The sequence below is a fragment of the Dipteris shenzhenensis genome, chromosome 17 (genome assembly GCF_047967505.1).
Source record: "Dipteris shenzhenensis isolate YYH24624 ecotype China chromosome 17, Dip_SZ_1.0, whole genome shotgun sequence".
Lineage (NCBI taxonomy): Eukaryota > Viridiplantae > Streptophyta > Polypodiopsida > Gleicheniales > Dipteridaceae > Dipteris > Dipteris shenzhenensis.
The window spans coordinates 35,758,673-35,829,990 of record NC_141612.1 but is presented as its reverse complement, the minus strand read 5'-3'; the positions used below and the strand labels follow the sequence as shown (position 1 = coordinate 35,829,990).

Genomic DNA, 71,318 nt, shown 5'->3' with positions numbered 1-71,318 from the left:
CTGAAGCATCGCATTCGTGGAGGCATCGGGCTTTGAGCCATGGAGCCTTAGAGAGGCTTGGCATGATAAAGTTGTGAGCCTTTAGAGTTGACTACTTATCGTGAGGCTTAGGAGCCCAACGAGCAGCTTGGTCGTGAGTTGATGTAGCAATGCGGCTGCTAGCTTTGGAGCTATGCTTGTTGTAGAAGGTGCAGTTCATTGGAGCATTGGTAGTCGATGCCTTGTAGTAGGCTGTTCGTTGCAGTCCAAAGTAGCTGGAATTCAAAGGAAGCACGAAGGAGGTGAGCTTGGAGGAGCCGAGATCTCCTTTGGTCTCTCCTTAGGTGCAGAGTTCTATTGGGTTTGAGGCTTGTTTAGAGGAAATCAATCTCTCTATTCTCTCTCACAGAGAGTTCTCTCTGTTCAGCAAACAAATCTCTGAATGAGAGGCATGAACATGAATCTCTCTCTCTCTTTCACACAATCTCACATAGTGAATCTCTCTCAATTGGTCTCTAATAGAAATCTCTCAAATCACAATGAATAGAAATGGATGAGATTCACGGAAATCTCATGAACATAAGTCTCTCTCTCCCTCACGAGAAACTATCGTAAGCACTCAAGCAATGAACGGAAACTTTTCAAATGGACAGAAATTTCTCTCACGAAAGAGAAAACTCGATCTCAATCTCTCAATCATGGAAGAGAAAACTCGATCTCAATCTCTCAATCACTATCTCACTCTCAGGAATCGCAATGCCTCAGCGAAAGGCAAGGGAGCTCTGATACCATGACAAAATATGAAGAGGGGAGAGGAGAAGAGTGGAGATGAGGAGAGAGGGCACAGCTAGAGAGCACACCACAAATGACTAACTGTACACTAGATTTAGTTGAAAAAATAGAATATATACAAACCCTTTTAGGGTTAGTGTTAGGGGATCTAACCCTTTCCTTTATAACACTCTATAAGGTTAGTGCTATGCACATATGATCACGTGATGGTGCTATGCACACATGATCACATGATGTTGAGTGTGAACTCTCAAGACCCTTCATTTGCCATGAGAGACATGGAGCAAATGAGACATTTGTCCTATACATGCCATCATATGTCGACCCATGGCCACTTCTGTCCACATGCTCCATCTGGAAGTTTGTGATCGACGCAACGTCTTGAAACAAGTAGAGTTGGAAAATGAAGAAATGGCAAGTGCAACGATGAGAGTGGCTTCCTTTTTGCTTCCATGGCTTGTTCCCCTTGCTAGTCTTAAATGGTGTTGTAGAAGCTATAAGGTTTCGAGATGGACAATCTTGAAAGTCAAGGGGACCAAAGCTAAACCAGTACTAGCTCCAAAATAGGACCCCGATCAACCAAAAGTAACAACACACACTCAACAAATTACACATGGAAGGAGTATTAGTGTAGAAATCATTGTGTTGTCTCTTCCATCTAGCTCCATTTGTTGGGATTTGTCATGCTACCAACAACCCTCTTATGATGAGACGACCTCTTGAAAGTCATGGGATAGTGGATCCGGTTGCCTTCTCCCACAATAAAGTCTTACACCCTCACATCGTGCCCATATTGACATGCCTTGTGCATGTGGGTCTAGCAAAGGAAATCATTGCAAGCTCTCTCTATAAAAGGGGCCATCGGGAGGGTTTTGCACAAAAGACATCCACAACCAACAACATATTGATGGGGAGCCGCACGAGGAGGTTTGTCTTCCCAGGGTAATATGATAAGAGAGGCTTTGCCATTTCCAAGCACATACACAATATGTCGCTTGCCTTTCCCTTGTTGTTCCTTAAGTAAAGCTACGGTAGTGGGTAAGAGTGGTGGTGTAGGGGAATCCATCCAATAGGGTTTGTCCACCCTACAAAAGCATAATCATAATATCATGTGAGAACAAAAACCATAAGTAGATAATGTAATGGACCGAGAATGACATTGTAACCATTGGGAGTGACCTTTACTCTTAAGCATATGGGTTATTGTTTGCTTGGGTGTAGCCATTTTCGGTGAGGTTCAAGGCCTTTATGTATATACGTATCTTGCATGACCCATAACTTATGCATTGCTCAACGAAATTCGGCAAACTTTGTCTTCAAGTTGTAGTACACATTCCAAACTTGAACATGAGAGCAAAAAATTATGGAATAAGGATTTGAAATGATACCATTAAAGTGTAAGAAAACAATACAACGTCTATGCTCAACAGATAACAGGATCTCGTATGCAAGAGAGAAAGAAAGATAGTATGGAGAATCAAAAATTTGATTACTGTAAAACTGATACAATAGATGGCGCTACCTCCCAACCGTGCGCTCTTGTGTGAGGAGCTTCAATGGCGTGCTGGAAACAATAGAGGACGGAGGCTGGATGCTAAGGATTCAGGGTTGCTGTAGCTAGTGATGAAATGGGCTTCACGGGCTTGCTCTTATATAGCCACTAGTCGTATAGTCAGTTAGACCCAATTGGGTGACCGACCTAGTCCGCCCAAAACGGTCGATTGGGGGTCAGTCTCAAAATAGGCCACCGACCACATGATAGAACCGATGCGCAAAATAGAGCAACTAAACTACGGTGTCTGTTCGCCATATCCGAGATCATCTGGGGCTCCAAATGGCGGGCCCCGCAACCCGAGAGTGGGCTGCCCCAAGAAATGCTCTGTCTACCCTCAGTGCGGTCAGTCATGGGATGCCTTCTCGCACTTGCATGTAGCCTAGTTGGCAGTGTACCAACTCCGTCTAGCCATCAGGCCACACATGGCCCCCATCTGGTGTCCAAACCAGGACCTACCGGATAACCGAGCTACTCAAATGCCTTCTCCTCATATGGGGGGCTTACAAGTAAAGTTAACTGGTTCCCGCATAGTTACACGAGAGTGGAGCATTGATATCTAACACCCCCCCTCAATGTCCACCTACAAGTGAACTTACTTTTTCGGCCCAATGCCAAGTCGATGAAGATGCCTCTCCAGCAAGTCTCTTCCAAGAGCCTTCGTGAAGATGTCCGCAGCATTCTCTATAGTCGAACAGTACACCAAGTCGACCTCTCCATCCATGATGAGCTTGCATACAAAGTGATATTGAATCTCAATGTGTATTGTGTAAGCGTGGAACACAGGGTTCTTTGCAATTGCCATGCAACTCTAATTGTCACATGATAACTACATTGGCTTGTTCTGCACTACACCCATGTCCCCTAAAATCCTCCTCAACCATACTGCCTCGCAAGAAGCAAAGCATGCTGATTTTTGTACTCAGCCTCGGTAGAAGAAAGAGCAAATGTGGGTTGCTTCTTGCTCTGACCCATGACACAGCTCCAGATACAAGTGAGAAATAGTAACCTGTCATTGATCTCCTGCTATCCATGTCTCTTGCCCAATCCGAGTCACAAAATCTGGTCAAGATATTGCCCTTGGTATAGGTGATGCCATAATCAAGTGTGCATGATGTATTTCAGCACCCACATCCCTGCCCTCCAATGGTTCTCTTGGGGCTTATTGGAAAACCTGCTTAGTACACCAGTCGCAACGCTGATGTCTGGCCGCATTGTCTGGCCGCATGTTGCACAAGTACATCAAGCTGCCCACAAGCCTTCTGTACTTTGCTTCGTCCACCAGTGGTGATGAATCCTCGTTTGAGAGCTTCATGTCAACCTCCATAGGGGTGCCAACTGTCTTGCACTCAGCCATGCCAAATGACTTTAGTATCTCTCCAGCATACTTCAGCGGTGAGATGAAGATCTGGCTCTTGCCAAACTTCAATCCCCAAACAAAAATGCATCAGTCCGAGGTCTGTCATTTCAAACTCTCTTCCTAGCAAATGCTTTGTCTGCGAGATCTTCTCTTCATGGTTCCCTGTCATGACAAGGTCGTCCACATAAAGGACCACGATCATACACCTGCCTCCTTCTCTAAAGATATACAAATTTGCATCAGATGGGCTCCTCCTAAACCCATTTTGCAGAAAGTAGGTATCAATCCATTGGTACCACGCTCGTGGGGCCTGTTTCAACCCACAAAGTGCCTTCTTCAATTTACAAACTTTACCTTCTAAACTGGGGATCTCAAAACCTAGTGGTTGTTCCACGTATACCTCCTCCTTGAGATCTCCATTCAAAAAGGCAGATTTTACATCCATCTGAAACATAGGCCAACTTCCCTAGGCTACTAAAGCCAAAACACTACAAATTGTGGTTAGTCGAGCCGTGCGAGAAAAAGTATCCTGATAATCAAAACCATGTACCTGTGCGAATCCTTTTGCCACAAGCCGAGCCTTGTACTTATCCAATGTGCCGTCGGATTTGTACTTGGTCTTGTACACCCACTTGGTGCCAATTACCTTGCGTTTTGGTGGTCGATCCACAAGGTCCCAAGTGTTGTTCTTCATTATGGAGCCATACTCGGACTGCATAGCCTCCATCCACCTATCATCACTCCGTGCCTCTTCAAGACACTTGGGTTTATCAGCACAGATCACCTCTGTCATCAAAGCATAGTTGACCAAGTGTTCCTGCGCCCTTCTTTGCTCCTCTAATCTCTTGGACCGGTAGTGTTCGAAGGGTTCCTCCTCAATGGCTGGAGGTTCTCTGCCATCCAAAAGCTGCTTTACCCGCTTCGAGAATGGCCGTTGCCATTGTGGTTCTGCAGGCTCTTCTTTCTCTTCTTTATCTTGAATCCTCCCAAGCACCGTTGGGGGAGTTCGATCTACTGTTGGTGGTTGTACTGGATGGATATCCTGGTCCTGGTTGTCTGAGAAGGAAGCATCCTCCTCCAATTGATGCGGTCGTTCTGAGAAGACCACATCGTGACTTACTATTACCTTCTTGGTAATAGGGTTATAGAGACGGTAACCCTTCGCCTCTTCACTGTAGCCCAAGATAATACACTTCTGGCTCTTCAGTTCCCATTTGGTCCTGTTAGCATCAGGGACAAGCACAAAACAGTCACATCCAAAAACTCTGAAATGTGCAACTGAAGGTTTCTTGCCAGAAAAAGCCTGCAGTAGTGGAGTCATCCTGTTCACAGCCTTCATGTAGCTACGATTCAGAATGTAAACTACCGTGTTACATGCTTCAGCCCAGAAAGTCTTTGGCAAATCTTTCCCTTTCATCATACTCCTGCCCATTTCGCAGATGACATGCATCTTGCAGTCTGCTACTCCATTTTGCTGTGGTGTATGTGGCGGGGGTTTCTGCCTCTTGATCCCATGACTTTTGCAATAACTTTTGAATTCACTTAATGTGAACTCTCCACCTAGGTCTAATCTCAACTTCTTCACCTTCCTCCCCAATTCTTTCTCAACCATTACATGCCATTCTTTGAACTTACTAAAAGCCTCATCTTTAGTCTTTAGGAAGTATATCCATATCCTTCTACTGTAGTCATCGATCAATGTCATGAAGTAGTAGGAACCACCCAAAGCTTCCGTCTCCATCTTTCCACAGAGGTCCGTGTGAACGAGCTCTAGAGGAGCCTTTGCCCTGCTGGCCTCTTTAGGAAAGGGCTGCCGGTGCTGCTTGCCCATCATGCAAGCATCACATACATGGGGCAAATCTGTAATTTCTGGTAGGTCTGCAATCATTCCACTTTTATGTATCTCCTTTAAAGAACTAAGGTTAAGATGACCAAACCTCTCATGCCACAGCTTAGTGTTCTTCACATCGGCTTGAGCACTGAAAGCTGAGAGTTCGTAGATGTTGTTGCACCGTGTACATTTACCAATAACTTTCCCTTGAAGATCTAGAATCTGTGCACCATTCTTATCGAAGTGAACTTTGAGGTCCCGATTCGTGATCGCAGAAATGAACAACAAGTTCCTCTTGATATCTGGCACCACGTAAAGAACATCGGACAACTGTTTTACAACTCCATCTGACTTTAGAGCAATTGTACCTTTTCCTTTTGCTAGACATTTTGCATCATTGCCGACTACTACCAGGATGTCATTCCCTACCGGTTGTAGAGAGGTATACCAATCCTTCTGACTAGTCATGTGGCATAATGCACCACTATCAATAATCCAAGGTTCATTCGCTTCCTTTTGCTGGACATTTTGCATCATTGCCGACTACTACCAGGATGTCATTCCCTACCGGTTGTAGAGAGGTATACCAATCCTTCCAACTAGTCATGTGGCGCGATGCACCACTATCAATAATCCAAGGTTCATCCACAGGTACATGAACTGTCTCCGTGCAAATCTCCTCAATTGCTACGAACAGCTCTACTGGTACTGCCTACGCGCTGTTGCTGGACTCTTTCTTTACTCCGTTCTTCTCATTTGCAATCTTCTTTCGGCACTCATTCTACTTGTGCCCTACCGTGTTGCAATAGAAGCACTTGATCTTCTTCTTTCTCTTTTTATCATCAGAAGAAGATGGGTTACCAGAGTCCTTACCCTTACCTTTCTTTGATACAGCGTAGAAAGCCGATGAATCTCTCCAGTCCTCGTCTTTTGATGCATCTCCTCCTCCAGAAGCATTGCGCTGAAATCCTCAAAGTTGAGGGGCGAATTTCTATTTTGCGTATTCAGTGCTGTAACAAGAGACAGTTGTACTTTGGTGGGAGAATCCATATGCACCTTTGTGCTAGATTCTCGCTGGTGATGGTGATGCTAATCGCAATCATCTGATCGCGCAGATTCTTCACCCTGGTGATGAACTTCTCCACCGCTTCAGACTCATACAGTTTCTCGTTCGCGAGTTGAGTCTCTAGATTCTGAATCTATGTCTTATTCTGGTCTTGAACTGATTTTTCAAGACCGTCCATGCCTCCTCCACTGTGGTGACATGTTGAATTAATGCCATGAGAGAATCACTTACACTGCAGACAACAGAACACAGTGCATCTGCACTTCTTCTTGTCCACATGAGAATCTCATCCGCAATTGGTACTATTTGTTGTGCTGCATTGGCCGAATTCGGCGGTCTCAGAACCGTCGGCTTCATGTCCACCACAATACTAGTATCCCAAAGCTCGTATGCACTTAGGATGGTCTTCATCTTGAACAGCCAGAGTGGATAGTTAGAGCCATCCAACTTTTCGCTTTTGCCAAACAGTGGGATTCGCAGTCTTGCGGGCTGGGCCATCTCTCACAATCTGCTCGCAAACAGAAACACACTACCAAATCTTCTTGCTAGAGCCCAAGCTCTGATACCATGTAAGAAAACAATACAACGTCTGTGCTCAACAGATAACAGGATCTCATATGCAAGAGAGAAAAGCAGATAGTATGGAGAATCAAAAATTTGATTACTGTAAAACTGATACAATAGATGGCGCTGCCTCCCAACCGTGCGCTCCTATGTGAGGAGCTTCGATGGCATGCTGGAAACAGTAGAGGATGGAGGCTAGATGCTAAGGATTCAAGGTTGTTGTATCCAGTGATGAAATAGGCTTCACGGGCTTGCTCTTATATAGCCACCAGTCGTAGTCAATTAGACGCAATTGGGTGACCGACCTAGTCTGCGCAAAACGGCCGACTGGGGGTCGGTCTCGAAATAGGCCACCGACCACATGATAGAACCGGTGCGCAAAATAGAGCCATCTGGGATCATCTGAGGCTCCAGAGCCATCCGGGATCATCTGGGGATCCAAACGGGCCCCGCAACCTGAGAGTGGGCTACCCCGGGAAATGCTCCATCTACCCTCAATGCAGTCAGTCATGGGATGCCTTCTTGCACTTGCATGTAGCCTAGTTGGCAGTGTACCAACTCTGTCTAGCCATCAGGCCACACATGCCCCCATTTGGTGTCCAAACCAGGACCTACCGGATAACCGAGCTACTCAAATGCCTTCTCTTCATATGGGGGGCTTACAAGTAGAGTTAGCTGGTTCCCGCGTAGTTACACGAGAGTGGAGCATTGATATCTAACATAAAGCATTACAAGTGCTATGTTGCATGTCAAGCATGCATCTTGAAGACTATAGGATATAGCAATTTATCAAAAAAACATCAAAATTTTGTTCTATACATACATGCAACCAAGTAATCATTCAAAAGTACACTATGTGAGCTTCTCCTCAACCCAAAGACACACCTAAAAGAGAACATTAGGCATGGGTTAACGGGCCTCCAATGTGCTGCTAAAGTGATGCATACCCATTTGAGGGCACACTTCATAACTTTTTCTTTATTTGTTCAAAACCAAAACGGATTGAAAATTTGGAATCCAAACTAGTGGGACTACTGCATGGTGGTCTTAAAACATTGATAGTTGTTGGTATTGGTATCTAGATTCACCCTAAAATGGAAGAAGTTGAAAAAGTGCAATTTGTGCATGTGCAAAGATATTTTAATACATCCAACACTATTTACAATTTTGAATTGTTTATTTTTCCATGCACTTGCTTGCTATATGGCTCATAAGCATGCCAAAGGTCATTGCATTTAATAATACATACAGCATCAAACCCAATAGCGTGCCCTTTGGCCTATTTGTGTTTTGAACCATTTTAGGCCACATTGCACCTGTTTGGGATATCCAATTCTGCTGACGTGTATCACTGGAGGGGGAAAAACTCGCGACTCAAATTTTGCTACTCCCATGAATTTTGAATTTGCACACTTTTCACCCTTCAAATCTTGGAAGATTAAGTACCTACAACCTACCCCCACCCTACAAATGTCCTAGTTGAGGGATCTTTTACTTACTGTGTGCCTCCTCATATCCGCCTATCTCCAGCAGGGCTAAGAGTAAGAGGGAGCACACGCATAGGAGTAGCACAATGAAGAGTGCTTCCAAGGCTTCAAAATTTGGATTCAAGAGGACACTGAAGGCCGTTGTTGGGCCACACATCTGAAGGAAGGTGAACAGCAGCATGAAAGCCGGGCACCCATGAGGAATCTTGGTACTTACTGTGTGCCTCATCATTGGCTGCAGAGCAGTAAAGTGAACCATTGATGCTGTGGGTCTATGATTAACCCCATACATCTGTATGAATCAAATCAAGAGTACCTTGAGAGGTGCTTCTGCCAGAAACTATAGTTTTGGAATTCCAAGTGCCATATTTTGATTTCCTTAACTCAATTAAGCTTTTGAAATTGACATGTCCATATCTCTTATGCCATATTTCGAAAAGTGGCATCGATTGCTATTGAGCTGACATGGCATGCAAATATGGTAGTGAAGCTAGCATTTTGAACAAGCGTCCTTCCTTGACTACTTTCTCTACTAGTTGGTATCCTCTGGATTTTTCTCCCATTATGCATTTAGTTCCATCAAAGATGACTCTCGATAGTTGTGTTCCATCATTTGCCCAACTAACAAGAGGTTCTTGTTGAGCTTTAAAATATAGAGTACATCTTTCACCAACCTTTCGTACATTGAAATTGTTCATAGGGACAATGTCGTTCCCTTGAACTAGTGTTGGTATGTAATCTATAGTGTAGATAACATTCTCGGGTTCTTCTAATGGTTTTATCTCTGTAAACCATTGTTGATGCTTTCTCATGTGCGATGATGCACCACTGTTGATGTACCAGGGATCTTGATCTACTTGATCAACTTGATAGCTACATTCCCATTTGGAATTACAATCAATGTCAATGTACATTGTGTCATTCTTCTACATATCCTTACTTCCAAGATACATTGTCTAAGGTTCATTGGCATAATGACTATGACTTGGATACCCACCATGATGATATCCTCTTCCATGGAAACTCCTTCTATTGTTGCTAGATTGACCTCCTGTGTTGTACTGCTTCTTGCAACAATCTCTTTCATAGTGCTATGATAGTATTGGATGATGATGCTGATGCTGATGCTACTGCTACGAATGCTGATTTTGATGTCGATGACCACTTCTCTTATATGCTCTTCCTCTGTCTTTGCCTTTGCCTATTTTGTCTAAGGTTATGAATGCTTGATCATTGGAATGACCTTTGCACACTTGAATGGCTTCAGTACAAAGTTATTCACAAAGTAATACTAACTGCAACTCTTTCAATGTTGTAATTTGCCTTTGAATGGCAATACCCTAGACTAGATTCTCTTATCCCTCTCCTAGTCCATTCAGGATGACTTGAACCATTTATGCAGCATTTATAGTCTATCCTATAGCTACAAGTTGATTGTTGTAATCCTTGATCCTGAGTACGTAAGCATGACCAGTTTCATTTCTATTGCAAAAACTCTGGTTGATCTAGTTTCTTAGTGTGAGAATACTAGATGTGTTCTTAGACTCACAAAGAGATGCAAGCATATCCCATGCTTCTTTGGATGTCTTCACTATGTCGAGATGTCCAAGCATGACATCTTGCATGATTTTTTTGATCAAATGATACACATATTTTCTTTCCTTTGCCATTCTGCTTGTGCTCACACAATAGCAGGATCTACTACAAATGTAGACATAACTGGTGCAGGTGTAGACCCTTCTTCTTGTGATGCGGTAATGGTGGGGGGTGCTACTAGTGCACTAGATGAGTAGACCCATCGACATACTCCCATTTGTCTTGAAGTACAAGAATGGTCGTGCTTACCCCATGGTACATATGCTATGAGAATTACATACATTTTAGAGGGTTGAAAAGGACAAGGATCCTCCTTGCCACGTGTCCACATCTCCTCAATTATGAATCAATGGTCTACATTATCTCTCTCCAACCTTAACAACTCACGTTGCCTATTCTTTACAAATTCTTTGCAACCCATAATTCTCAAAAAATTGGAATAAGAGACTTGTATAGAAGGTTTTGTACCCTTCCATATCTAATGGAGCAAACAAAATTAAAAGCCATGGCCTCTAGGTATAAATTCTAGCACACAGTTGAAGAGGCTTCTCTTCTTTGTGCTTTTGGGCTACTTTGTTTTGTGATTCATGCTTGCACTATTTTGCTTTGCCTTTGCTTAGCTTGTGGATGATTGTTTGTGGCTTTTGTAAGCTAGAGCTTGTTGTGCTTCAATTGCACTACTTGTCTGTTCCTCTACTGCAATGCCTTGTTGCTCAGCTGTGCTAGATTGCAAGCTTTATTTCTAGCTTTTTAATGTCATCTAAGATCCTCAATGGAAGTTGCTTTATTTTCCTCTACTAGAATTGCACAGGCTGCTCACTACTTGCTTGAAAAAGTCTTTCTTTTGCACTGTGTGAGCTAACGGGTTGCTAGGCTGCCTTTATAGATGGTGCTCCTGGTCACTTGCTTGGTTGCATTGCTTCACTACTACTAGCTTTGTGTCGATTTGCTACTTCAAAGTCTTTATTGTAGTTTTGCTTTAGTTCTATTGCTCCTGTGCTTGATCTAGTGGTTGGCTTCATTGCCTCATGGGAGGAGGTGCTTGTTTTGCTGCATTGTTGTTTCGCTCCTTCTTCCACTTCTAGCTATTACTGATTGCCTTACGTTTTTTGGGATTTGCAGCTATACACCATAGCATTGCTTCATCCAAAAATGGCAATTAGGCTTGTAGGTGGTAGACTGGTATAGGAGACTTCTTATATAGAAAGAGAAAGAATCATGTACAAGAATACAACTAACAGTGAGAAGACATAGATTTAGAGTAGGCAAGTTAAGCAAGAAGAGGAAAGAGCCTAAATGAGCAAGATGAAAGAAGAAGCACTAGAGGAAAGTAACCTCATAAGGCTGTAATACCATGTTAAATTCTAAGATAGAGAGCACAATGGAATCTTGATGAGCTAGAGAGCATGAAGGAAATCTTGAGAAGATAGAGACCATGCGTGAAAAGGAGAGAGAGAGAGAGAGAGAGAGAGAGAGAGAGAGAGAGAGAGAGAGAGGATAAGACCACACATGATAGACTTCCTCTATACAAAAGGTTAGGTCCAATTGTATTCCAGCCCATACAAAGGACTTTCTTGGGCTCCTTTAAATAGAGCCAAGAGTTTCGCCCATTTGGGTATACAGCCACACACTTGTACACATCCACCCCCACACAATTGCTTGTATTCTCCACCACAAAGTACAATAACATGCTCTGTGTGACACCATTAATGAGGCCCATGATCTTTCATGAGAATTATGTGCATCCACTCACCCTTAACCTCTAGAACATGTTACTAAACCATGATTCTCTTGACAAAAAGTTTGTGATACAAGCATCGAAATGTGCATATGATGCAACGAGTGTGTAGAACACAAAAAATTGAGTGTTTTTCTAGGAGCAAAAAAAGGGGTTAAATGATGATGTGTAGCTATGTTTACATTGAAAATTGTGACTATGGAGCACAGTGATGAGGTGGTAGTTGGGTGTCACATACAACATGCAGAGTGAGCTTTTGAAGGGTAACTATGTGCCACATGTTAGTGATGATGTGGTAATAATGACATGTGGCAAGGGTGACATGGCTATGCTGATGTGGTAGATGATGTGATTGATGAAGTGGATTGCTAATGTGGAATGGTGATGTGGTCAGATGAAGAGGCTTGATGACATGTTAGGATGATGTGGTTGTTGGTGATGATGTGGTAGCTAATTGGTCAATGCCTACACATGGCTCATGACATGGCAGGTTACACATGTCTGATGACATGGTAGATAGGCTATAGGATGCTGATGTGGTAGTCAATGGCCATGTGTCAGATAAGCTACCAGGTGATAACAATTAGACCACAGCTTTACCTTATCCTAACTAAGGTGGTGAGTGCATTGCCACGTATCAACAAATTGAGTGGAGATAAGATCTACCAGAAGATGCTGATGAGATGCAACGGAATCAGGTAGGTTCCACGAAAATCTTATAGATTTCGTCTAGGGGTTGAGAGTTTGTTGCTACTCTCGTGATGCTGTGTATGCACGTAGGTGCCACTCGGGTCTATGTTGAAGTCGCTCTACTTGAGAAGGTAGTAAATCCTCGGAGTTGGCTGCAATGTGCATACTAGCTAGTTAGGTTGAGCACCATTGAGTAGTTAGAGGTTGTCTCACATTCAGTCTACATGGAGGCGTTCAACCATGCTTGTGTTGTAGGCCCTACTTGAAGCTTGCACTTGTGTTTGAAGCATCTAATCGTAGTACCTGGTTGATTCATTGAACAGGATGGGCTGTGTATCAATAGGCCACATGATCATGATCTGGCAATCTACAGCATATTGACGCTGCCTTAAAGTAGGAGCTTGTTGCATGGGAAGCCATCGATGGAGTCAGGGTACTTCCTCCTTAGTCTCTAGCTATAAAAAGGAGAATAGATCTCTATCCATGCAGAAAAGTAAGAGGTCGAGTTCTTCCACAAGAAGGATGAGCAACCGTCTATTTGAGTCTATTTCTCATAGGAACACTCACTCTCTTTTTCTCAAAAATCCTCAAAGCTCTCACAAATCTCTTAAAACAACTGGTTCTCTTTCTCTCAAATGAACATTCAAAAAAGACTCTCTCTCACCCGTAATCTCTCAATGAATTGAAAGAATGGACGGAATTTTCTCTCAAATGGACAAAAATTGTCTATCACTCAATGGAAACCTTTCATCACCCTTTCATCATCGGAATGATAGAACAAACACTCATGAAACTCACTCAATTTTTCTCATAAGATTGGTGCCTCAGCAGAAGGCAAAACTATAAGATATGATACCATGAACAAATATGGAGAGAGGAGAGGAGAAAAGTGGAGATGAGGAGAGAGGGTATAGCTAGAGCTCACACCACAAATGACTAATTGTACACTAGATTTAGTTGAAAATAGGGTCAGGGTTTCCAACCCTTGTGCCTTTTAGCACTCTTTTGGTTAGTGCTAAGCACATGTGATAATACATGATTTTGAGATGAATCCTCAAAGAGAGAGAGAGAGAGAGAGAGAGAGAGAGAGAGAGAGAGAGAGGAAGGCTAGCTGGTCGGGCATAGAACAAAGGGAGATGGGATGCATTTTATATTATTCTATTATCTTCTTGGGTAGGTTGGTTTCCATGAAATCGTCAAATACAGGCAATACATCGCTCATTATTTTGTCCAGAGAATTCAACAAAGGGTTCACATGGCCATGGGTGGCTAATGGCATAACTAATAGAAGGAGACTCCTCACCAAAGGAGTAACAGGGAACCAAGGGAAACTAGTGCAAGGGGAGAAGGTGAATACACCAAGGATCAAAAGAGAGTAGTAGCACGCCTTTATATCACCATGTGAGCTTAAGAGGTAGCATCACTATGTGAGCTTTAGAGGCATAAAGTCAAGTGCAATTGAACAAGTAGTGAGGCTAAGGCAAGTCGCTAAAGACTATAGACTATGAACAAGTCCATGCAAAGAAAAGATGAATTCCAGGACAATATGTAGTCATGACATACAACAAACTAGAGAGGAGCGAGAAAGGTCTTCAAAACCCATTATGGGCTGAGAAGAGTAATGGAGAACCTATGAACAGTGCTAGTGAGAGTAAAACAAATTGTGTTAGGTGGAGTAGCATATTGACTATGACTTTGATGTACTTTGATTACCTCTTCCACAAAAATTTGCTCTATTACTACTAGATTAACCTCCTTGGTCATATTGCTTCTTGCAAAAATCTGTGTCATAATGTCCCAAACTTATGATATCAGTTTGTCCTTTGAGCTTTTCGTGTATTTGAATAACTTTCTCTTGAATGTTGATGATGATAATCATGATTATGTTTTTTATTTTGATGCTAAATTTGATGTTGATGTCCACTTCTTTTTTAGGTCACTCGGCATAATCAATACGACTTTGGTTTCCTCTAAGATGATTTCATCTTCCACAAAAAACTTCTCTATTACTTCTAGATTGACCTGTTGGTCATATTGCTTCTTATAAAAATCTCTTTCATAGTGTCCAAAGTTGGCCTCCTCCAACACTTACATGGCAATTGATCCTCTTGGTGGCCTCCCCAACATCTTCAGTGATAATTCCAAGGTTTTTGACAAGCAAGCCAAATGTACAAAAGAAAATAGCAGTAATATTATTTATATCCACATTATGGCATTTGCAACTTCTAGTTTTCCAAAGTAGATCAACAGTTAATGATGTCAATGGGGGTATGTAAAGGATGTATGCATTAAGCTAAGTGGGGCATACTTCATTATGACATTTAACCCCATTTTGCTTGGAAGGCCATGCTTCAAAGGTGAAAAAGTGGTGCGCACAATTTGAGAACAGAGTATAATCACAATTGAGAATGAAGGCAAGGAAGTGAAGATAATGATGGAAAAGAGGACAACCATGAAAGAATGCAAGCTTGAATGCTTAGAAGTGGAGGAAGTATATGACATAGACATAGAAGACAAGCTAGTCAAGATGAACATTGTGCTAGTAGCAACAGTTGATCCATGAGAGTAGAAACATAGATGCTAGTGAATGTGAAGATTTGAATTTGTAATTTCCAAAGGGTTGAAGAGGAACATTAAAAATCCAAAAGGAACCCATACATTGAATGAGCCATATCAATAGCAATGGCCGAATCACTAAGGTGCAAGCCATTAAGGAACTCAAATATGGGTTCAAAGGACAATCAAAGATGATACAAATAAATAAGGAGCTATCGAAAGAGTTTATCAAACAACCCTATGAATGCTTGTGTCAATACCAAGACCTCTTCACGTGAGAATACATCGAATTAAAGGGTGTAAAGCCTTAGACGTCATCTAAACGATTCTAAAGATTCCCCCAATACTTGAGCCTAAATTCCTACCAGGATTGTTGGTGGTAGTCCTTGGTGACATTTGGTTTTCCTTCGACTCATTAGTGCTGCTTTCGAGGATTCATTACATTTAAGTCCACATGAGGAAATTTTGGGACACAGGTCACTTTGTCATTCATTCATTTTGCTTATACCTTTGCTTCATCATTGGATCCCTTTGGTTCAACATTGTATTTAGTTCTTGATTTCAAAATTTGTCAGGGCTTCAATCTCTTCTTACTGCATCACCTTGTATTCTTGTTCCACCTTGGAATAGGTGGGTCTATGCACTCATTTAGCAAGTCCCACATGTGCATGGCTTTGACCTCTAAGATTTGATACATTTTGTAGTTATAGCCTTTATCTAGCTTCTGAATAAATGGTCCACTCCCTCTCCATCTGTGCATGGTCATATTAGCAATGGTATCGGAGTGTGGTTTGGTATTGTTACCACCCTGAATCTTCTTTGCCTTTCGGATGCGAAGCTTAATTGCAGCCTATATTCATCGTTATTATTAGGGTGATGGGAGATGCAAGGTCTTTTGCTTGAGTATCTAATCAACTAGTGGGCCATGAATGACATTTATGCTCCTTTGATATATCTTGCAATCATAATGAGCTTGCTTTTGTTCATTTTCGCAAGTTGCATGTGAAAGATAATTTTTTATGAGAGGTTGTGTCCACACCTAATCCATCCTAGAAGTAGCAAAAGCTTCTGCTAGCCAATCTGGAAATAGGAATATTGCCTTCATATAGCCTAACACTTAGGCAATAGAATGCATGTATAAGAAAATGAATCAACATGTTAGCGGGAATGCCAAAAATTTTGGCAATCGTGGTAGGACAAAAAAAAAAGAGCAAGTTCATTACAATTGCAAGAGGCATCAATGGCCAAATGGTGTAGACAGAGTTTGAAGAAAAGGGGTGTTCCATGCACTGCTTCATCCACACAAGGCACTACAAATGGCCTTGTTGCACTCAACACAAATTATCTTTTAGTCAACTCTGACACTCACTTGTGAGCATACACTCTGATTCTACAATTGCATATCAATTCTCACCTATTCTTTTGGTCATCTCTGACAATCACTCGTGAGCATATACTCTAAATCTACAATTGCATACCAGCTCTCACATTGCAATATGTTGATTATCTTTACTTATGCACCCACTAAGTAAAATGCTAATTGCACACTCATACTCCTACAACAACCAACTTAAAACTCACAAAACCCCTTGCAACTAATTACTACTCATCCTATTTAGACTCCCTCCCCCTAAATGCTTGCCATGTACTTCATTCTAGATATTTTTGCCTCAAATGTTGCCCAACTGTATACTCTCAAAAGCTAAGCTTGAATTGTTGGTGAGATTCCTTTATGACATTTTTCCACCCTTCCGCCTAGTGTGCCATGATCATCACCACTTTTAAGGCTTCATTATGGTTTGATTCAAAGGATTTGAGATTTAGGTTAAGGCTTTCTTTGCCCTTTGTTCCTTTTGCTAAGACATTCCATCTCTAGTTTAATGTGCTTAAGACCATGTCCACCATCATTGTAGTGGGCATCATCTTTACTACAATGCTTTTTCACTAGAGTACAAAAAGTATTGTAAACTATGGTTGTATCAGCCACACTTTTGTAACACATCGATTTGAAGAAGACCCCATGGGGTCATGCCTAGATTTATACAAGATAATCAAGCAAGCACATCAAATTTCATAGTTACATTAGTGGGATCATACATATCCTAGAAGTCGGATTTACACAATTTAGTATTTTCACTTAATGTAAAATGGTTGAAAGTTATCAACTGTTATCCCAATGCTACATTGAGGAAAGTTGGATTTAGATAATTTAGGATATTCATCCTTGATGTATAGTGGTTCAGAGTTATCAACAATGGTCCCAAGGCAATGATGAAATATATTAGTGGCTTCTTTGCTATAGACTCTAACAAAGTCTAGAAAAATGAAAGTAGTACTTTAGTTCTTCTTGAACAATGTGAACAAGTACGTAATATGGAAAAAGCTCACGACCTCATTGTGAAACATTTCTTGTATGTTTATGAGTATCTTAATTAGTGATGGCAATTTTATATTGAACATAGGTGGTGTATCATCATGATCATTCTAATTTGAGATGGTGGTATGTGGTCTCAGTTACTACTCAAAGTAAAACGACTTTAAAAGACAAAGATGTGGATATAGAAATGCCAATGGTTTTAGTTGATGCATCAAATGGTTGGAGACCATAATAATCGCCTTTTGAGAGGGACCATAACTAATACATATTCTAGTGCATCTACAACACCATCATTATCATCACATGAGGTTTTTGCTAGTATTATATCCCAAGGATATAAGTGAGCTGGGATAGAGCTAGAGATAGACTTATTTGGCATAATGGACTCATTTAGAAATGTATCCCTTGATAGAAATACTACTACTTGATTAATATATTTTCATCCTTTGCCATTCAACTTATACTTGCATTATGCCATATCATTTGTTAATTTGAATTCCAAAGCAATATGAGTTTTGGCACCCCCAAAAAATAATTTATGCAACTTTTTTTGACCACCCATGTTGGTAGAGCCATTGGTATCATCGCAGGCATTGTTGTTGGTAATTCTCAATGTTGTTATATTAATCAATATTACCGACGTCCCAATTTTTTGGGTGCTCCACTACATTATTTTATAATCCATTGTTTGGGGGCGAAATTTATTGAAGGGTGAACCGTCATGAAAGAGCGATGCCAAAAATTACCATGAGGAAAAGCACATCCACTTTTTCCAGATCATTTCACTTAAACTTAAGGTATTTATAACTTAACATATAGCACAACGTATGAATTTAACAGAAGAACAAAACTATAGCAAGTAAAATCACACTCAACTTATTCTTTTAAATACAGAGTTTTCTAAATATGAACTTTAGATAGAAAATTGATCTAATGCTTGATACTATAATGAAAAAATGATTGCATCTTTGAGAGAAGGAGACCATCTACCTACAAACATTAACCATTTATATATTTTTTAGAAAGACTTTCAAGAAGTGTGTTAAAAAGGGTTATGAGGGGACTTGACTAAGCACTTTGAATGCACAAAATGAGGAAGGGAGACAGGTCCATTTTAACTAGGGCTACTTGTGACTTGAAAGTATGTCGCCCTAAGGGAAATAGTATTACAAAGAAAGAGGAGGAAAAATAAATTTAAAAAAATGAAGATAAGAAATGTTATGGAATTTTTGGTATAAGAAAGTAAATGTAGCCTATTATTGTTGGTTGTAAAGAAATTGACTCACTACTCATGTAACTTATTTATGGGATGTGCTCTACTTATTGGTTACAAATTTTTAAGAAAATAATTTGAAAATGAGAAAACAAAAAATGTATATCTTACAATCGTTGGGATACTATTCTAGGATGTAAGTGAGGCTGATGCTCTGTACCTTTCCAAGCAAGCATGATTCTAGATTTCTTTTCTTTCAAAGAACTAGGGTTGGTGGGGATGTGACTTGCGTTGATGAACATCACATATGTGGATTTGTGAAAATCTTGTCCAAATTCATGTTCTCGAGATAACTCATAAACATGAAGGTACCTCTTATATCCCATGCTTCAAGATAACTCCTGTCTATGGTGATCTTGATCCTATTTCAAGCTAAAGAATATTCATGATTGTTCATCCCTTTAGTTTGTTCTTGACCTTGATATAGTACATCTCTTAGTCCTTGTTAGAGTTGCATATAGTACTTCATCTTGGAATTGGTGCCTTGGGCATCGATGCCATGTAGGAAAGGGCTATCATAAAGTTGTGCCTTAAAATGGGATTCTCTTTACAAGTTGCAACACTGTGATAATTGGCCATGCCTTGTGCCTTGTGCCTTGGGCCTTATGTCATGTACTAAGGAAAAGGTATTCGCTTGTAATAGTGCCATAAGGAGGCCATGCTCTCTCCTACTTCTTTCATTATGGTGCATTTTCTAATAATAGCACTAAATAGTCAAATGCATGCATTGTTAGCCTAGATGCATCATTAAACCACATTTCATAGTTAATATCTCTTGGGGCCCATTCCAACTTACCATGATGTTATGCTAATGAGGTTAACAGCACTAGATTAGGCCTTCTCATGTTCTAGGTCACCTTACATAAATCTTTTTTTGGAGGTCTTCTACTCAAAATTTGGAAATCATATTATGAGTGCTACTATGGAGGGTACTGCATTTTGGGTGACTTTCTCTTGGTAAAGCTTAACTTCCTAAGTTTGACCTAGAGACACTTGCACTAGGTATTCCTCTTCAAGATATATTGTGCTTAGTGTTGCATGCAACCTCTCCTTTTGCCCCTCCTTATATTAGTTCCACCACCTCAGATAGTTTTGGGTTGATCATAGGATTGAAACACTTAGAGGTGTTCAACTTAAGAAAGATATGCTTTACATGTCACACATCTCCCTCATTCTCTGTTTTATACAATCAAGTCAATTGTCCATGAATGGATATTCCTCTTCAAGATATATTGTGCTTAGTGTTGCATGCAACCTCTCCTTTTGCCCCTCCTTATATTAGTTCCACCACCTCAGATAGTTTTGGGTTGATCATAGGATTGAAACACTTAGAGGTGTTCAACTTAAGAAAGATATGCTTTACATGTCACACATCTCCCTCATTCTCTGTTTTATACAATCAAGTCAATTGTCCATGAATGGAAGAACTAACTTTACCACATGGAATCTCTCTTTACACTCAATCAAGTCAATCGTCCATGAATGGAAGAACTAACGTTACCACATGGAATCTCTCTTTACAATCAAGTCAATCGTCCATGAATCAAGTCAATCGTCCATGAATGGAAGAACTAACTTTACCACATGGAATCTCTCTTTACACTACATCATTACAGAGATTGTTACTTACGTGAATCTTCAATTGGAAACATGCTAAATTTAGTACCGAGTAGGTAAAGTGGTATCATGCCTTCCAATTTAGTGTTTATCACTTGTTTTTTTAAAGGCATCTCATAAAAGAATGGCAAATCTTCAATTAGACCTAGGTCACACGGGGTTGCCGTGTGCACAGCTAGTGCAAAGTGCCTCGTGCAATGCCCAAATGGGCTTCCTTTAACACATCTACAAACTCATTTTTGCAGACACAGCAGCGCATTAAACCGTCATTATCCATTTGGTAGAGTTGGTTGGCTATCAATTGGTATGGTGCTGCGTCTTTAATGAGTTTTTGGGCCCTATCTTTGTTAAGGACCCTATCCTGGGGAAAACCCATTGGCCAAGAAATGACCAATCTCCTAAGCCCGGAGTGTCCTATGATTATTTTCCTTTACCCAAAATGAAAGGGGGGAGGGAAGTCTCCATTTCTCGTTTATCAATTAACAAAGAGAGTTTCGGCAGCATTAGTAATTGACAACTGAACACCGCAATGACAATGAAATCGATGTCAAATTGAAGCAAGGGAAGAGGGTAGGGGTCCGTCCTTGGAAGTGGGGGAAATTGCAAACTTCAAAGGAGGGGTGAGAAAGGGTCATGTGAAATGTGGGCAAATTGAGGCGTTGGCGTGGCCGCGGAGCTGTAGAGACTCGTGCGCGTACAACGTGGTTACGAACCGTACCCATTTAAATGACTAATTCTTTTGAGCGCGCCAGCAGCCTGTAATGGCAACACGTGGCGGTCCAGAAAGGGTGCCGGCGCTGTGTTTGATGTGACGGCAGAGTCAACCTCATTGTCTCTGTACACGCGCGAAGTCCACGCAGTCAGACACGTCACCACGACTATTTGTGCAAGCTGACGTGGAGATTCCCCATAATAAAAAGCCCCGCGCTCCTTTCGCTAAGGTTGCACACAATCTCTAACGGTTGCATTAGCCAATGACCTCCTCCTTTTTATCACCTGCCTTCCCAAAAACCCTGGCTTTCTTGTTCGGATTTCCCATGAATATCGACACTAATGTAGGAGCTCCACAACGCATGAGCTATCACGTAGTCTGCACGGAGCCCAGAGGATACAGGTGTAATTGGTTGCATCGCCTTACACTAGCATGAAAATCTAGGAGCAAAAGTGGTACGGTAGTCCAACATAGGGGAAAAATATCTCAAATTTCGGCACTTTGCACCAAGAGGAACCCCTATAAAAGCTCAGTGTTAGCTTTGAAGATAAGTGTAAATCACTAGTCTTAGCAGTTGCAAGAAATCTTTGAATTGGCTTGTTCTCACATCACGGTGCGATTCTTCAACTGTAGGCTTTGTTTAATTTACATGTAATCATAGGAAAAGCAAGGTAAAGACTTTTTACGCAAGCTTGCACAAATAGCATGACACGTCGGTGCACCAGGACTTGAAATAGCTTGACACGTGGTTGCACCAGGGCTCAAATGTTCACTTGATGGCACAATGCTACTTGCCTAAAGATATGTGAATAAGCTTTTAGGTGCTAGTGTTCTACAAGTCCACAAATGGATAGTTTCTACAAGGTATATGCCAAGGATATCCAAGAAGTGAGCCAATGAAAGGGTTGCATGAGCAAAGGAGACTACACACGGATTTCCTTGTGGCGTGATGTGAGTAAGAATCCATGAATTAATTTTTCGAGGGCCTTCTGGATTAAAGCAAGACTGCTGTTTTTTCAACTTGTGGTGTGAGTTTTAGTAGTTGAGGCTCCATTTGGCTGTCGATGTGGGGAAATGAATTGTGGTCAAACATTACCACTGAAAAAGTCTAGTAAATGGAGAGCAACTATTAGGAGACTTATCCTCAAGGAGGCTATCTTGAGACTTCTCCTAAGAGGCCGCCCTTGTACCCTACTTAGATTTGCTTCTAAAGGGCGGGTGGCATTTAATGGGGTCGTCCCCATTGCGCCAGCTTTGTTGGAGCTCTCTTGTAGTAACAGCTTCACGAAGATGATCTGGTGGGTGCTCTGGGGTGCCACCGAGACCTCTCGTCCAAAGGAAAGGCCTTGGCGTGTCACCACAGAAATGTTGTTGCGTTTTGTATCATTGTTGTTGCTTGCATAAACCTACAGGTTGCATTCATGCAGGTTCTGAGGATATGGCCCCTCCCTATAGCTTCATTTGAAAGCACCTTGCACCCTGTGCTACGCATCCCTGCGAAAGCTGGCGTAGTGGGGTAACATCTTAAAGGAAAGTCCCCATTGCATGCCCAATACCTATACATATAAATTCGAGTGTAAATAGGTCCCACGATGTTGAAAATTTGCAATTAGTTATGGGTGAGGGGAGAACTCTAGAAGAACTCCTCCAGAAAGGAACACGTGTTAGGGGCATATGTGACACCCTCTGCGTTTATAATCTACCCATGCGGATCTCTTGATGCTTCTTGCCCCCAGCTCTCCTTTGCTTTGCCTTTGTCGCTCCCTCACAGCCTCTTCGTCTTGCTCTTCACCACTCTCTCCTCTCTCCCTCCACATCTCTCCACCCACTTTTGTTCGCTCTCCTCCCCCTCTCATTGTCCTCCCATCTCTTTTGTCTCAACCTCCCCCTCTCTTTCCGGCAGCCTGCCCATCATTTGCTTCCCTCCCTCGCCATCTCTCTCTCCTCATCTCTCATCCCACTAGGAATTTTCTACTAAAAATTAGTAATCCTTTCCACCGAGGATATCCGTTGGATGTATAAACCCCTGCCCCGGTTGTTAGCCCATGTTCCAGAGATACCCTAGACAGCAGTCTCTTGGGTTCTCTAGGAAATAGGTTGGTTATTTTTTGACAGCTAGTTCTTGCTCTTGTACTTACTTTCCGTAGCTCTTTTTGGTAGTTGAGTTGTACGGTGTTTTTCAAGCATTAATAGAAGCTTCCTTTTTCTGAAAAAAAACAAGGTGAAAATTTCACTAGGTGTGCGAAAGGAGATGTGACACTTTCACCCTTAGATTATGACAACCTTTAAATCCCCTCTTAGGTTATCCTTCTATCATAGCATTTATTTAAGGCCCTTGGAGAGTTCCCATAATGAGAGAACCCAAAACAAATGCTATGGCTTTTCCTTTGGCATGCCAAGAAAAATCAGTAATCCTTTGGAGTTGATTCGACGGGTAACTTAGCTTAATTTTGGAATGAAGATTTGGGGGAAGAAACTAATTAACAGGAAATTTCATTTTTGGCCTGTCCCAAGGGGGAAGGGTATAGTAACCGGTATGTGTCCTGTGATGATCGAGACCCCCAGATGACCAGCTTGTTCTTTTGTGAAATTCTAAATTTTATGATTGGTCCACCTCCCCACTTTTTATTTTTTTCCCTTGAAATCCTCCACCTTTTCTCTACTCTCCTCTCAATCCCCTTTACATATGTGTAATTGTGCTTCTCTCTCCCCCGCCGCCCCCCCTCCTCTCTCTCTCTCTCTCTCTCTCTCCTCCCGTTATCTCTGGGAGTCTTCCTACACACCATCTCCGGTGTTTTCTTAGTGTATTCCTTTTCGCTTCTTTGATCTGGGCAGGCGTGATGAACGATTAAATATAGTGACCTTGATTTCCACGAGTGGTTGGTTAGTTAAGCGAAGGAGATGGAGAGCAATGACTGTTTAAAGGTAAGAAAGGGGGGGGGGGGTGGATTAAGGGAGGATTAAGGGAGGATTAAGGAGAGATAAAGAATAAGTCGTCTTTCTACTACTAATTTTCTTCTGCTTCGTCGTCGTCGTCTTCATCTTCGTTTTCGTTTTAATTACTGTGTGTGTTTTTGCGAGAAGCTTGCGAGCAATCTGGCTATGGCGTCTCCGACCTTTCCTTCTTGCTTCTCCCTTCCTTTTCCTTCCTCCTCCTCTCAAATCTTTAGCTTCTTCGCCGGCAGCTGATCTCCCCCACACACACCTCACATCAATCCATGCTCCTTCGTCTCTCCCATGATCGCTCGCATCACCTCCACCAAGCTTAGCCTTCTCTTTCCCCCTCATCATCCATTCCCCCCATCGCTCCCCATCTTCCCCACCTTTTGGTTCCTCTCTTCCCTGCCTCCCCCTTCCCTGCCTTTCTGTTCACGCACTTCCCCTTTTTCCCTGCATCCTCTCGTCGCTCCACCCTCCCACCTCCTACCTCCAGCTCCGTTTCGCTTCTGGAATTTCATTCTTGCTCCAGCTCTTGCCTCCCAGAAGATGCCTGCAGCTGCCGGCGCGACTCTGTCAATGATTGAAACTACGCGCAAACTACTAGCTCGGTCTCCCTCTCCTCTCGATGGACGTGACCCGCAAAATGTACTTCGCGGAGATTGCCGAGGTTCAGATTTTCTAAGTTTGTTACCGAAGGAACGAGACAGATCTAAACAATACAACTAGGTTCGCATACTGTTTTGATAATGGAATTCAGCATGCTCACTGTAAAACTGAAGCAAAACTTGCTTCATTGTTGAAAATTCACGATTCTGGCCGCACCAAAACTCTCATCTGGCGAAATTGCATTTTAAAGTGACGAGGAGATTCTCGGCATGACTCCGAACTCATCGCATCATACTCATGCGATAGGTTTCGTTCCCTTCCTTTTCAGCAAAGCGACCCTGGAGGTCCTAAGATTGCTACAAGCTCGCATCTGAATGCCATGTTGGAGGGCTGCTGCCTCTGTGTACTCTCTTGACAAGCTTGGATTGTGCTGTCAGCTTCTTAGGGTTCAAGTGGGCCTCAAATCAATTCCTGGGAATTGTATCGCTGTACTTGGGAAAACGGAGGAAGTTTGTGCCCTTTCATTTCTACATTTTCAGGAAAGAACTTCGAGCTGCGCCTTTTAACCTCAGAGGTCTACCCGAGACAAGCCTTTCTATGACAAATCTGCGAGAAATCATGAGATCCAATGGCTGGCTTGATCATGAAGGTACTGAAGTCAAGAAGCAGACAAAGCGATGTGCATTTTTTAGCTTGTCAGAAATGCGGATGTGGCTAGCGGGAGTTATAGTAATGTTTGTATTTATGATTTTTCTGTTGAGATTCAAGCTTCTAGAAGGACCGCTAGTACGGTCTTACTTCGGAGTGTTGGACAATCAGCCATCTCTTAGCATTTTCACAAATCAATCACAGGACACTCTCCGGGTCGACATTGAGGACGCCATGCTCACAGCTGAGCCACCCAATAAGATCGAGAAAGCCAGCGATTCACCATTCATCGGCCTAGCTCTTGCACAGATCAATTCGTCTGCCACAGAGTCTTCAATTCTGAGTGTGTGGAAGTACTTGAAGCCAGTGTTCTCGCGTTCCGATTGCTTCCCCGAAGCGAAGCAAGGATTCAAAGAAGCCGAAAGTTCCTGGCAAGAGTTAATGGACGATCGAAGATTGGAACATTTAGAAAAAAGTAGTTCAGCGAATCTCACAACGGAAAAGAAATGCCCATATTCTGTCAGCTCTATCAATGGTACGCAGGGAGAAGAACCAGTTCTACTAGAAATACCGTGTGGGTTGGTTGTTGATTCCTCTATCACGATCGTTGGCATGCCCCAAGGAGCTGAAGGGAATTTCGCTATCGAGCTTCTAGGGCCTAAGCTGCCTGGAGAGTTGGAGCCTCCAATTGTTTTACATTTCAATGTCAGACTTCAGGGTGACAAGATTACAGACGATGCTGTCATAGTTCAGAATACGTGGAGCAAGGATCATGATTGGGGAGATGAGGAGCGATGCCCTGCAGATTCTGAAAATAAAAAGAAAGGTACTACCACACAGCACGGTCTTACAATTCTGCATTTTCATTTTTGGGCAGCATAATAGGATTGATCTTGCATATTACTTTTTGAGAGTATGCTTGGCCTTCTATTACCTTCGGGAACTGAATAGGCGATGCCATGCTCCTCTTACGATCGTACCTACACCTACATTAGTCGTCCTCACCTTTTCTAATCCATGTTTATGCTTTTGCACACGTATTGCATGTTTTTATTCTAATTCTGTGAGTAGGGGTAGAGAATATGTAGCGTTGAGCACCAGCCAGGAGGTTCTGAGATTCTGGATTTTAGAATTCAGAAAGTGAGGTTTTGAGGTGCTAGTTTATCAAGAAAACACCTTAACATAACTTCTGACTATGATGGTAATCATTTGTTCTGTTTGGCTTTCAGTGGATGGATTGGACGCCTGCAGTCAACAAGTTGGAAAGGCTTCAATAAGGAAGTTTCCTGTGGTGAAGGATCCCACGATAGTGAAATGGCCCCCTTCGCTCAGTGGTGACAAGAAGCCGTGGTTTCCTTTTAGCAATGGTCTCCCTTTTGCAGCTACACTTTGGGTGGGATGGGAAGGCTTTCATATGACAGTCAATGGAAAACATGTTACTTCGTTTGAGTATCGACAGGTAGTGTTTATGTAGATCCTAGAGGCATTCAAGATCTTAAATGCTGTGTCACAATGAGACTGAGTTCTTGCGTTGTGTTGTGGTTTCATTTCAATTGTTTCTGGGTTAGGTCGGGTTGTGATGGAAATTTCACCTAATTTGACTCTCTCTCTCTCCTCTCTCTCTCTCTCTCGCATTTCTTCTTCTAATTTTGTGCCTTTTTCCTTCCTTTTTCCCAACAGAGTTTGTTTTGGTTTATTTATTTTTGTTGCTATTTCAAAGCTTAGTAAGCACTGGGTTTACCCTTACCCAAGAGATTCTGGAATCTTTCGAAACCCAGATGGCAGCTTATGCTTGGGCACTGATGAGAACATAAGCATAGATTTGCTTACTAAGTTCTTTTTCTTCTTTTTTATTTTCCTCATTTACTCATAATTTTGTCTTAAGTCGCTTATAAGCTTCCTTCTTTCCTTTGTTCTTTTGCTTGTTCTATAAAGACTTTTTAATTTGTAAGATTGGATATATTCTAGTCTTATGAAGGCATAGTTTTTTTGGCTTTTATAAATCTATTGCTGCATTGCTCTTACAGGCTTTTAGGGAATTTATTTAGCAAGTTGAGTCTCATGTTAGCATTTGCCTTGCGTGTGTTTCATACAGAATCTAAAACCATCTTTGGCCAATGGCGTCAGATTAAAAGGGAATGTGACTCCAATTTCGATTATAGCAACTGGCTTGCCAACTTTAGAAGACGTTTCCCAAGTACTTGGTTTGGAGTTCCTTAAAGCACCTCCTCTGTCTTCTAAGCAAAAAAATGTGCTGTTCATTGGTGTATTCTCTACTGGGAACAATTTTGATCGTCGAATGGCAGCTCGTCGATCATGGATGCAATATGAAGCTGTTCGAACTGGACTTGTTACCGTACGTTTTTTCGTTGGACAGGTAATACAACCTGTTTGTACAATTCGCTGAATAATTTTGTAAAAAAGTCATATTAGATATGGACTTGGCATTTCCTGAACAACAGATACAGTTATGGTGGGCCCACTATCCTGGCATATTTATCATAGCTAACTGAACTGGTTTAGATTTATAGCACACTAGTTTTCTAAAAACATGGCAATAATCGCTGATAAACCTGGAGCAGTTGTTGTGCTTGTTATCTTGAGCTTAGAGGGATAATCTCATCATCTTAAAGCTAAACAGTTACAGGGCCCCAAGTGGCATGATACCTTGTGGTAGCACGAGCAGTAAAACATACACCATCATAAACATTTTGGTGTGCATGCCATATTTCCAGCTCAAATCTCCTCATTCCTTTGATGTGGCTTTTTACTTGGAGTCCTGGGCTTGTCTCAGATTGCTGCAACCTTCTCTCCTTCGGCCCTCCTGGATATATTCTAGTCTTATGAAGCTTTATCTTGTTTGACTCTACTGTAGACTGTAGTAGCAATTTACACGTCATGGGCAGATGCAGCCTATGGCCATGCTGGCTGTGGCTGCGCAGCTTACAGCCTGCTGGCTATCGTGACAGCTGCTGCATGGCAATCGGCTGCCAGGTTGGCTGCCAACCAATCGGTGGCAGCCTTGTCAACCAAGACCCGACTCAGGGGTTGGCCAGTCGGCTGGCCTGGTCAGGACAGTTCCAGACCCTGGGGGCCTATAAAAGGCAGCCCCCATGGGCTCTTTCACCAGCCTCATTTTAGAGGCTGGAGTTGGTTAGTGAACCCTCAGCCAGCAGCAGTACAGACGCACAGGATCAGGCCAGGCAGAGCAGTAGACCACCAGTTCCCCTTCAGCGGCATCTACAGGACCTCCGTCAGGTCAAACATCAATGCCTGACAGCAGCAGAAGGGCGGCTTCGTCACAGCCCCCTTTCTCCATCAGTTCACAGTCTTATACTGGAGGTATCGGTTCCCTACATACAGTACTTTTCCCTTCTTTACTACAGTTGTATTCAGCCCCTTTGGCAGACATAAATAAAGATATATTCCCCTCTTCGGAGGACCTTAATCCCCCCCTCAGTTCTTGCACTCACCTCATCGCTTCCACTTGTGTTTATCAGTGCATCTTCTCGCAGTTTCTATCTCTATTTCAGTCGGTAGTTAGTAGGAGAGAGAGTGAGCTAGAATTTTCCCTGCTACATTGGTATTGGAGCTTCAGTTTTTTCCTGAGATAGTGAGATTCAGTCAGGGACAGCCATTGGTTTATGATACTGATGAGATCGGGCAGAGACACCATGAGTATCAGTGCCACATCCAACCCTCATGTAGAGGAGGATGCAAATTCCACAGCCTGTGCACCACCCCCGGTACCCCTGGTTGTAGAGGTCCCGGTGATAGCTTCCGCATGGTAGCCATGATGCAGATGCAGACATTACAACCAGAGAGCCTCTTCGCATGCATGCTACAGCTCTAGTAGATGTTGGAGGATTGTGAGCGGCGGGCTGCTAGAGAGCGCGATCAGGCAGCTCAGGAGGCCAAGGAAGAACGGGATTGTCTTCTTCTCATTTTTCTACCGTGGCCACAGGGAGGCGAGGAAAAGGGGATATTTACGCAGCCCGTCAAAACGTCATTCCCCTGGAAGACGGTACGACGGTAAGACCCCCTAGTGTTGATTTCTTGTCTCAATCAGTTTGAGAGTTATTTCTCAGTAGTGCCTACGAAAGACAACGAGAGGTGTATCCTTTCATCGATGCACCTCACAAGTGAGGTGGTCACATGGTGGCACAAGTGGCAAAAGGACCACTTTGATGCAGTCCAAGAGAGTACTCTTCCTCCGTATCGACTTGCAATATCATTGCCGTTCGTAGAAAACTTAGCAAATGGGATCAGAGATCCTCTCCTTCATAATGAGAAGAGTGTAGACACAATGAATTGGAAATATGCTTCTTGAATTACTTCAGTAAATCAGCAATCAAGATATAATGAAACCAGCCTCAACAACGTAAAGGGTGGTAGGATCCACTTAATTACAGCATACACAGTAAATTGACAAGTAAATATGCACCACAAAACAAATCACAGGGGAGCTAGAGCGCTCCTACTCAGAAACAAGGACACCAATTGGCCCCAAATGTTGGCGCCCCTTGCAGTATTTATTTAATATTCATTTGAAGCCAAGCGGCTGATTACAAAGGTCTCTGGGAAGCTGCACCACAGGCAAACCAATGTTCGCAGACTCCCCGTCCAGCCCACCCTATAATTCCCTGCTCAACTTCAAACAGTGTACGGCATCCAATCACTAGACAATCTTGTATCCTTAGCCAACCAAAGCATGCAACAGAGACCCCAATAGCATCCACTGTCTGAGCCAACACCTGCAACTGCACAACCAAGTGCCCAACCAGCCAAACACCGTTGAACAACTACAAGATAGAACCCTCAACAACTAAACTCTGGTACAATCAATCAACCAAGCACTTCCAAACGGGCTGCCTCCATAGCCTCCCTAGCCACTACCCAACAGCATAAATCAACCCAGGAAAGAAACCCAAACGCAATAACTAGCTAGCAACCAATCAGGGAACGGCAAAAGCAGGCAAAGACAAGCCTTCTTCTACTGGGAATCCACAGAAAAAAGGTCACCCTGGCTGGAAAACCCTAGATCCTGCGGAGATAAGCTGATTTTGCTTTGGCACAACCCCAAAAGCAGCTTAGAAGTGAACACCCACACCTGGAAAGTTACCAAAATCAGCTGCAGCACCTGGAAGTCTCCAGAAATCAAATCGCAATCTTCCTTGCACAGCGTGGACAGCCTAGAAACAAATCGCAATTTCCTTGGGACAGCTTGGACAGCTTGAAAACTCCTGAAAACAGATCACAATTCCTATAGCAGCCTGGAAACTTTTGGAAACAGAACCAGAACAGGACGCAGTCACTTGGGACAGCTCGGAGGACCTGGAAATAGAATCGCAATTTGCAGAATACACCCTTGTAGAAATCGCAATCTGCAATAGGCTTTGGATCTGGTGCGTTTTCCTCTGGCAGGCCCTTGATGCATTGGTACTGGCCTTGGCTGGTGACGATTTCCTCTGGCAGGCTCCGGAAGCTCTTGGCAATATGCGATTTTGCTCTAGCAGCACCTGGCAGGCTTTGGTAGCTTACAACTGATGATCTGGCTCCTTCTGGAACCGATTTGGCCAATTGAACCCAAAATAAGAGCTCTGGGCCCTTTTTTGTAGTCCTGTGCTAAAATTAGCAATTTCTAATTGCACCACTCTTTTGGCTCCCTTGTTGCACACTTTGGCCCTAGGAATTAATTGCCTAGTAACTGGGCGCACATTCACTATTTCCAAGGGCGCACTAGGAATTTTAATTCCCCAGCCCCATGGTCGGACCCTCACGCCCCAGAGGCTCAAGGCAGTCACGCGCAAATTACGGGAGTCGCAAATCAAAAGTCCCATAATTTCACGTCCTCGTGATATACAACCTGCACTTCGGCTGCACTCTACACACACAAGTTGCTCTAGCAACAAGACGACCGATTCTTAGGACTCTAGGACCTTATATACACTACTTTTGACACTACGTGGTGGATGCTACCATCTCATTGTACAGGTTGCAAGGCTCGAGGTTGCGAAAAGTATTGGAATGGGGTGTAATGCTTGGTACTTAGCAAGATCTAGGGTAGTAGCTGTTGTGATTCTTCCTCATCTTCATCCTTTACAACAAGATGGGCATGATGCTTCTCTTGCTCTTTTCCAACTTTGTGAAATAGTTGGCCTCTATGTGACCCTTCCTTTTGCTCTACCTGCATTGAATTCTTTTGTTCATCTTCCATTTGTTGGTTGTGCTAGAAAATGCTTGATCATTTTCAGAAATGACCTTCGCATCCTTATTTCTCGTCTTTCTTTATGAGAAGAGACTCTAAATCATCGAATGTAGTGGTTGCAAGCCTCAAAGTTTCTAAAATTTGCTCAAAACGAGCAACTTGATACATGCTTTTTATTGAAGTAGCCATCTCATCTTCATCATCAAGTTCACATTTTAAACTTGTTAATTGTTGTGTAAGTGAAGCCTAGCTTCTGAGGGGGAATGACTAGATGGCCTTGTTGGTGCTTAGGGATCTTGAAGACTTTGTTGAACCCCAAACGGGCATCTTGGGGATTCAACTAAGGCTGAGAACAAATGCACGAGGACAGGCAGTGAAGGCAGAGGAGTGAAGGACAGGTTTGGGCGAAAGAGAGCACGAAGTTGGGAGGTGACTCCTTTCCACAAGTCAACATCGTCTTAACCACACCAAATCCAACGTAGCCCTTGCACTAGACGGCAAGGGCGAGACGGCGGGGGTTGCAACTGTCAAGAAATTTGGCTAGTTGGCAATCACATTCTAGTTGATTCCATAAGAATCTGTAAATATGGGCGATTGCATCTTATCAGATTCTACATGAATTTGGAGTCAGGAGTGTCAAGACTGTTTCGGCAACGATGTAATGGCACCTACCCTTCGAACAGGTAAGTGCAAAGGAGCTTTGGAACTGCTCCTACCTGCCTTTGTGATGAAGCTCTCATTGAGCTCCACAAGACCAATAATGTGGCTTGAATAGTTACACTTGAAAATTAGTTACTTACATTGCCGTTTGGGTGAGGGAGACTTTGTCAATGGCCACTAGTCAGAGTAAAGATTCTCAACAATCAATTGGCAGCAGGTGGTCAAAAGCTTGATAGAAATCAATTGGAGATTCTTTAGCGATCTTCCCTCAAGATTGAAGTGCTCTTGGAGTCTTTAGTACCCCTAGCTAGGCTATCATTTGAGTCAGTTTATGTACGTAGAATAGTTGGCCTCTATGTGACCCTTCCTTTTGCTCTACCTGCACTGAATTCTTTTGTTCATCTTCCATTTGTTGGTTGTGCTAGAAAATGCTTGATCATTTTCAGAAATGACTCTTCGCATTCTTATTTCTTTTGTATTTCTTTATGAGAAGAGACCCTAAACCATCGAATGTAGTGGCTGCAAGCCTCAAAATTTCTAAATTTTACTCAAAACGAGCAACTCGATACATGCTTTTTATTAAAGTAGCCATCTTATCTTCATCATCAAGTTCGCATTTTAAACTTGTTAATTGTTCTGTAAGTGAAGCCTAGCTTCTGAGGGGGAATGACTAGATGGCCTTGTTGGTGCTTAGGGATCTTGAAGACTTTGTTGAACCCCAAACGGGAATCTTGTGGATTCAACTAAGGCCGAGAATGAATGCACGAGGATAGGCAGTGAAGGCAGAGGAGCGAAGGACAGGTTTGGGCGAAAGAGAGGACAAAGTGGGAGGTTCCACAAGTCAACATCATCTTAACCACACCGAATCCAACATAGCCCTTGCACTAGACGACAAGGGCGAGACGGCGGGGGCTGCAACTGTCGAGAGATTTGGCAGGTGCCATAAGTGTAGTTGGCAATCACATTCTAGCTGATTCCATAAGAATTTGTAAATATGGGCGATTGCATCTTATCAGATTCTACGTGAATCTGGAGTCAGAAGTGTCAAGGCTGTTTTGGTGACGATGTAATGACACCTACCCTTCAAACAGGTAATTGCAAAGGACTATAAATGCGGGTACCTTGTAGCTGCTTGAGATATATCCTCACCAACTGGTTTCCTTCTAGAAGCTTTGGAACTGCTCCTACCTGCCCTTGTGATGAAGCTCTCATTGAGCTCCACGAGAGCAATAATGTGGCTTGAATAGTTACACTTGAAAATCAGTTAATTACGTTGCCGTTTGGGTGAGGGAGACTTTGTCAATGACTATCCTGTCAGGGTAAAGATTCTCAACAATCAATTGGCAGCAGTTGGTCAAAAGCTTGATAGAAATCAATTGGAGATTCTTCAGGGATCTTCCCTCAAAGATTGAAGTGCCTTTACCCCTAGCTAGGCTATCTTTTGAGTTACAGTTTATGTACGTAGACTAGCTGCTCATCTGTGAGCTTCATTCATGCCTTGTACAAAGTTTCTGTTAGAAATGAACCAACCAGAGTGTACCTTACGCAGCGGAAGACTAATAGATAGCCCAGGAATTTTTGCAGAAGTGTTTAACTATGGAATCCAAAACTTCTTAACTTGTGTGTACGCAGTATAACATATGTGCAGACCAGTAAGTAGACAATGCTTCAAAAGAGATATGGAACCAACATAAGATATATTTCTATCCAGAAAAGGACACAATATAAAAGAGTCCAGAGTCCCACCAAATCTCCGTCCTTACCAAAAGTTGTCCTACTATCTCCTTGGCACTTCTAGATCCCTGAGCCCGTGTGCTCATTGCCGAGCTTCTGTAGATTTTTATTCTCCGTGCCTGATCCCCACACCTTACTGCCCTAACTGTCAGCCTAGGTGTGCAGCCTCCTGTGAGCTATGTCTGCAGGTCCCTTGGGCTTGTGGAGGCCCTTCTGGCTGGCTGTGTACTGCTCCAATCTGCTCACTAACTGCTGCTCTAGATGGATGGGCAACCCCTTTGGCTCCCCTTTTATAGGGGTTGGTAGTCCCCAAAATAGGCCAACCAGCAAGCCTTAAATCAACCGACCAGCCAGCCCTACTGGCCGACTGGTGATGGTCTGTCCAACCGACCTGGTTGGCTCGCTTTGACCAGCCCAATCAGTCCTCAAACTAAGCGCCTGGCCACGTGTGGCCCAGGCCCATAACGGCCCCAAATTGGGGTCTGTTCCTGGCCATAGCCTACTCCAAAAAGGCGCCTTCTAGCTGCATATGTTTTGCCTCTGCTGCAGACTTGTCCTGGCCCTGGAAACACTACCACAGCTCCAAGCTCCTGCAGGCAGCCGTACAATACCCCCTGCCATCCATGCAATCTTGAATGATTGCGATCTGATCCAGATCTGCAAACCTCCTTCAAACTGCGCCGTACAGCTCCAGGCGACTGCGTGGCAATTCCGTACAAGTTCAGTCCACCTTGGAGGCTCCTCCTTGCCAGGTATGCCCTTAGGTGTGCTGCCCACATGGAAGCTTGTGTGCTGTCAATGTGGCAGCCCCATGTCTCTGTGTTTTGCTGTGAGCTTGGAGGCTCCTCCTTGCCAAGTTAGCCCTTAGGTGTGCTGCCCACATGGCAGCCTGTGTGCTGCCCATGTGGCAGCCCCATGTCTCTGTGTTTTGCTGTAAGCTTGCTGCCCACATGGCAGTGAGAGTCCCATGTGGCAGCCACATCACTCCTTTGGTTCACCCCCCCATGCTCTCCTCATATGGGGGCTTACTGATGGGGAGGTGACCATACCACAGTCTGAATCCTTCTTGGTTTCTCATGTTTGGAAGGTGTTGATAAGATTTACTTCAACACCTTGGTCTTCTATCTCCTTGTAATAAAGAGCCTAGATAAGGGGGGCCTCGATCTCCACAATGTTAGGCAATTCAAACTTTCTCCTCTGCTTTTAAGACAGCATTGAGAGGTTCCAAACATTAAGAAAAAGAGAAATTGATTTAAGTTGCTTACAAACTCTCTTCTTTCAGATTGGATATATTCTAACGATATTATTATGATCAGCCTAGACTTATTGTGTGTGACTACACGAACAGAAGGTGAATAAAAAAAATGAGTTGTCGCCCAAGAAGGGAGAGTATGGACTAGAGAAAGCGAATACGGTAGTTGACGAGTTGTTTATTGGTGGTCACACCGAGTAGCCCCAAGATTGGATTCAATGTGCTAGGCGTGACAATGCTCATGTTTGATATAGAGCAGTGTTAGAAGATTTAGATTCTAAGATGGAGGACAATATATGTTGCTCAAATCATGTAAAGAACAAGGCTGTAGCCATCAAAGGGAAAGAGGATGAGGGAGGCCAGCTTCAAATGAAATGTGAGGCAATTGAAGATGACCATGGATTGTGCTAGCTTGAGATCTGTAAAGTGTTCTCTATCTGCCCATGTGCACAAGTGTGAAGCAAGATAGGTGGTGTGTAGTCCTAGCAATTATCTTCCACACTAGATGACTTGTGGTCAAGGTTGGTGATCGAATGCAAAGTCGTCGTTGGTTTAACATGTTATCTAATCTTGGTTTATGAGCTAGAGATACACAATGAGGTTATTCAATATGGTATCGGAGGCCAAGTAGCGTATTCTTTTTTCTTCTCTTCTGTTTTCTCTTTTATTTTCTATGTAGATTTTTGGACTTTAGTTTTAGAAACATGGTGAGAATGAGAGAGGGAGATAGGCTAGGGAGTGAAGAAAGGAAACTCAAATGTAGACAACATAGAAGGCTTTCTTTCATTCATCATCATCATCAAATGAGACAAGTGAAGTACAAGCCTTTCTAGGCTACACACTCACACGAGGCACAAGGGACGAAGAGGTGGCTGCAAGAAGAAGAGTTGAGCAGAGTTAGGGTAGGGCAAGAAGATGATGACGTGGTAGGGCGGCTATGGCAAGACTGACCTACTCTGATACCATGTTAGAAACATGGTGAGAGTGAGAGAGGGAGCTAGGCTAGGGAGTGAAGAAGTGAAACTCAAATGTAGACAACATAGAAGGCTCTCATTCATTCATCATCATCATCAAATGAGACAAGTGAAGTACAAGCTTTTATAGGCTAGACACCCACACTCTCCTACCAAGTACATAAGTCCCATGGTGACACGTGGCACTCACACATGACTCACACATGAACTAGTACTAGATCTCCTAGTACTACACATCACACATCACGTCTCACACACTCTTTGGCTATGATATCTCCAACATTTAGAACAACAAAGAATCTAAATTTGTATGATTGGACATATTCTAGTCTTACAAAGGTATATGGTAGCGGAGCCCAAGTAGCCTACTCTAGAGATCTGATTCAATAATTGAAGGTGGATATCCTTGCTTTAAGAAAGGAGGGTGCCCTTGCAGACCTCATTCAATTACAGTACACCTTCAACAATTGAAGACGTGCTGTAATCAAGTGAGGTTTGCAATGAGTGCAAAGGATTTTTCGTTGATGGAATTTTTAAGGAATCTACAGAGGCATCAATGGCATCTCATATTCCTATCCCTAACTTTGGTCTGAAGGGACATCGGATGAACTAACTATCCTATTTGGAAGATAAAGATACGGGGTTACATGGTTGCAAGAGCCTTATGGGAGATTACTGATGGTGTGGAGACTAAGCCCCAAGATCAAAAGTGTGTGTAAGGCAAGGTCATGAACCGATGTCAAAATTAGGTACTAGCGATGCCAAGGCACTATCCATAACTATAGATGTGGTGCTTTTGCACAATCAATTACCAGAGACTGCTTGTGAGGCTTGGAAGAGATCGCTTGAGCATGCATTGTTAGATATGGATGGCTATAATGGACTGTTGGAATAATTGGTTACATCCCCATCTTTATATGAGGAGGAGATGGGGGTGGATGACATACAGCTGCATAGGGTGAGATGAAGGGGGATGGAGAGGAGTTGACATGTAGGCAGCAATCCGGCTGCTGCATGAACAGCATGTGTACATCCTTCTCAGGTCAATTTGTGGGCAGCCGCATGGGCCACCGGGCCTGCATCTAGGGCTGGCTGTGTTCTCTGTTTAGGGCTGACATATGGCTTTTATATGCCCAATCATTGGCCTAGGCAGTGGGCAGATGGGTGGGGATAAAACCCATCTAATGGTAGTGGGAATGGTTTTTTTGTAGGCACCTAGGGCCAACGGTTTTCCATACTATCTTGTATACTCGGCTAGTGGGAGCAGGGTCAGGGGCCAACAAGGGCCGGCAGTGTTCGCATATTACAAGTTCGCAACCATGGGATGGTCGGCTAGATCTAGCCCCTTGCCGGCCAAGTTTGGGCAATCTGCCTCTATAAAAGGCCTCGTGTTGGTACATTTATTTCCAGGTTTTGTACTTGATTTACATATTCTTTTGGCTGCACATCTGAGTATTCTTTCTCCAAATATGTAGTGTGTTTTGTATACACACATGCACATGGAGTGAGTCGATGTTTGATGTGATTGGGAGTTGGCTACAACACACAACTCTCTATTGTCTGACATAAAATCAGAGCTAGTATTTTGAGCTGGTGTTATGTGGCCAGTTGTGTATCAAGGATCTCTGTGGTCTGAGTCAAGCACGTGGTTAGAGCTGAGGAGATCTATAACCGAGACCTCCAAACTAAAGGGTGGTGTCCTTGTTGAGGAGCTTCCACAGTCAGGTGTGTTTTGTTTGGATTACATTGAGTGCAGGAAAGGTTTAAAGATACTTGCACTTCACACATAGGGCTTTCCAAGAAGAGTACTTTGAAACTCATAGAAGGAAGGTCTTGCTAGTGAAACATGGAATTTTCATTATCGTTATTTAGTAATTTTTGCTATAATATTCTATAGGGCAACAGACCCCTTTGAGTCATCTACACCCTGCCATGGCATCAAACTCACTGATTCCACATTTTGGTGGGATTGAAAGCTGGACATAACTAACTATCCAATCTAGAAAGTAAAGATTTGGAGCCATTTGGTGGCCAGGGAAATCTAGGGGTGACGAAGGATTAGAGGTGATACCCATTGATGTAGTGGATGCTTGCAGATGCTGTGATATCCGATATCCAATTGGTGGAGATTGTAGGTGAGGCATGGGAGATCTTGAAGGATATTTATGAAATGAAAAACAGAGAAAGAATCATCATGCTCTAGAACCAGTTGTTTACCATAATGATGGGGGAAGGAGATTCAGCCCATGGCTTCCTCGTATAGGAGAAGATGATCAACTAGTAGTAGTTGTTCACAAGGTGGATAACAACCATGCCTATGCGTATGTTAGCAAGATTCCCTAGGGCTACTGAGGCTTGTTGACAACTCTTACCATTGGAGAATAGTTGAAGCCAATCATATTTAAGGATTTTGGCCTATTTTGACTTCAAGAAAAGGCTCAAATGAATCTTTATAATGGTAGTGATGGTGAGGGAAGGCCAAGAGCAAGTCCAAAAAAGAAGGATGCCAAGGATTTGTCAAAGGATGATGGGGACTTTCTTATTATATGGAAAGCAAAAAGAAAAAGGAGGAGGAATGTTTCTACTGTAACGAGCTTAGACATTTTACCAAGTATTGAAAGAAGAAGTAGGTTGACCAAGCAAAGGAGGACCAGTCAAAGATGACGGAATCTGACATAGCATTTGCCAATGTTGTGAAAGAGGAACTTTACTTGATGTTAATTGTCCGTGACAAAGTTTGCAATCCTAGTTGTGACTATGTTCATGGCAAACATCGAGGAGTGGTGCATAGATCTTGACTTTGTTGTGGAGGGTGGTAGGTATTGCTTAGCCTTGGAACCTGAGGACATGTCTACTACACTGGTAGAGATGGAGGTGCTCATTCAAGGATGGAGCCTTAGTCACTAAGGGGAGCATGCCTATAGAGTTACACAAAGATTATAAAGGTGAGAATACATTTGAGCGGTTACCTAGCTTGTTGTAGTGGCAAGCAATACCAGATTAAGCTTCTAGTGTACATTTTCCATTTATTTTATTGGAGACTTTAGTAGATTGATTCGGGGTGGATGTTTGTACTATTGGGAGATATCCTTGGAGGTTGGTGATGGGGATTCTAACAGGTTTGAGTTTTGATCAGTGAAGGTGATCATGATGCTTCTCCATATTGGGTAATCCCATCGAAGTCTTTTAGGTGGGGCTTCGGATTCGAAGGGCCAAACAAGGATTGTCGTGCTTCTAGAGGATGAGTTGCTGATAGTAATTCTGCAGAGACAGCTGGCTGGATTCTTGCTGGTGGAGATCTATGTGGAGCAGCCACAAGAATTTCATGGTATAAGGTGTCAATGACCAGTTTGTGCATTGTCTAGACTATCCAGTAGGGTTGGCCAGCAGCAGCAAGGTCCATCCCTCCCTCAATGGAATGAGGTTTGGGAAGAGGGGATTATGTATTGAGACAACCCACCTTGCACCAGGAGTGACGCAACCCGTGCAAGTTGTTGGATCAAGCTCCAAATGGGATATGTTCACTAAACTTAATTTTTGCATCTATGCAATGAACAATCAAGAGAAACCATAGAGGGAGCTACCTGACTCTTCTCCCAGCCATAGGCTTTGTACATTGACAACTTGAGCCAGCTGCTCTCCACAATAAGAAACAATCACATACCATAGGCCCCCTCCCTTGAGGGTGATGCTATGTAGAGTTCTATCCATGACGCCAAACTCCTTGAGTTATTGCATCTATGACACATCTCGTGTGGAAGTTTGGCTCCCGAAGATGACCCTTCTGAAGCCCCTAGCTTGTATGTATAGGCCTACAAATCCCCAGTCCAAGTAAACAACTTCCCAATGACCGGCATGTGTCACAGTGCATACTTGCCTTTGCCACATGGCAGTAGGTGGTGCTTGTAGGGATACTGGTGGATGGAATCCTATTTAAAGGGTCACAAGTCAAGGAGTCTTAGCTTATGACAGCCCCATCTGTCCTAGCTGCCCAACGTGTACTGATTGTCGTCGTGACAGCCGGGAGTCTGCCAGACCCCATTTTGAGCTGGTACTGGCCTGCCTTCTTTGAGATCTTGGTTACATCTTTTGGGCACACAAAAAATGCCTGCTCTGGCTGCTAAGTTTCTTTAGCGGCTGGCTGCATGGGAAAGAAATGATTCTAGTGAATTGCACGCTCTGCTTGCTTTTTGTCAGCTTAGCTTTCCTGTGCATTTATAGACGTGTGTGTTGCTTTGGAGCGTTTGGTCATTGTAATGTAGCTCATAATCATCATTTTCAATGTAGATGAAGATGTTTGGGAAGCTGTTCATTTCTTGCGAATGCTCATCAATCATAGAAGCACGTTGTCTATGATGATTTCAGTTGGCCTTTGTGTGGCTGTTGTGGTTGAAGCAGCTTATCTAATGCTTCCCCCCATATAACAATGATTAGTTAATAGGAAACAACCCTATACTTCAAGGATCTGCACCAGTTCTCCGGCATTGGAGGGGTATTACTGAATTGCCACCTATGCTTTGTTTTTAGTAACTTATTCAAGGCTTGTTGCTTTGCTTCAACCCTTTGTGGCTTGTATGAGTTTCTTTCTAGTTGTTGCACTTTGTCCCATAGGCTCGTGAGGCCTCTTGAGGACGTCTCTCTCTCTCTCTCTCTCTCTCTCTCTCTCTCTCTTACACACACTGCCATGAGGACAGCATGTATCAGCGGGAAGAGACGGTGCAAAGCGGTGGAGCCAGCAACACAGAGGGTGACCAAAGCACCCATGATAGAGGTCCAGCTCATCACCCTCTACTCAGAGGAGACTGCCTGAGTCGAGGTGTCGCTCTTGATGTGGCTTATTGGATACAGAGATGACAGAGACACCCCCACCACATCTAGAGTCGGCTCGACAGACATAGATTCGATGACATCTTCGCGTCTCATTGGAGAGTGATCATGCCCCCAGATATGTATTTGGAGCACTAGCTTTGCGTGTTTGAGCTTCTTTTTTTGTGGTTTTGAGATTATTAGCTTAGCTTAGCACTTACGAAGGGCCTTAGTGACCGCTTTGCTTCAGCCCACAGTGGCTTGCATGAGTTACTCTATTGATTGTACCTTCTCATAGGTCTGCAAGGCCACCGGAAGACGTTAATACAACTCTCTCTCTCTCTCTCTCTCTCTCTCTCTCTCTCTCTCTCTCGCACGCGCACACATGCACATCTCCACCCCACCCCTATTTACTCTCCCCTCCACACATGGGTGTTCTCTATCTCTTTCTCTATCTCACTCTCTTGCTCTATTTTTGTGTGCTTGCGCGCGCGCGCGTGTGTGTGTGTGAGAGAGAGAGAGAGAGAGAGAGAGAGAGAGAGAGAGAATGACAATGACAATGACCTTTACTGGCAGCATACTAACAAGCAAGTGAATAAGGAGCTTTGGAAGGAAGCATTGACATATGGTGACATACAGTTAATGCCATTTGTGGACTATTACAATGTAATTACACTCAAAACAATTGCAATATGCATTTTTGGGGTACGTCAGCACTGCAACCTGAAGATGGTATATTTGTTATGTATTGTTTTCTAATTTTGCAGTGTATCTTATTGTTTACAGCTGTAAAAGTGCCTTACATCCTCCTTTGGAATATGGATTTGCAGACCGAGATGATGCAGTCTAAGTACATCATGAAGACAGACGATGACACATTTGTGAGGGTTGATGAAGTGCTTTCAGTTTTAAATAAGACAAAAACGAGCAAAGGCCTTTTATGTGGCTCAATCGAGTTTGATAGTCAGCCACACAGAGACCCTAATGACAAATGGTATATAAGTAACGAGGTAAGGACACGCTTACTCTAGTTTTGTGCTTTTTATATTTCAAAAGGTTGCCCTCTAGCCTTTGTGATGAGAGGTCTGTTCTCTATTTGCTTGTTATGGTTGATAGCTATTATTTCCTGGTTATCTCATTCCTAAGTGTCCTAAAGAAGTATTTCTGTTTCTAAATCTCCCATAAGAAAATGTACTGGATTATGCTGGAATCAGCTCGTGAGTGGATTCCCGAACTCTGACGCAAACAAAAAGAATCGATTGATCAAATCCAGTATTGTAAGAAGAAGAATCGATTTATCAAATCCAGTATTGTAAGAAGAAACTATACTCTGTAAATTCAATGGAAAACAAACGAAGAAGTGGGTATTTTCAGAATTGTTGTATACTCAAGAGAAGTCGGCAGTATGCAATTAATTTTGAGTAATGTAATTAAAAATAATAATAATCAGACACTCTAAAATGTGACACTGCAAAAATGTTCCTTGATCATATATGGAGAATCCCTTGGCTAGGCAAAATACACAGGAAGAATGGGCTGGACAGAGGGGCCATGAGTACAAAAACCTATGAGCAGTAATTGCCAACCAATCAAATGGCACCAATGAATATATGATGAGTGCACATGTTCAACTCAACATTTGACTTGTTAAGTTTGCACTCACCACAGACAATGAGGTAGCTCTTGGAGAATTTTTTTGAATGTTTCAGAACAAAAGATCGGATCACTGAGAATGTAGGTGAGGCCATGTGTGCAAGAACTGGTGTCTGTTAGGCAAGAATTCATTGTGGAAGCTTATAGTTGACCACCTCATCTTCTTGAAATTTCTCAAAGTGTGCAGTTTGATGACTGTGTGGGCATCAACTGGACTGCAAACAATGTAATAGGTGGAAGCTTGGTCATTGATGGTTAAATCCATTATGTGCTAGCCTTTGTCATGGCTGAGTTTGCACTTCACCTCCAGAGTGTTGAAAGAAAATAAGTATGAAGAACTTTGTAGAAACGGATGCTCAAGTATGTGGGTGTGTGGATATGTATGTGCAAGAGCATATGTTTATACTATGATCTACACCCACAGTTGGGCACGGATGACGGTGGAGATGTCATAGTAGCTAGTTCCTGCTAAACTGCGCTATGTGGTGTGTTTTTAGAGGACGAGTTTTGCATGTTCCTGGATTTGTCTAGATGTATATTATGTGGCACTGTCACATATGCTGCCAATATGGAAGGACTGATACTTCCCCCTAAATTCGCAGGTATCACATTAACTGAAATCTGTCCTTAGGCTTGTGGTGGCCCACATCATAGTATTCTTCATTGGTGAAGCACCTGCACATATACAATGGGTCTTGCCCCTAGGAGAGGTGGATACACATAGCAGGGGGGAACATCTGTCTTCCTTTCTTGCTCTGTTGGAAGTAGGGTGGGGTGAGTGGTTTAAGGATGAAGCTGTGTGGATAAACCTTTAATTGTTTGCTTATCAGAAACAGTCTCCAATCACATTCTTTGCCCAACAGGTTTTTGTTCATTTTGGTATCAGGTTGTTTTGCATGGATGTCAGCTTAGCGGAGCAAATACCTTTTTTTGAACTGGCTCATAAGGTCTCATCTTTGATTAGCTTCTTTATTGATAATGCCTGCAGGAATGGCCTTACCCTTCTTATCCACCTTGGGCTCATGGTCCAGGATACGTTATTTCAAAGGACGTAGCTAGATTTATTGTACAGGCTCATCAGAACACAAGCTTGAAGGTATCCTGTGCTATTTTTCGGTGATACAAAACCACTTTTGGTTGTTACTCGCTTCATTATCGCTGTTTGAATTCATTTTATGTTCTTGGCTTTTTCAGTTGTTCAAACTTGAAGATGTATCCATGGGGATATGGATCGATGAATACAAGAAGCAGGGGCATGATGTGCGTTATAATAACAATGAACGCTTTTACAACCTAGGTTGCACTGAAGGTTATGTCATTGCACATTATCAAAAACCGAAGCATATGGCCTGTTTGTGGCAGAAAATTAAAGAAGGTTTAGGCCCTGTTTGCTGTACATGACCTTCAACTACCTGATTCATGCACTCCATGTCATGTTCGTAAACAGCTCAACCAAGTTGTAAGAGACTTGGATAAAGCAACCGACATATGTTGCAGCTCCATGCAGCATTCTGTACAAAAAGAGTGTACCATAGAATCATTCAGATTGACAAAAGTACAAACACAAGGGTTGGTATGCCAACTTTTACAGGGAGTACCAACACTATTTTTCAATCCTTCATGTGTGATAAGGCATGGAGGCTTTCCAGCTATAAGGATGGGATCTTTCCCAAGATTATCGATATTCAGCAGCGTAAAAAGATACAATCAGTTGGTTCTCATGAAAATATGCGTATTTTTTACAACCTCTTTTGTAATGATGAGGTATTTCATGATGTGCCTTATTTTCCAGTCTTTCTAGTCAGGAAAGAGTAACCTTAGGTTTAACGCATACCTAAGATTTTCCTTAGGCTTTGCGTTCACATAATGGCTTTAGTATGAAATTTGACATATAAGCATGGTTTGGTAATTAATGTTCAGGTTTTAATTAAATTTCTCAATCATTCATGAAGCAGGATGTTGGTAACTTAGCTGGAAAGCTCTTGCTAGAGTAACACTTCTGTCAGTATCTAAAAGCCATGTTTGAAAACCAGCTGATTGCAAAAAACCGTCTTTGTTATGAGACTTTGTATGGAAGTTTGACAACGAGCCTGGTTTAGGAATTAATAATCAATTTTTAATTAAATTCATCAATACTCCTGAAGCAGGATCTGGTAACTTAATCAACAATCATGAAGCTGGTAAAGGCAACAAACTCTGTAGAGGTGAGCCTGCTCAGTCTCATTTAATACAAAGAGTCTTATTGGTGTCTTGACAGTATTGCTGAATCTTTCTGAAAGCGTTTCTACTTGATAGTTAATTGTGAGGGAGAGAAATAATTTAAGAGTAAAAGATGAATCCAAAATTTCCCAACAGTGGTATCCGAGCCACGGTCGTTTCTGAGAATTCACAGGTAGTTCTAAAGCAAGAACTTTTTGGGTTGCCCATGGGAGAATTGGACAGTTGGGGGTTGCATTCGAACAACATGCAACCAATCATGAAACAGTTGCATGCATTGGGAACTAAAGTCGATGATGATGATGCCAAAGCAATTCTCCTGTCTAGTTTGCCACCAAGGTAAGCGGATTTGGTAACAATATTTCAAGTTGGTTCTAATGATCTTGACTTTAATGACGTAGTGTTGACATCCTCACTCAACCCTAAAAAAGGCGGTGTTTTTGATATCCAGGTAAATTCATATATGTATAATATACTAAAGGGCAAATTTTCTACAAGGGTATCCCATGTAGTTTTCAAGGTCAAATAGGGGTTCCTATTGTACACTTGGCTCTCTCCACTAACTTCAAGGCATGCATGAACCTATGCATACTCTTAGGGGCAGAATCTTGTACAAGCGTCAAATCCCAATGTTGATATCATGAAGTTGATTTCTCAAGCTAGCGATGCTGTGAATTCAAAATTTGGGGGTGCTCACGTTCTTATTAATTCTAGTGAGCATCTTAGCACAATTTTCGGTGGTGTTAAAGGAGTATCCACCTTGTTTGTTTAGAGACGTTGATCTACCTCCTATGGAGGTTTTACAATCACATCAATAGGTGAAAGCCTCAAGGGTGTCTATAAGAGTCAAAAAGCACATTTAAAATATATCCTCTTCTAGGAGGTCTGTGCACACATGTGGGTAATTAAAGAAGAAGAGAAAACATTCAAGACCCCAACCCACTAGCTCTCTCTATGTGTGTGTGTGTGTGTTTTTTGTAAAGGCAATAAACTCTGTAGAAGTGAACCTGCTCAGATCCGTATAATACAAAGAGCCTTATTGGTGTCTTGACAGTATTGCTAAAGCTTTCTGCAAGCATTTCTACTTCATAGTTAATTGAGAGAGAGAGAGAGAGAGAGAGAGTTTAAGCGTAAAGTTAAATCCTGGAATTTTCCAACAAGCCTATGTGGGAAGGAATCTAATACACACTGTGAGTGAGCAATTCTGTCTCTGAATCAGACTCAGGGTTTTTAGCCATTTTTAAGGTGTGATGGGACCCTGAACATATTTGTGGGTGTATGAGACATTATGTGGAGTCCTGTAGTGAATGACGAGGCAAGCTGCTAACCTAAGCATTTGTACGATGCAATGTGCAGAAGAGATATGCTCCTTGCCTGCTCATAATAGGAAAAGCTGGTGATTCCGTACATTGGTCGATATTTACAGCAGTCAGTCTATAGCATTGGAAGAACAGAAAGACAGGACTCAGGTCTCTCATAAAATGGGAGTCGAATTCTTGAAGGGAAGCAAGCAGAGAGCTTAGAGAAGATATTTTGGAGAAATGGATTCCATGAGATTTTGCTTAATGTGTGTCTGTGCGTATGGGGGTTGCTTTTTTTTTTTTTGGGGGGGGGGGTGCTTGAATTGATCGGTCACCTCCCTGCTGGTAAGCACTCAAATGAGGAGAGCACGGGGGACTGACACCTGGAGAGAATAGGGGGAAGGGAGAGGATGAAAAGGCTGCCACATGGACAGCACATGAGTGTCGTTGTATTTAATGGAATCCACCCTTTAGGGCAGCTGTGGCCTGGGAGGGACAGCCATAGTGCTGGCAATCTCTTGGGCCACACATGGGCCGTGACATAGGGCAGGATTGCATCCAGGAATAGCCTCATGGGGGTAATGTAAGGCTATGTATATGCCTGCATATAGGCAGCAAAAGGCCCTGATTGTGGCAGAAAGAGACAAGAACTTGGGGGGTTTTATAGGCCCCCAAGGCCTGCATGTTTGGCAGTACAGCAACGCTGTCAGCAGATCCTGACTGGGTCAGCCAGGTTCAGGGCCAGCCGGCATAAACAGGAGGGCATTGAGACCCCTATTGTCGGGGGCAGCAGGCATTCAGACAGGCAGCGTTGAAGACTATAGGGAGCCTCTCCAGAGTGCACCAAAGGCATTATGAGAGAGCAGTAAAAGGCAGCAGCAAGGCCAGCAGTCTGCCATCACTTCCGGCCTCCAGAATTGCAGAACAGCACTAGAGAAGGTTGTGCGGGTTACATTTTTATGTATCTGTGCACATCCCAAGTAGGATCTAGAGTTATCAGGTGTGATCTCATGGAAGATTCAATTTTCCGCTGCATATTTGTCCAGTGGGTTTGCGTTTGTTTGGGGGTGGACACACGTGTGTGTGTGTGGGGGGGGGGGGGGGCTGGGGGTGTGCGTGGGGAGTAGTTCAATAGTCTTATTCATGCAAGAATAAAATTAATAAGTTTTGAATGGAAGGCGAAGGTAGAAGTGGAACATGTTATGTGACACAAAAGAGGACAAGTTTTTGGTGATGGCAAGTACCAAATTGGAAAGGGTGCAAGACCTCATGCAAAAGGGATTGCAGATGCATTGCAATAGAAGCTTCTTAAATGTGAAGGCTCAATTAGATGTCGCCTGGAGTTGAGCATCAATCATGGAGTTGCTATCACCTTCTATAGGAGAGAGAAGTATATGCTATTGTCTCTTTCTAACGCCAACAAAGGCAACCAACTTACCGAATTCAAATGGATACTGTATCCCAAAATGCCTAGCTGATATTATTATAAGTGAACTTCAAGTCTTGTTTGCACTTCATGGTAGAAAGACTTATTTACATTTGAAATGGATACTATCACATATAATACATCATAATTACTTATTTACATTTGAAATGGATACTATCACGTATAATACATCATAGTTACATTTGAAACAAAAACTATCATGTGCAAACATAGACTCACTACGCTTAAATCATGATTGCATGTAGTTGATTGGTTTGCTCATTTGGTTGTGCTAGCGTGTCCACATTCGTTTTGTGTATGTTGGACAAATTGTCATTTCTAGAGGCCAAGTGATGCTAGAGGCGTGTAAGGAATGGAGAAAACAAGTAAGCACGTTGCGTGGAGACAAATGGAAAATTGACGACAATACAAGGCTTAAGAGATGTTGGAAATCACTTTGTATTACAAGGGCCCCTTGGGCAAATGACAACACAATTGGCTCCTCGATGGAACTCTATGTACACAATGCTAGCACGAGCATCCTAACTACCTCTCGTCCACCCCCTTATATGCAAAGCCCTCCAACAAGGCGTGGTGGGTACCACCCACTTTGCATTTACATTTGTCCACACCTACCCATCCTAATGGTAGGTGGCATCATGCCGAGTCAAAATTCATGCCCTCACACACAAGCAATGAATCCTTTTGACAAGCAACCCCATTGGCTTGATTGAGTGCGCTTTAGCAATTGTACTTCAACAATGATCATTTGGAGTCGGTGAAGACAATGTTAACTTAGGGCAAATGGATCATCCCGGGCGATTCCTACATTCGTTGTCCTCCTTAGAACCCTTTGTTGCTCCACCTTGATCCTTTATTAAGACTTGCCCTTTGTTGAAATCTTGTCTCCTCATTTGAGGGGTCCAACATTACTCCCAATTGAAACTTTGTATGTTTCTTCATGGCTCGTATCTCTTGTTGCTACTATGCCATGCATCATTGCTTCATGTTACTTGTCCATCTTGACACTAGGTTCTTCACACTCGTGAAGCAATTCATATGTCTAGGATGCTCCAAGATATGATGCACCTTGCAATATTGGTCCTTTGTGATCTTTAGATAGAAAACGACTTCGCATTGGTTCTATCGACTTGGAATCTTCTCGATAGTGTCCAAGAGCGTGTTATGGTAGTTTGGTCATCGCCTCTTAGATCTTATGGGATTTCTCTAGTCACACCCGAATGTCCCTTCACCATGCTTGCTCTATGTACAAAGGAATGCTACGGGAGATTGGTGAGACCAGTGGGCTTCATTAGGAATTGGAGCAATTCTTCTACCTTCGCTCGTAATTCATCCCTTTGGCAGCAAATCCCCTTATGATTGTTGATTCATTATTGGTGAAGTTTGCGTAGACTTTGGTGAGCCTTGCTTTGGAGAAAGGTAGTTTGTGCGAGGCTAGTCCACCTACGCTTCAAAAATCTAGATGAGGGTTGTTAGGTTGATGTTCTCTTTCTCGACCTCGGTCTAGGTTGGCTATTTTATAGATTTGGCCCTGTGCTTCCAATGCTTGTTAGTGTGCTTTTGCTTTTGATCTCTTCCTTCAGTGCCTTTATTGCTTTGTCACCCATGTGAACTGCCATCTACCTTGTTCGTCTTGAAGGGATGCACATGTGGCTCTTGATATTTCGTTTTCTTATTTGGTCTAGCCCGTCTTGAGCTCTTCCTTGCCAAGAGTCATGAACTCATGAAATGCTCTTGGACGTGGCATAGAACATTGAGGGCCTATTGTGTGACAGGGCCATAATCATGCGGTACTTTTTCATGTTAGCTTTGGTTGCAGACGTGACCTCAATTCAGGGTGGGGTAGTGCGGGCATGGAATTAGGGTATGGTTTCCATCGGTCGATTGGAAGTATTTCGATGGACAGCTTGCTTTTTTTCTCTTTAGCAAATTGGTGTGTTTGTCTACTCAACACCCTTTCAATTGTGTGGGCTGCCTCCCATTCGTTTGGTCAGCACAATTTTTAAGGAGATTTTTAAGGCGTAGAGTTGATGCTATGGATGCAAGGTAGCCTAGCGTGTTTTACAGTGCTTGCATGAGAAAAGTAAGCCCAAAGTTTTTGAAAAGCTTATGTTGTGGGTTTGACCATTTAGTTCTCAGCTCATTGCCTCCTTTACTCCTTTCCTTTCCATCATGGTGTTTCTAGAATCGTATCCATTTAATGCTGCACATATCATGGAATTAGTGAACTAATTTTGGCACTTTCTCCAATCATGATCTTGCTTAATTGTGGTGTCATTCTCATTTGATTTGTAATAGCCTGTGTCTCATCGTGGCTTACTCGAGCAAGTTCTATACCGAAGAATTGTCCTTGTGGCTACTTGATCTTCTTCTCGTTGATTCATTCTTGCGTTTCATCTCCTTCAATTTCTTCCAAGATGACGATCTCATAGTTCGATCCATGCCTCATGGACGTGTTTCTTCATCGCTATGAATGACACACTATACAACACGAGGATGACTTCTTTGAATACACTTTTCTTGATGTGGAAGTCATGCCATGCCTTTAGCTTCCGCTGGATTACACTTTGTGACCAAGTTACCCTTACCCACAAATTCATCGATCTCGAACAATTTGTCTAATCGTTTCTAAAGGGATTCGTCTTGGTCATTTGTATGTTGCCCTTACACTTGGCACAAGTAATTCCATTGGTACCAGTACTTCTAGAATGAATGCCAAGTGGAATAGAGAGTGATCCATCATGACCTTGAATGTTGCTTGGTATGCCCATAGTGTTGCGTAATTCTTTAGTTTGCTTGAATTGTGGTACTGTGTTCTGGTGCATTCGTTTGTCTCATTGCCTTCTCTTCACTCCAGTGGGTGGGGCATTTACCTTTTCTAGATAAGCAGTTGGGGGTAGGGCGGGGGCGGGGGGGTGCTCTTCACCGAACGTGTGTTAATGGAATTGTAGTGTATGGCCATCACGTAAGGCCCAGAGGGAAACACATAGCTTAGAAAGAGAATTGCAAAAGAGTAAGAGAGAAATATAGATCCACAACAATTGGAAAATGCTCTTGTATTTTGGTACAAGTGCCATTACATCATATCGGATCCTATTGATGCCTTTGACCTTTGCCACACGAATCCTATGTGTGCAGACATATAAAAATTTGCATGATAGTTGGGTCCCTTTGTTATCTTTCCCTTCTCACGCAGTGTCTCCTTGCTACATAATGCTTATAGGGGGATAAGAGCTGATCCTCTATTTTCCCTACCCTACACCCATTCTGTCTTTGATCAGTAGCTTGCTTTGTTTGTCTAGGCATTTGTTTTGGACCTTATTTGAATCCATGAAATGTCAATTCTAGGGTTCAACATTCACCCCAACGCTTTCTTAAGCCGTGTTCTCATGGCTTGGATTTCTCTTTGTTGTTTATGGAACGATGAGCGACATATGTTTCCCATCCAGTGGGGTATTGGTTTTTCACTACGTTCAATGAGGAGGCTAATACTCTGCATTCCCTCGAGCTCTGAGATGTGATTCATCTAGTAATATTGGTCCTTCACAATGTTTAGGGCAATGATCAAATCATGTATTCCACATACATGAAGTTGTGAAAGGTATGTAGGTTGTCTAGTAGATTCATCCAATGGTTTCAAACCATGTCTCGAATCTTATTTTCTTTTTCAATTCTCAACTTGATTGCCCTTCGCCACGCTTGCTCGGTGCTGAGTGGAATGTGAAACATGACTCTCCATTATGCCAAAAAGATTAACATGATACAATATATATACTAACCCCTAAGTGGGTTGTCCTAAGTTCGTAAGGACTGTTCACACCATGACTTAGGATCCCTTCTAGAGTCATCTATTCTCCAAACCATCTATACACCATATGAAAATATGTAACACTATGTGTACATGGATGATGACCAACCCAATGACCCATACTTCAACAGTCCCCATCATTGGATGGTACCTATGTCACAAAGAGAGAGACAGAATTTGAGCTTCTCAAACTTCTCTCGAGGCAAGGCTTTTGTGAACAAATTTGTCGTTTGTTCCTTGTTGAATAGATCCTTTCTCCACATGATGTCGTATGAAATGTTAGTCGTTGTCAATGTACTTTGACCTCTCATGATCTTTTGCATTCTCTGCTAAGAAAATGGCACTTTGGTTATCACAGAAGATCATGGTAGCACCATCTTGGACTGCACCAAGAGCCTCTAAAGGCAAATTGCTTCACATGTACATCGTGCAAGAGATACATCCTCAGCCTCTCTTGTGGAAATGCCATGGTTGCTTGTTTTTCGCTAGACCAAGATACACAATGGGCATTTTGCATAAATGTGTATCCTAAAAGAGACTTGCATTTGGGGTCTCTTCCCACATCTGCATCACAAAATCCCTGAAGTTGTGGTTCTACATATGGTCTCTCTTTTAGATATGCTAGCCTATGTTTGGCTGGCCCACTAAAATATCTAAAGATCCGCTTCACACCATTTCAATGGTGGGCACATGGCTTTGCAATAAAATAAATTCAAAGTCCTACTGCATAGTAAATATCAGGCCATGTCTTTGTCGGTAAAGTGTAGGATCTAGAAGTTTTGCACTTTGCAACTTTAGCATGTTGTCAATATGTGTACTCAAAGGTATGGCATCCTACATTCCACACTACTCCAACATTCAATATGTGTACTCAAAGGTATGGCATCCCACATTCCACACTACTGAGGATATTATCACAATACACACTTGTAATAGGTGTCATGTGCTCGCCATCAGAAGAAGTAAACTCAGGATCAAGTCAGCCATCTGCACATGAACATAACAAAACTTCATTGCGAGCTGCAATAGCTACCCGCCATGATCTCTACAAAGACAAAAAGACAAAAAGTCAATATGATTCATTATGATTCACTTCATAATCAAGATCTAATAATATATTTAGAATGACATCTTGTATGTTCCTTCCATATACAAAACCATATTGTCTAGCATGCACCACCCTACTCAGAATATGCTTGATTCTATTGGTCATAACTTTGCACACACAATTGAGCATCGATAAAGGTCCCTAATGACATGGTAACCATCTATTCTACTTTGTAGTAGGAATGATCTTTATCATACCCATATTAAGACTGTGCGGCATCACACCTCTTTGAAAGCACCAGTTAATTACTTCCATCATATCGTCCACCACAAGTTATGTTGATAGAACTCAATAGGCATACTGCTAGGCCCAAGTGGCTTACCTCTAGCCATAGAGAACACAATGTATTTGATCTCATCCATTGATCTCAGCCAAAGAACATATCTGATCTCAACCAAAGAAGGGCCTTTGTAATTGCATAGCCTCATAAGGCATCACCACCTATTGTGCAAATTTCTTAGGAATGCATCCAGCTTCACCTTGTAGTTTGTGCTTTTAATTGGCCTAGTACCCGCAATGCTAGATAAATGCTACATGAAAATATCAGTTTTTTTAAACTCCTAAGAATCCCGACGGTGTGTCACCTTCTTGAAGCCACTTTGAATCTTAGTTGCTCCCAGCCTCGCATGCTCTTTAGCTCTCAAGAAAAGCTCAACCGAGGAAAGCAATGAAGGAAAAATAGAATCCAATGGATTCTCAACAAATCAACAACAATCACAAACTCAGACAAACCATCACCTTCCCCTATCTCCTCATTCTTCCTGCTCTCTCTCTCCCCAAATCTTTAGCAATCTTACTAACCCTTTCAATACAAGCACTCCATTTATTGAAAGGTCTCGAATGGTATACTTCCTCCTCCTTCCAAGCACAATGAACTGATATATTAATGCTATCAATTCAAGGAAAGATGTGTTAAACTTAAACAAAATCAGGCCTCATTTAGTCTATGCCAACATCTGCAAGTCAAACTTCATAAATAGTAGAAAGTGATAAGTAGAAACTGCTGTCGTCAACACTTTACCGTCTAGTGTTTGATTCCTCACTATGGGAAAACTAAATTCACAAGCTAGACAATAGTATAGTAACAAGGATGGCAAAAATGAAGCTCTTTAGCTTGCAGGAATGGTTGACGCGTCGATTGTAAGACAATGGTGATACTCAAATGATAACGATGAGGATTAAGGTATACTTACATGATGTGATGCCACCTTGCACCAATCAATGTCATATCCTTCATCCGCCATCTCTTGAAACCAAGCGTGGGATCTACTCTTGACGGCCCTTCTAGACTCCTCGTCAAATGGAGGCCTACCAATCATAGATTCCTGTGGATCTAAATTCAAGGAGTTAGATATGAATGACAAAACATTTAAACAACTATACATATTAGATATTTAGTAGAAGATAAATATATACTTACCATCGGGTCGACGTTTGCTTGGGTGTAGCCAATTGCGAAACTATTTTCGAGGCCATTCTAGGGCCACGACACGATGCGCTTTTGGGTGAATATTTGAAATTTGCACGGACCCGTGATCTCGCATGAAATTTTCCCGATGTCATGAAGGCGCATTGGCATAATAATGAGACGCAATCTATTTGTTGTGAACATCGCATAGCTCGACACACTGCATCTTTGCACTACTTCACGCAGCGTAGTCTCTGGCCTAAGCCGCCTGACCACTTATCACAGTGCAGCCTTTTGCTGCACTGCACCCATGCAGATCATTAAATTTTAAGATTGGCTTGGAGAGACCACCGCGCTGGTTCTTGGCATAATAATTAGATGCAATCTATCATTCTAAACACCTCCGTAGCGTCTGACCACTTGCCATTGTGTAGCCTTTTGTTGCATCTTTGCCCGCAGCACATGAAAATCATAGGTTGGCTTGGAGAGACCATCACATTGGTTTTTGGCATAATAATGAGACGTAATCTATCATTTTGAGCATTGGCCTCAATGCAATCTCTGGCCTGATGAATTGTCATCGCCCAGAATTCAAGGTTGTCTTGGAGAGACCATCGCGGTAGTTCTTGGAGCTATAGCTTCATTACCTCTTTTTACATATTATAGGAGGAGGTCATGATGACCAATGCACTGGCAACAAATAGAAGGAGATCTATTATAGCCACTGCGCTGGTACTTGGAGTAATATATTTGTGTACCAAGGAAAATGTATTTTGTTGTGCAACCAAGCAAAATACAATTGACGATATGGGCCTTGAGGGGTCCCCTCTAGGGGCAAGGGCCATATCGACATGCCATTTCTATCTAGTGGCATCCTGGATATTATATAATGCATGTCGATATGGCCCTTGCCCTAGAGGGGAACCCTCAAGGGCCATATTGTCAATTGCATTTTTTGAAATTCTAATTGTATTTAAATTCTATATGTATCTCCATGCAACCACAACGGTGGGTCATTGGAGTTATTTTAATGCTATTTTGGTTAATAAACCAAGGAGATTGTACTCCTTCTTTCTTGGTATTTTAGTCCTTCTTGCAGTAAATATAAATGAGAGCAAAAGTATAATTTATCGAGTGAAAATTGAGCAAAAGAGATTATAATGTACATCTATGTCCAATAATAGGTTATATAAAAATTAACAACTTATACCGAGCAAAAATTGAATAGAGGATCTTACATTTATAAAAAATCGGCAATTGCTGAGAGCCTTAAACGCCAAAAGATTACAGCTAGTGACCATAACCATTCAAATATAAAAGTTAATAACATTGCATACCAAGAGCCTCAAATTGAACAAAAAGAGATTACATAAATGTAACAAAAACTTAGCAATTGTTGAGAGAGCCTTAGAGAGCAAAACATTACATCCAGTGAGCCAAAAGATTGTTGAGAGCCTTAGAGGCCAAAACATTACATCCAGCCATTGTTGAGAATCTCGTTTGAGCAAGACGGAATTTGTATAGCTTAGTTTTTCGCCAGTCTAGCTTGTTGCATTAAAAAATTTTAGGGAGCTAAAGGAGGATATGATGGAGAGGCCGAAGACCACCATGCACATTGCTAGGACTCAGATTACGTCCCCCCCAACAAGTTGTCAAGAGTACTCTGCCCAAAAAATACTGAGGCCTTCATCAACATCTAGGGGGAACCCATATAGCACAAATATAAAGAGGCCCTCTATGAGCATGTCGTCTAAGGTGGTGACATGCAGATGTGGGGGAAATTGACCGTGGGAACGAATGTATCCACTAGTGCTAGCATTTCTACTCGAGGTAAGTGCAACACAATCACCTTATATGAGAAGGTAAATAACATTGGGATCACAGAGCATTAAGGGGGGTGGTAGTACGCATGGTGAAGATGAGTGGGTGAGCAGCAGATGAGCAGGGGAGCATATGAGTGACAAGAGTTGGAGGAGCATGGAGCAAACTAGAGCAGGGGTGGAAAAGAGATGGAGGAGGGGTGTGGAGCAAAGTAGCAGAGCGTGTGGGGAAAAGTAGCAAAGCAGGGGCAGATGAGAGCAACATAGTAAAATGCCAAATGCCACGGATCTTATATATTATAAAGTTTGAGCCACCATGGTGGTAAGAGCCTGGGGTTCCCTCCATACTAATTGCTGGCCATTGCGGTGGAATCTTAGGCGCCACCCCAGATGGGTTGGTAATCATGAAGTAGATGCCATGTGGTGGGTGAGCAGGCCACTAAGGTGGCTAGTAATTAACTGCCAGCTCAGTGGAATCTTAGCCACCATGACAGATGTGGTTGATGAGAGCCACCACCACTGGGTAGTAATTCCCACAAAGGTAAATCATGAAGCTCTAATCACTAATTACCATGCACACTAGTTCTCTACTGAGCATGCGAGCTCAGTGACTGGTAATTTTTACTGCATTCATAGTGATCATGCATGCTTAAGCCCACCGGTGGTGAGCGGTGGCTAGTAATTTTAACTGCCAGCCCAGTGGAATCATAGCCATGATAGATGGCTAAAACCACTCATTATCATGCACTCTAGTACTCTACTGAGCATGCGAGCGTGGTGACTGATAATTTTTACTGCACTTGTAGTGATCATGCAGCCCAGTGGTGGGTGAGCGATGGCTAGTAATTTTAATTGCCAGCCTGGTGGAATCATAGCCACGATAGTCTGGAAAATTGTGATTATTTGATTAGGTGGTGAAGATTCCTTTGGAGGAAGCATAGACACCAAGAAAAAACCTTGCAGAGAGTACACATGGTAGCTGGTTGTCTACGGAAGGATACAAGTCAAAGATAATGTTGTATGATGCTTGTGTATCTGATGTGGAAAATGCACTACAAAGTGCAAAGTAGCATGCATATGTGATAGGTAAGCACATCGGCAATGGGCCTAATCTTCAAGATCTGGTGGAGAGGGTGTCCAATAGACAAACTCCATCACCACCATAGGTTGCACCCTCTGATCTTGAAATCATGACATTGTTGAGACATGGTGCCATGAGCACATATTAGAGGCTAAGGTATGGTATAGGAATGTATTAAAGTAGCCACCTTAGGACATGGACTACATGATGTGAGGATGTGGATTAAGGGCATCCACAAGGAGAGATGTGGATTAGAGGATCCCATAGGTGTTGACTATTCAAAGGGCTCTCTCTATATAAGAAGCCTATTATGTATTGTTGATGATATACATATTGAAATAGATTGAATGTGCCTACTTCTGTCTCCCTCTCATGTCTTGTTTAGTATACTTTGAGCCTCCTTAGTACTTCCAATGATCTGGTGTAGACTAGGCTTAACACAATCCATATCTTTCTCAGACATATGGGAGCTCCTCTCTCGCTCTTCAAAGGCCTAATTTGGATGCTCTCCAAAACTTCACCAGGTTGGTAGAGGAGGTGAATGTGAAGGAGGGGCAACTAGTCTATCAAGGTTAGAACATTACGATCAATGAAAGCATGATTGAAAATGCTTTAGGAATTTCTGCAAGCAGTTTTGCAAGCACACTCTTTCGAGAAGCAGTGGAAGAGACATGATATTCTAGATGTATACCCCAATGCTCAGATTAGTAAAGATGGTGCAATCAAGCTTTCCAGCTTGCCAATAAACCTTCAAGATGTGCTGAAGAAGACCGTTCACTTGTTTTTTGATACGAGAGGAACCGTGAAGTTCTGGCAGGTTCAAGCAGCAGTAGAGCAACTGAAAGGATGTGATGTATCTTTCTCAAGGGTGATCTCCAAGAATGTGTTAACCAACTTGAAGAATTGTGTGGATGGCAAATCCCAATTGTCATCTTAGTCCATTGGAGTTGCAATTCACCTGATGTCATCTATCCTCAAAGGGATTTTTGAGCAATTTGATAAGTAGATGTCTCAGAAGGTGACTTTTCTACAAGAGAAAGCCACCAGTGTAGCAAAGGTAGTGCAACTTGAGAAAAGTCTCAGGGAAGGTGCAAAAGCCAAGGTGGAGGAGGCACAAGTGAGGGCCTTGCAAGCACAAGAGCAAGCTGAGGCCACTACAAAAATGGTCGACATGGAAAGGCATAGAAGAGAAGAAGTAGAGAAGCACATGAAGGAGGTCCGAGATAGGCTCAAAGAAGTGAGAAGTGATGGGGACATGGTAGACAAGGAGCTAGAAAAGATGCAAAAGGAGCTTAAACATCAGAGAGCCAAAAAGGAGGGTCTTTACAAACGGCTCTGCAACATGTAGAATTCATTGAACATTAAAAAATACCAAATGCTGGAGGATCTAAAAAGGGAGAATGCAAAAACTAGAAAGGTGATGCAGGAGCTACGAGATAGCTTCAAGGCTAGGAAGGATGGGGCAGAGTGTAGCCAGGTGGAGAAGACAATGAGGTAGCTCTCTAGGCCAAGAAGGATGTGGAGAGCAACCATGGTGGAGCAAGTTGGAGCAGCCACATTGGAGCAATTTGCAGTGGCCACAGTGAGGGTTGTTTTTTCGAAACATTGTTGGACGTCCAAAGAGTAAGCTACAAGATCCTACAACAAGATTACGATAGGGATGTGCACGAGCTTGCCATAGCTTTTGACAGTTATGAAAAGCATTCCATCATCCTGAGAGATTTTCAAACTAGGGTGGAAGTCTTGGAAATGGCCCATGAAGATGTTTTTGAGCAATTTAAGTAGCTTCAATAGATGCTAAAGGAGTCAGATGAAGCTGTTGCACAGAGTGAGCAAAAACTGGAGGAGATGAAGGAGAACATCCGCAGTCTAGTTAGGATGAGGGAGGAAGGAATCAAGAAGCAACTTCATCATGTACAGAGCAAGACTATGGTATTGATGGCCACAATAGTTAAATCGGATGCCTATATTGCTATGCAATAGAGTCCAAAATGCATGGTTTGCCATACCCCCATCATAGATGGATGTTGTATCCGATGGCCTATGTGCTACCACCGTGTGCACGTTTCTTGCTTTGGGGTGTTTGTGCATACAAAATTGCTATGTAGAGAATGCCATTTGCCATTGCCCAGATCAAATGTGCTTGCCTGCTATAGCTATCTACAATGAGAAAGTAGATGCTATAGCTTAATTTGCCATTTGGGCAAAAGATGCAAAAGACAAGGAGCTCAAATTGAAGAAGGCCAAGACCGAGCCTGACTGCAAGGAAAAGGACCCTGAAGGGAGGAACCAACCCCCTTTAGGGAAGGAGCAAGAAGGGCCAAGCCTATAACCAGGAAGCTCAAAATCAAGGAAAGAGGAAGCGGCATGAAGGGAGGGGCTAGGCTCCTGCAGGAAGGAACCAGCCCCATTTTGGAAAGGAGCAAGGAGGGCCGAGCCTACAATTAGGGAGCTCAACAAGGAATCCTTGAGATGCCATCTGAAGGAAAGGGGTCTTTGAGATGTAATCTATGTAATATGTGTGTAATCTATTGAATTGTTAATCTTCTCCAGAGTTTACTTGGGCAATGTTTTCTTAGCTATGTGACTAGATAGTGTTCTTTGATCCATGCCAAGGACCATAATGTGAGATGAAAGATTTTGATTTGACAAGTAATGTGAGACAAAATAATTTGATTAGATCACTAATGTGAGATTGAAAGATTTTGATTAGTCAACTAATAAGAAACGAACGATTTCAATTAGACAACTAATGTGAGATGAAAGATTTTGATTAGACAACTAACATGAGATTGAAGAATGAGAAGGTCGGGCTCAATGAACTCAAAGATTTCGATTACCAAACTAACATGAGACTAAAGGTTGAGAAGGTTAGGCTCAAAGAACTATCTCCCTATTTAAGTGCAGTGCAGACACAACTAAGAGCCCATTATGAAATCTAGCTCTAAAACTTTGTACACCGATCCAAACTCTATACACTAATATACCTACTACTGATCCACCTACATCAAATATATGGCATACCCAAAAAACTTTGGAATGCTTTTGTTCTATCTGAAAATGATGTTGGATGACATCCTCACAGAAACAGATCCAGAGAAGAGGGACGAAAATAACTGCAAGGAGGACATGCTTCAGTGGTGGGTGTATTACTTGGAGTTGGCAAAGATGGTGAATATTAATATCCCTGGCTATTGTTTTTCCTGCTCCTTTAAGGTACTTGTCAAGCTCATGATGTAGGTTTCTTTTGGCATGACATGATAGAGGCACAAAGATGTATAGAATGCAAAGACCAGGATGAAGAGGACCCCCAATGAAAGGAGGAGTTACTATGGGCATACAAGTCAGTAGAGTCAAGCAAGAAGTGTGTAATCCGAGTGTGTGAAGAGGTCTGCCATTGTGCATCAGACTGGCCTAAAGAGCTGGGAGATGCTTACTATAGAGAGACTGATTAGATATTTGGGAGTCTGGAATTTCCTTAAGCTGTAAAATGTCGTCGTATTTTGAAAAAAAAAGAATCTTATAAACATTTCTCAGACTTAACACTTATTTCATTAATTTTGGACTCATATGTCTACTTTTGGACTATTCCTTAAAATCCTTCCCAACTGAAAAGTTTACTTTATGAAACTGTCATTCGAGAATCAAAAGTTTACTTTCAGGCACTATCATTTTCACATAAGACATTTCAAAATATCTCTCTACAATGTTGTACAAATAATGCAAAAACTACTATTAAATCTTAAATTTGTATTTCTTGTTTATAAGAATCATATTCTTAAAATAAAAAATCCGAGTTATTAGTTTAAATCCATGAAAAACCATGCTATTGAGGATTCACAACATTTTAAAAATGTATACATAAGAGACCTGTAAGACTCTTTTTACTTTCAATGCAGAAAACTATAACACTCTTGAATATTCAAGAAATTAAAAGGTTTATATACACATGAGACATGATGGAAGCCTCTTTTATACTCCAAAAAATAGCAATAGCTATGCTTGCAATTTTACATTATCATGTCATAAGTTTTACAACAAATATTGCTCTGGATGAGTCTTTGTACAAAGGATCTCCTGTGGCCTTTTCAATAATTTAATTTTTCCTTTACAATGAGTTTAGTACAAATGGGCGATCCAATGATCACAGAAATGAGCGCTCCAAACATTTTCTTGTTCAGAATGTCCTTTTTGTCGTCACTTGTCGCTTGGATGCCATCTTCATTCACTCTCATCTGACAACCACCACCGCCTTCACTCTTTCTCGATATTTGAATGGTGTTATCATGGGCATTCTTCATTTGCGCTATCTCCTTCTACTTCCTCCCGGGCGAGCATCTTTGTGAACTCTGTAATGTGCGTAATAATTGGTTGCGGTAATTTTATTTTGTCTTCTACATCATACCCCATGTGCTTCTTTGTTTTCTTTGACCTTGATTTCCAGGATACTATGACTGTCTCTGTGGAAAGTCTTGAAATTGCTTCATGGTTTGGGACCCATTCCTTTTTCAAACAACTACTATACAATGTACTGTTATCTTGGTTCTCCTTCCTGCCCCTTGGCTCATACCATACCGCTGTAAATGTTGTAGCTCTCCCCTGGTCATCCATGCTCACGTCAACTACTTTTGCAATCCAAAACTTCACGTTCTCATGTTCATCATTCGATGGTCGAACTGCAACAAAACAATGGACATCTATGTCTATTTGTGGCATAAACTCTCTCTTCTTGGGTCCACAATATGGACGTGGGAGCAATGATTCAAACTCATTTTCAAAGAGACCACATGCTGGACGCAAGTCATTACCAACATTTGGCCAAAATAAAGGCCGTTCTGCCTTAATATCATCTTCTCGCATTTTTGCAAGGTCCTTTATCAATTGGTAGGTCTTGCTAATTACAACAGTAGTGTGTTCCTTCCAAGAGGGCTTCCAATCAGGAAATCTTCGGAGCATTTCCTCTTTGTATGCAATAAAAGCTTTTAAGCCTTCTATTTCACCTTTGGATTTCTCGCTGAATTCTTTTATAGGAGCCCATGTTGGATGCATTTCTTTGCTCGGGATTGAAGTTAAGAGAGAGTAAGGTTCTTCAGGTTCCCATTTTGTATCAAGAGAATAGTGTTGCCATTGCATCACTGGTTTTTCATCCTTTAAGAAAAATCGAAAATAGTGTGGAGCACTATGACCAATCAGGGCATCACCACCTTTTTGTATGAAAGGTAGAATAAAGCTCTTTCAATCATACATCCTCTCAACCATTGAGCATATTGTTCCTTCCTTACGGCCACCAACTTGCCTCCCGCATTTTCTTATCAAGTCATCCATTGTCTCCATGTCCTTGTGTTTTAGTTCTCTTGAAACTGTGCTAAATACCTGATCAATATCCTCATGTGTGTGCCCAACCAACAAAAACCCAACTTCAATCTCATTGAAGATTCTATGAGCGATTAGCATTGAGCAAAATGCAAAGAAGAGTACATTCTTATTCTCTCGTCCGCAATTGTCTGCTTGTATTCTCAAAGTTGCTGGTAGGCGACCTTTTTCTGCATGTACATTGTGAATTGCCTTCATAACGGATTTACAACTTGATTGCTATCGTGTAGATGCAAGGAATCAATCCATATGTCTGCAAAAAACTTAAATCCGTGCACTAACACTCCACATAGATGTGTCTTTAAAAAGTATTTGCCTTGTAGCTTAGGTGGAGTGTTAACGAATCGAGGTAATGTTGTTGTATTTTGATCCATACCATCTACAATAATGCACATGTACTCATTTGGGTGAGAAATAGCTTGCTCCTTCCAAAATGCATATTTTATTCTAGAATGTCGAACAAGTCCATGATGAAATTCTCTCTTTCTTTTGTAAGCTTCTTTTTGTTCTGGAGATGTTGCACTCTCAAGTGCTCGCTTTAGATCATCACAGTCGTTGCACTTTGACATTTTTTGCCTCTTTGGGATTTTAACATGTCCAAAGCTTTTTTTCCAAAGAGTATACAAAGTATGAAAAGATGCCGGTGCATGCCCTCTTTGCCTCTGTGTTTCTCCAATAGAGTTAAATACTTCTTTTTTGGTCAAACCTATCCGAAGATGCATTTCTGATAGGTGGGGTTGCGGTAAAGCATTTTCATAAATGTAATCTTTCAAAATTGCTGTTGCCGCAACCGTTGAGGCTCTTGTTTTGGGCCTTCCTATGTTTCCATGAATGTTAAATTTAACTCCATACTTTGCTTTATTAGCCAAATTCCAATATGTGCCATGTGATAATCCTGTAATAATGCGATATGCATTATTGCATATACTTTTTCCATTTATAAGAGGCCTTATTTGATGTCCTGAACTTCGCCTTCTCTTATCATTTACAAGAAAGCAAGACAATCTCGTGAGTAGGTATTCATTTCTTCTGCTTCCTTTCCTTTGCTAGACATGTTCTCTACAACCCTTGATGTCATGTAAGTTAATGGATCGCATACATGTATGCTTACAGCATGTAGATCGCATTGCTTTTAGCATAACTTCTTCATTCATTACTCTTATTCTCTTTGGTTGCTTTTCTGGATCTGCCTGCACTCGTTGTCTTTTCATGCATCTGTATGTCTGTTTTGGGACCTTCTGTTCATTCTTATTTGGATTTGTGTAGTTCTCCTTGTAAGATTTATTTGTCACGTTGTTTTCATGAGATGTTGCATCCTTGATCTTATCACTCTGCTGACAGTCAAATACTGAATATTCCTTTGTTGATGTCATCCTTGCTTTTGATACATTCGTCAAACCATTTGTAACATTTACAAGTTCACAATCAAAGTCAAACACCGAATAGTCCTTTGTTGATCTCATCCCTACTTTTGATACAATCATAGAACCACTTGTCACAATGGCATTAGAGTGTCCCGAATGATCTTCAAACTCATCTATTCCTGAGAGAACATCACTCATTGATGCACTTTCTATGGATTTCATAACTCCATAGTCAGTGGTGATAGAGTGTCCAGAATGATCTTCAAACTCATCTATTCCTGAGAGAACATCGCTCATTGATGCACTTTCTATGGATTTCATAACTCCATAGTCTTGAAACTCCTCTACTCCAGAGAGAACATCACTCATTATACTATCGTGCATGATTTCCATAATTCCATAGTTACCTGCTTTGACTCCAAGAACTTTATCAGTATCCATGAAGCCATCCATGCTTGAAGATATAACACTTTTCACATCTTTGCCCAAGTTCTCAATGTGCATGAACTCATCCACCCCGGATAAGGCATCACTTGTGAAATATTTTTCTTTCTCGGTACCAATGAACTCATCGACTTCTGATAAGACGTTAGTGCTATAGTTGAGTGCATTGGAATCATCCATCTCTGAAGGAATAGAGCTTGGTACATTGGCATATTCTTTCAATTCTTTGATGTTGTAGTATACATTATGTTTATCATTAAAAACCACATGCCGAGTCTTTCCAATCTTTAAAAATTGCATGCTCCATCTCAAATCCTTACCTACCTCATAGTAGGGACCATCCAATGACATTGAGTTATCATCCATACCATCATCAGTAACTTTTTGAATTCTCATCTACGCAAATGTCCAGTGTTCAACTTGTTCAAATCCCAAGACTTGACCTTCTGCTACATACTTATTTGTAAATGATAACATTTGTAAAATATCTCCCACTCTAAAATCCAAAGATATGCACTTTGTATTCCTAATGACATGTGTTGGATAAGTCTCATCTCTGTCCCATGCAATAAATGCTTTGTTGGAAGTATTATAGGGCATAACATCTCCAAGGATTTCCATATCCCCACACTTATGCTTTAGCTCAACATGTGCACTAAGAATCCTTGATACGATAACCGCTACCTTATCTTCGCCAAGTCTTCTAAAGTGACAAATAGAATTTGGATCACTTTCATGGATTGTAGCAAATGCAACTACTTATCTTTTGCAACATAAAATCACCTCCATCCCCGGAATAAATTTTGTAGCCATCTCCTTTGTGAGTTTCCTTTGCAAACAAGCTGTAACAACCATCATAAAGAACATTAGTCTCTTCTCAATAATCTACTTTATTAATGATTTCAAAATCCAGAACGTGTTTGAAAATTTAATTAGACACTAACCAATAACAACCGTAAACCAATAACAACCCTAAACCGTAAACCAAAACAACCCTAAACCCTAACCAATAACAACCCTAAAGCCTAAACCCTAAACCCTAAACCCTAAACCCTAACCCCCAAACCCTAAACCCTAAACCCTAACCCCCAAACCCCAAACCCTAACTCCCAAACACTAAACCCTAAACCCCAAACCCTAAACCCTAACTCCTAAACCCTAAACCCTAACTCCCAAACCCTAAACCCTAAACCCTAAACCCTAAACCCTTAACCCTAACCCCCAAACCCTAAACCCTAAACCCTAACTCCCAAACCCCAAACCCTAAACCCTAACTCCCAAACCCGAAACCCTAAACCCTAAACCCTAACTCCTAAACCCTAAACCCTAAACCCTTAGCCCTAACCCCCAAACCCTAAACTCTAAACCCTAACTCCTAAACCCTAGATCCTAAACCCTAAACCCTTAACCTTAACCCCCAAACCCTAAACTCTAAACCCTAACCCCCAAACCCTAAACCCTAACTCCTAAACCCTAAATCCTAAACCCTAAACCCTAACTCCCAAACCCTAAACCCTAAACCCTAAATCCCAAACCCTAATCCCTAAACCTTAAACTCTAACTCCCAAACCCTAAACCCTAAACCCCAAACCCTAAACCCTAAACCCTAACTCCTAAACCCTAAACCCTAAACCCTAACTCCCAAACCCTAAACCCTAACTCCCAAACCCTAAATCCTAAACCCTAAACCCTAAACCCTAAACCCTAAACCCTAAACCCTAAACCTTAAACTCTAACTCCCAAACCCTAAACCCTACCCCCAAACCCTAAAGCCTAAACCCTAACCCCCAAACCCTAAACCCTAAACCCTAAACCCTAAATCCTAAACCCTAACCCCCAAACCCTAAACCCTAAACCACCAAACTCTAAACCCTAACCCCCAAACCCTAACCCTCAAACCTTGAACCCTAAACCCTAAACCCTAAACCCTAAACCCTAACTCACCAAACCCCAAATCCTAAACCCAAACCACGAAATCCTAAACCTTAAATCCTATGAGTGTTTTCAAGTAATATCATTTATTTAAGTAATAGTTTTAATTAGAATTCATAAGTAATAGTGGAATTGATAGTTGGGAGGGTGGTAGTGGGAGAAAGGGAGAGTGGGAAAGTGGAGAAAGGGAGTGTGGGAGGGTGGTAGTGGGAGAAAGGGAGAGTGGGAGAGGGAGTGGGAATGGGGGCGGTGGGGGTGGGGGTGGGAGAATGGGAGTGGGAGTGGGAATGGGGGAGGTGGGGGTGGGAGTGGGACAATGGGAGTGGGAGAGGGAGTGGGAATGGGGGAGGTGGGGGTGGGGGTGGGAGAATGGGAGTGGGAGTGGGAATGGGGGAGGTGGGGGTGGGGTGAGGGTGGGAGGATGGGAGGATGGGAGTGGGAGTTGGAGGGGTGGGGAGTGGGAGTGGGAGGATGGTAGTGGGAGAGGGAGTGGGAATGAGGGAGGTGGGGGTGGAAGTGGGAGGGGTGAGGTGGGAGGATGGGAGTGGGAATGGGGGAGGTGGGGGTGGAAGTGGGAGGGGTGGGGTGGGAGGATGGGGGAGGGAGTGGGAGTGGGGGAGGTGGGGGGGGTGGGAAAATGGGAGTGGGAGTGGGAATGGGGGAGGCGGGGGGGTGGGAAAATGGGAGTGGGAGTGGGAGTGGGAGAGGGAGTGGGAGGATGGGAGTGGGAGGGGTGAGGTGGGAGGATAAGGGTGGGAGAATGGGAGTGGGAGTGGGAATGGGGGGGGAGGGGTGGGGGTGGAGGATGGGAGTGGGAGTGAGAGGTGTAGGTGGGAGGATGGGAGTGGGTGGGAGAATGGGAGTGGGAGTGGGAGTGGGAATGGGGGAGGTGGGGGTGGGGTGAGGGTGGGAGTGGGAGGGGTGGGGTGGGAGGATGGGAGTGGGAGAGGGAGTGGAAATGGGGAAGGTGAAAGAATGGGCATGGGCGTGGGAGTGAGAATGGGGGAGGTGGGGTGGGAGGATGGGGGTGGGAGTGGGAGTGGGAATGGGGTGGGAGTGGGAATGGGGTGGGAGGATGGGAGTGGGTGGGAGAGAGAGAGAAGATAATCTAATAGAGAGGCCAATGGGAGAGGAGATAATGTTATAGAAGGACCAATGAGAGAGAAGCACTTAAAACCCTAGTTTTTCTTATATATACTCTCCTTCTCTCATTGTTTCTCTCATTTCAACAAGGAAGAGCAAGAGGAGAAGCAAAAAGAGGAGGAAGAGCAAAAGCAAGCACAAGCAAGCACAAGCATCGATTTCAACTTTTTTCCAGGTACTTTTTTTAAAATTTGTATTCTTTGAAATTTTATTATAGAGAGAGAAAAGTGAAGGAAATATTTTTAGAGAGAGAAAAGAAGAGAGAGAGTCTTGCTGCCTCGGCAGCAAAATAGAGAGAGAAAGAGAGAGGGAGAGAGAGGAGAGAAGGGGGGGGAAAGAGAGGGGAGAGAAAGGGAGGGGGGAGAGAAGGGGGAGGGGGGGAAGAGAGGGGAGAGAGGGGGGAAGCCGCGAGGGGGGGGAGAGAGAGAGGGGAGGGGGAGGCCACTGCCGCGGCAGCGCAGAGGGGGGGAGGGAGGGGAGGGAGAGGGGAGGGGAGAGGGAGGGGGGGCGGCGAGAGAGGGAGGGGGGGCGGGGAGAGAGAGGGGGGAGAGGGAGGGGAGGCGAGGGGGGAGAGGGAGGGGAGGCGAGGGGGGAGAGGGAGGGGAGGGGGCCGCTGCCGCGACAGCGGCAGCGAGAGAGGGGGAGGGGGGGGAGAGGGAAGGGGGGGCGGTGAGAGGGAGAGGGGAGAGGGAGGGGTGGGGGCCGCGGCGAGAGAGGGAGGGGGGGCGGTGAGAGGGAAGGGGGAGAGGGAGGGGAGGGGGCCACTGCCGCGGCAGCGGCAGCGAGAGAGGGGGAGGGGGGGGAGGGGAGGGGGAGGGGAGGGGGGAGAGGGAGGGGAGGGGGCCGCTGTCGCTGCCGCGGCAGCGAGAGAGGGGGAGGGGGGGAGAGGGAAGGGGGGGGCGGGGGCAAGGGGGGGGGAGAGAGAAGGGGGGGCGGTGAGAGGGAGGGGGGAGAGGGAGGGGGAGGGGGCCGCGGCGAGAGAGGGAGGGGGGGCGGTGAGAGGGAGGGGGGAGAGGGAGGGGAGGGGGCCACTGCCGCGGCAGCGGCAGTGAGAGAGGGGGAGGGGGGGGAGAGGGAAGGGGGGGGGCGGGGAGAGAGAAGGGGGGGCAGTGAGAGGGAGGGGGGAGAGGGAGGGGAGGGGGCCGCGGTGAGAGAGGGAGGGGGGCAGTGAGAGGGAGGGGGGAGAGGGAGGGGAGGGGGCCGTTGCCACGGCAGCGGCAGCGAGAGAGGGGGAGGGGGGGGAGAGGGAAGGGGGGAGGGGGGGGGGCAGTGAGAGGGAAGGGGAGGGGAAGAGAGAGAGAGGGGGGGCCGCTGCCGTGGCAGCAGCAGCGAGAGAGGGAGGGGAGGGGAGAGAGAAGGGGGGGGGGGAAGGGAGGGGAGGGGAGGGGGAGAGAGAGAAGGGGGTGGGGCCACGGCCGCTGCCGCGGCAGCGAGAGAGGGGGAGGGGGGGGAGAGGGAAGGGGGAGAGAGAGAGGGAGAGGGAAGGGGGGAGAGAGAGGGAGGGGGGAGCGAGAGAGGGGGAGGGGGGGGAGAGGGAAGGGGGGGGGCCGCTGCCGCTGCCGCGGCAGCGAGAGAGGGGGAGGGGGGGGAGAGGGAAGGGGGGAGGAGGCGGGGGCAGCGATAGAGAGGGGAGGGGGAGAGAGAGAGAAGGGGGGGGCCGTGGCTGCTGCCGCGGCAGCGAGAGAGGGAGGGGGGGGGAGAGAGAGAAGGGGGGGTAGCGAGAGAGAGGGGAGGGAGAGAGAGAGGGGGAGGGGGGGGAGAGGGAAGGGGTGGGGAGAGGGAAGAGAGAGGGGGGACCGCTGCCGCGGCAGCGAGAGAGGAGGGGGGGGAGAGAGAGTAGGGGGGAGATGCGAGAGCGAGAGAGAGGGGGAGGGAGAGAGAGAGAGGAGGGGGGGCCGCTGCCGCGGCAGCGAAAGAGAGGGAGGGGTGGAGAGAGAGAGAGAGAGAGGGGGGGAGAGAGAGAGAGAGGGGGAGGCCGCTGCCGCGGCAGCGAGAGGGAGAGAGGGGAGAGAGAGAGAGAGAGAGAGAGAGAGAGAGGGGAGGGGGGGAGGTCGCGGCAAGTGAGAGAGAGAGTGGGGAGGAGAGTGGGGAGGGCAAGTGAGAGAGAGGGAAAAGGTGAGGAGAAAGGGAGAGAGAGAGAGAGAGAGGGGAAATGAAGAGGAGGGGAGAGAGTAGACTAAGATGAGAGGAAACGTAGACTAGAGCAGAGAGGAAAGAGAGAGAGAGAAGAGTGAGAGAGATGAAAATTTAGAGAGGGAGGACACGAGAAAGTACGATCGAGATAGAAAATCTTACCAATGAAGAGGAGAAATGAGTGGGCGACGATCGAGACAAGATGAAGAAGCTACGATCAATGAGGCATATGAGAGGAGATTGGTATGTGATTTAGTCTAAACTTAAACAAACAAAACTATAAACCTTGGTGTTTGATGAAAATTTAGAGAGGAAGGGCACAAGAGAAAGTACGATCGAGATAAAAAATCTTACCAATGAGGAGAAAAAATGAGTGGGCGACGATCAAGAAGAGATAAAGGAGAGATGTTTTGATGGAAGAATTTGGGAGATACGATCAATGAGGCATATTAGAGGAGATTGGTGTGTGATTTAGTCGAAACTTAAACAAACAAAACTATAAACCTTGGTGTTTGAAAAGAGAAACGTGTGGAAACTAGAATTTCAAATTTCCCGCCTTTTTTTAAACTATGAATCCTTGTGTTTGAAAAGACAAACGTGTGAAAACTTGAAAATTGTGATAAAAGACAACCTTGTGTTTCAAAAGACAAACGCGTGGATGTGAAAATTGTGATAAAAGACAACCTTGTGTTTCAAAAGACAAACGCGTGGATGTGAAAAGACAAATGTATGCTAAAAGCAAAACTTGTAGAAACTTGAATTTTAAATTTTTCTTTGTTTTTGAATTTAAAATAAGTTTCACTTTCATTTTTAATTTACTAGTTTAATTTAGACTATAATGCATTTTGTTTTGGAATATAAAAAGTATAATTTTAATTTTATTACATTTTAAATTAAAATTTTAAAAGTAGTTTAACTTACATTCGTTATTATTACTTTAATTTATTTCTTTTTAGGGAGAATTAATATATTCTTCTAGGTAAATATTAAATTTTTAATTTTAAGTCTTGTTTTCTTTATTTTACGTTATTTTTTCATAAACTTTAAGTTAAAATACTTTATAGTTTTTATTATTTAAATTCAAATTTATTAAGATTTTAACTTCTTATTAATGTGAATGTTCAATTCTTATGAGTTGTAAGTAAATTAGTTTTTGAAAATATAAATTTTATCTTTTTTAAAATGAGAAGGAGAAGGGAGAGAGAGAGAAGGGGGGGGCCGCTGCCACGGCAGCGAGAGAGAATGGGGGGGGAGAGAGAGAGAAAGGGGTGGGAGGATGGGAGTGGGAGAGGGAGTGGGAATGGGGAAGGTGAAAGAATGGACGTGGGCGCGGGAGTGAGAATGGGGAAGGTGGGGTGGGAGGATGGGGGCAGCAGCGAGAGAGAAGGGGGGGGAGAGAAGGGGGGGAGAGAGAGAGAGAAAGGGGTGTGAGTTTAAAAAAGATAAAATATAAATTTGATCTTTTTTAAACTCACAACCTTAGTGTATTAAAAAGAATAATGGAAAATAGATTATATTTTGCTTTTAATTCGCAACCTAAGGATATTAAAAAGAACAATGGAAAAGAAATTATTTCTTGCTTTTCTTCGCTTCGACGGTTGGTGTAGTCTAGATTAGCATAGATTAGTTTGTCCTTAGAGGAGAGAACTCCAAAAAAACCAATCAAAGCCATGCTCAAAATTTCTCGACTAGTTCCTAATCGGAGTCAGTCCATTCGTTCACATTCGGTTTCACAGTCACAACAACCCTACCATTTAAGCAACGATTAAGGTTTTTAAACTTTCAAGATGATTGAAAGTTGTATCAGTGGACATGACAGATTACAGTTGTGGAAGTTGACAGAGCATTTTACACTTATATCAGTTGCGGGAGTTGATAGAGCATTTTGTACTTATATATGACAGACTTCAAATTTGTATTCAGAGATCATTGTAAATCCTTATTTTTTTTCACATTTATGCTCTAAGCCTTGTAAAGCCTTTTAGGCTATTCCCAAAGCATTTATGCTCTAAGCCTTGTAAAGCCTTTTAGGCTATTCCCAAAGCATGAAATTGATACTTATATGATT

General features: G+C 43.1%; 1 protein-coding gene across 2 annotated transcripts; it reads left to right on the top strand.

Moving 5' to 3' along the window:
- Window positions 1-24,232: 24,232 nt before the first annotated feature.
- Window positions 24,233-44,432, top strand: GALT1 (galactosyltransferase1). 2 transcript variants are annotated; one of them, XM_087388307.1, is made up of 7 exons: window positions 24,233-26,210; window positions 26,614-26,843; window positions 27,480-27,761; window positions 41,595-41,750; window positions 41,849-42,028; window positions 43,660-43,767; window positions 43,866-44,432. In XM_087388307.1, the coding sequence occupies exons 1-7, from the start codon at window positions 25,334-25,336 to the stop codon at window positions 44,070-44,072; spliced, it is 2,040 nt and encodes a 679-aa protein (XP_087244433.1). In that variant the 5' UTR covers window positions 24,233-25,333; the 3' UTR covers window positions 44,073-44,432. The 2 variants fall into 2 exon arrangements, with proteins under 2 accessions (XP_087244433.1, XP_087244434.1); XM_087388308.1 differs by having other exon boundaries at window positions 41,595-41,723; window positions 43,866-44,430.
- Window positions 44,433-71,318: the final 26,886 nt, after the last annotated feature.

What these genes read in the sequence shown, in the direction of transcription:
- GALT1 (XM_087388307.1), top strand. Translation starts at nt 25,334, where the DNA reads ATGACAAATCTGCGAGAAATCATGAGATCCAATGGCTGGCTTGATCAT. An exon ending in TTCTGAAAATAAAAAGAAAG is followed by an intron (nt 26,211 to 26,613) that starts GTACTACCACAC and finishes TTTGGCTTTCAG; the next exon opens with TGGATGGATTGGACGCCTGC. An exon ending in AGCACTGCAACCTGAAGATG is followed by an intron (nt 41,751 to 41,848) that starts GTATATTTGTTA and finishes ATGGATTTGCAG; the next exon opens with ACCGAGATGATGCAGTCTAA.